Consider the following 72,089-nt stretch of genomic DNA (forward strand, 5'->3'; position numbering starts at 1 on the left):
CAAATGAATTTATTTATTCTGGATCTTTTGCCACTCTCGATAAACTTTTTTTTTTATTGTCAACTATTTTATTCAAATGTTTGGAACTTAAACACAAAATCATCACTAAGTTTTCATAAAACGAGGCATCTGTCGCTTAAAAGAAAAAAAAAATTCAGAAATATGTTTCCAGAAATGTAAAACTATTAGGCATTGAGACAGATGTGAACATACTCCATAACTTGTCTTGTCTGTCAGTCTTCCTCTGAGCCGAAGATCTTACTGTGCTCACTCAGCACCAGCTCTGTGATCTGGTTCTGGTAGACCATGTGTACCGCCATGTTCCCCATCTCATTTTCAGTTCACAGGAGGGTAGGTCCAAATACAATCCCTAAACTCTGTGTGGACATGACTTCTTAGACGCTTTGGCCACTATCTTCATTAGGTGTCTAAAGAGGACTTTCATGGAGTCATAATTTGGTGGAGGAAGTTTTTCTACACAAGACTTTACGGTTCCAATTCTTGTATTGTTGTCTTGCTTTTTGATTGCTTCCACAAACCACTCAAAGAAGCTGTAAGGGATGAGGGCTCAGGCAGCTCCCAGAAAAACATCTTCAGTGCTCTAGTGACAACGTGGATGTCCTCCCACCAGCTGTTGTCCAAATTCAGCTTCTCTTCTTGGTTGACAATACATCTTAACTTTTGTAGTGTTGCCAGATTGCCACTAACTCGATATATCCCATCCACATCCAGACCACTTGATGTAGCCTCCTCTTTGTTTTCTGGAGTAGGATATCTTTTTGAAAGTTTCCAGTCCATTTGGTTGAAGGTTGTTAGGCATTTGGTTGTAATTCTGCTGTTTTTTGGGTTTTTTTTGTTTGTTTGTTTGTTTTTGTCTTTTTGCTATTTCTTGGGCTGCTCCTGCGGCATATGGAGGTTCCCAGGCTAGGGGTCTAATCGGAGCTGTATCCTCCGGCCCACACCACAGCTCATGGCAACGCCAGATCCTAACCCACTGAGCAAGGGCAGGGACCAAACCCACAACATCATGGTTCCTAGTCAGATTCATCAACCACTGTGCCACGACGGGAACTCCCAATTCTGCTGTTTTTATGAGAGAAGTTGAGTTCCAGTCCTTCTATTCTGCCATCTTAATAAACTTTAAAATAATTGTGTCACTGTCCATAAAACAGCTTGCTGGGATTTTGACTTGGATTGCACTGAATCCATCAGGCAGCTGTTTATCTCTTAAATAAATCCGAATCTGATATCCTTCAACATTTACTACTATTACAGCTGCCATCCTAATTCAGGCCTTTATTATGTCTTTCTTAGAATAACAAGTTTCCTGATGAATCTCCTGTCTTCAGTCCTGCCTCCTCAATTACATTCTTCTTAGAGGGTGCTAATGAAAATAACCCTTGGTTCATTTAAAGCTCTATGATAACTTCTCACTTGTAGGATAAAATCTGTATCCCTTAACATGTGTTAGAGAATGGTGAGTTTCTACCTCTAATATCCCTCTCCACCTTTCTCTGTGTGTTCTAAAAACTATGAACTTTTCCAAGTTCTCCACAATCCATGTTGCTATTCTTATGTGTGTGTTATTACTCACATAATAACCTCACTCAGCTCATACACTTCCTACATTCTTAATTGTCTGCACATTTCTGTATCCCTCGGTTTAACCAGGGCATCCTATGTGTCTATATACTCCTTCAGAATGAAGGCTGGTTTTTATTCAACATCATTTCAAGTGCACTTAGCCCAGTGACTGGCACATTTAGACAACTTAGTATAAGTTTATTAAGTGAATAATGCAACAAATAAATGAGTAAAGGTATGATCTCTATTCAACGACCAGTAGAATTTCCGTGACACATTATTTTTCTTGATTATAACAGTCACATTTCAGAGACCAATTCAGATGATCGCAATCATCTGCTCCATAAACCACTGTTCACATATTTGGAATTCTCAGGTTTGCTCTCAATCATATTTCTTCTTTGATGTGAATCATTGGATTTGCTTCTCTTCCCTGTGCCAACTGTCTTCTGCCGCACATCTGCATTCGGTCAGGTTCACCTTATTTCTGTGAGCATTTTCCCATGCTACACCTTCAAACATTTCAGTCAACAAGCTATCTTATTTTTTAAACTTCAATTTGACTCATATCTGAAAATCTACTCTCTTCCTTCTTCTGGCTTGTATCCTGCATTTCTGATTTGGGCTATGCAAAGGTAAAATCTGCTTCAGAGTAATAAATAAAATGGCTCAGAGTAGGTATAAAATAACTCCTTATTTCATACCCAAACAAATCATTTCTCTCTCCTCCTTTAATTGTTCATTTGGGAATTTAGTTGAAGGGGTTTGTCTCTATAAAAATTTAAAACACACTGGAAAGACTAAAATAAATGTTGGAAATAGTATATTTCACCATTTCCCAAACTTTTCATCTCAGATTTTTCCCATGAAATGCATATTTCTATTCTGAGTAAACTCTGTGGATGTTTATATCTTGACATATTTCTTCTAGAGTTTATTTTCAAAATAAATATTAATTTCTATCAGTAATTTAAGTCGACAAAGATAGACATGTAAACATTAATCCCATCACAATATTTACCTTATTAGGATGAAAGGGAATTGCTATTGCCGTAGCTTTGTGTTCCTTAAAATAAATATCACAGAAGTCTTATAAAAAAGAGCTGCTAACTTCTGTTTAAATTTCACAATTATAGAGTTGGTAGAATCACCTATATTATTATCAATGTAGATTTCTGGTACGTGGACCCAGAGAGCCTAATTTAGAAAGATCATGTCTTGAGAAATAGTGATTATACTTTCTAGCACATAGAAGCCAATAAAAGCTACAGATCTGAATCTCTTCTAAAGCTCCTGTCAGAAATGAGCCAAAGGGAAAACCCCAAGATAATTTTCTGTATTCAAGAACATTATGGCAGATACATAGGCATAGATATAATTATAGATATTATTATAAATATAAAACATAACTGTATAGTACTACTACATTAAAATATAATATATCTATACAGTAATAATTTTTTAATGATCAGATAGATCGTTTTTGGTATATATGTACATTTGCATATGTGTATATATGTGTACATACACATATTTATAAATTTGTAATTAAATTGTCTAATGTTAATTAAGTTTTTATTTAGCTCTGTATTTTACATAAGGGGCACTTTAATACCATCGTTAACTTAGAAACCAATTAGTTTCTATGTCATTCAACACAGTTTTATTTTCCCAAGAGAATGCATATTCTAATTGGAGTTATGAGATATGAAAATGTGCACAATGGTAAAATAAAGACATATCATTATTGCATTTAATGGGTAAAATTCTTGAAGGAAGAGCATTTTAGATGCATAGCAATTTAAAATCAATAAGCTTGTTTTCTACAAAGATAACTTCAGAGAGAGAATGTTTTCCAAACTGCTCAAAAGTATTGCATGCAAAGTTGATTTATGTTAACACTGTAGTAAGATATTGCAAAACATCTGCTTATAAACCTTGTTAAGTTTTCTTTTTGAAAACAAGTTACTGAACACATGGTTGGGAGAACTGTAGACCTTTCAAAGATAAGGACAGATGATATCCAGAAGTAACCAATATCTTGTCACAGAGGAGCTAAAATGGCTTTTAACAGCTAGTGTTTTATATTAGATTTAACAAATAGAGTCAATTTAATTTGTTTATTCAGAACTAGTGAACTGCCCTGACTAGGAAACTGAGTAGGTTCCTCTAAATACCTGGATAGAAAGAATTTGTTTATCACTGGGTACAACTAATACAGGTTATTTTGTGACATATATATATATATATATATCTCCAACACAAGCAATATGTTGCTAAGATAGAGCTTCTTATTGATGTGAAGGCTAGAGAAACACAAATTTTCTCATTGTAAGAGTACATATAAATGAAATGCAGAGAAAGCACTGATAGCTAGAAAAGGTCACCCAGAGGAACCTTTTATGACAAATTGGATTAAACCTCAGGCTAATGACCCAGTTGAGAAAGATTTCAGCCTAAAAAAGGGATTAGAATGGAAATTGCAGGAAGATGATGGGGTTCTCAGGAACCAAGAGATATTGGTCTCTCTGCTTAGACAAAAAATTGCAATGGAAATATGTCTGATCTACTTTGGAACTTTTGAGTCTATTGAAGGCTTGCAACTTCTAGGGAAATAACTGGGTGGTAGAATGTGGTTAATATCAGCCAACTTCAGCTTTTAGAGAAGTTGTAGTTACCCACCCCTCATCCCTCAGCCTCATGGCATGCCATTGTGTACAGGTTCCTAAAGCAGCTTGCATACAGCTTGCAGGAGCTATGGTGGGTGGGCAAAAAAGACATCGTCCTCCAAATTTCATGGATGCGTATTCTGTTGTTTCTCATCACAGAGGTGTGGCTTCTTAAAATATTAAAAATAAAATCACCATATGACTCAGCATATGGGAATAGTCAGCCAATATATACCCAGAAGTGGACTGAAAATATTTAGAAAAAGAAATTCCAGAAAGTTCCAAAAAGCCAAAGGTTGAAAATGCCGCATGCTGGCAATAATAGGATTTACATTTTAATTACAGCTATTTACATAGCATTTACATTGTTTTAAGTCTTATAAATAATTTAGAAATGATTTAAAGTAGGCAAGAGGATATGGATAGGTTACGTACAAATACTATGCCATTTTATGTAAGGGACTTAAGCTTCTGAGGATATTGGTATTCACAGGGGGTCTTGGAACCACTTTTTCGTTGACTCTGAGGGACAATTATAGTTACACCAAAGAACTGTAAGGCCTCAAAGAGAAACTTATTTATAAAGCATGTTCATAGCAGCATTATTCACAAAAGCTAAAAGGTGGAAGCAATCCAGGTGTCCACTGACTGATGAATGGATAGGCAAAATATGGTACAGACATACAAATGGAGTATTACTCAGCCTAAAAAAGGAAGGGCATTCTGATATATCCCACAACATGGATGAACTTTGAGGGCAAATACTTTGATCCCACTTATAGGAGGAACTTAGCTTAACAAAATCATTGAGACAGAAAGTAGAATGGTGGCTGCCAGGGTCTGGGGGAGAGGAAAATGGGGAGTTATTGTTTAATGGATATAGGTTGCCACATAAAAAGACTTTGGAAGATGAATGGTGGCAATGGTTATACAACCATATAAGGACATTTAATACCATTAAATTGTACATTTACAAACGGTTAAGATATATATGCATTTTTTTCTGTCTTTTTTTGGCCATTTCTTGGGCTGCTCCCGCAGGACACATGGAGGTTCCCAGGCTAGGGGTCGAATTGGAGCTGTAGCCACCGGCCTATGCCAGAGCCACAGCAACACGGGATCCGAGCCATGTCTGTAACCTACACCACAGCTCACAGCAACGCCAGATGCTTAACCCACTGAGCAAAGCCAGGGATTGAACCCACAACCTCATGGTTCCTAGTCGGATTCATTAACCACTGAGCCACGATGGTAACTCCAAGATATATATGCATTTTAATGCAATAAACAAAAAAATGGAAAAAAAAGAAATTAAGATGAAAAGAGACTATTATTTGTAAGAGCTCTGGTATAATACTAGATTTTGATGAAGCCAGTGGTTCCTAATCTAGAGTGTGCATCAGATTCACCAGTGAAACTTTAAAAGCTACACCTACTTAGAACCCACTCTAAAGATTCTAATTCAGTAGACTGAGTGGAGTTCAGACGTCTGCATTTGTATCAAGCTCCAAAGATGATATTTAAGTATACCCAGGGCTGAGATCATATAATGAAGTTTTGGCTGACAACTAGGTCAAAGTTTACAGGCGTAAGCCATTCAAAGCAGGAGTGAGGATTGGAAGGTTGGAGAATGAACAGATATATTTCCACAGGCACTGCTACATGGGGTATGCACAGCCCAGTTCCTTGTAACAGGCAGGCAGTGGACTTGACAATGGCTACATCAATCTTTCCAAATTTCCTGAAATGTGCTGTACACCTGGACACAGTTCTTTCTATTTTCAGCAGTTATGTTTAGGAAAGTCCTTCCTGACATCGAATGACCTTTTACCAATCTCTGTGTAGCAACTGTTTTTTCCACAGATATAACAGATCTATACATAAGTTTTGCCGCGCAAATATTTCCGTGTTGACCATATTGTAACAAAGCAGTGCTTACAAGGCTGCATTCAGGGAATATGGATAAAATTGAGAAGGGTAAATTCTGCTTGATAAAAATTCTGATATGATCATAACCTAGGCATATGATTAAGTAACAAGATTTAATAACTCGAGAGTTATATGTCTGCAAACAAAGTCAAAAACTGAGAAAAACAGCACAAATTTTATGGATCTCAGAGAAAACTAAGCTCCATGGTCAAATTTTTTGCCTTAGAGTAGTATAATGAAGGATAATGTGAAAAAGGAATGTATATATGTATGTGTGCCTGGGTCTCTTTGCTGTATGGTAGAAAATTGACAAAACACTGTAAACCAGCTATAATGGAAAAAAAGAAAATGAAACAGGAAAACAAACAAAGACAAGACCACTATCTCACTACAGTGAGTTTAAGATGACAATACTACATATTCTGCAAATAAGATTGAGTTACACCTAAATTAGCAGCAGAATCTGAATGTTACCATAATCTATATGTCCTTCATACTTCTCAACACAAATAATGCCTATGCACAGATCATAGGGTTAGTTATCGTTGTATAAGAAACATGGCTACTATCCCATATGCTTGATTTATTTTGCTCTGGAATGACAGAATATTTGGCATGAGGTAAATTGATTCCTAAACTAACTGTATGTACATCAATATCTAATAGTATAGTATCCTCCAAAATTGACCATCTCCAGGCTTAAGACAGAGTAAGAACTGTATTGTCTCGGTATAGCCTGCCAATCTTGGTAGGTCCCTCTTATATGTCAATAGAAAAATTGGGGGGGAAACACAAAGACCAAAAAAGGTCTTTTTTACCTTCCATACTTTGGCAAGTCAGCTTAGTGTGAATAATAATTATCAAAGGTAATTCCTAATAGAATCATATGTGTATTTATCCTAAGGGTTAATCTGCAAAGTATTTATACTGTCACTCTAGAGACCAGTTGTCTTGTCTGGGACAGAATTTTAGAGGTTTCTATATTTTAGAAGCCAGGCTAGGGAAAGATGCTAAATACTTTACAAATACTTTGAATGGGTCATGATTGTTATTTAAATACATTTGCTTCCATTCTAAACATTAAGGCAACAGAACCATATTAATGTCAACCAGAGAAAATTGAACACAATCTACTAGCTTAATAAATATTGCAAAATCACCTACTTCTCTTTTTTCTGGCATCTATATAAACCATATGGTTTGTCTTGGTACACAGCAAAGTATAGCTTCTTGAAACATAAATATTTATTAATTAACATGACAATCAAAGGGACATGATAATGAAAGGATTTCTTTCTGGAATGTTTGGTTAATATCTCCCAGGGATTTATGATAATTCCAGAATTTTATCCCCAACCCAATTCAACAGGAATAGCTTGAAATGGGTTGTTTATGATGATACTATTTTCATTAATTTAAAAAGGAAAAAAGATGTATTTCTGCACCATAAAAATTTCAACTTTGGTCTGCAGAAAAAAGCAATTCATCGTAAATATGTAAAATGTACGTGTTCATTTGGGACAAAATAATGTGTGTTCAACTAAAGCAACCTTAAACATTTTTGACCAAATCCAAGTTTGTATTATTTAAGAAATTCTGTATTTTCTCCATCAACAAAACTGAACCCCCCCAGGATCATATCTGTAGCTACTTTTCCCTGTAGTTCTCACATCTGTTCAGTTACTAAATGCTAAGAAATTTATTGGAATATTTCATCTCCTTTATTCCTTTGCATCACCTCTCCATCTAGTTCAGGCTGCTTCCCATTATAATACCACAGAAGCCTCTTATTCAACACAATATTTAAGTCACTACTATATGCCAAATACTGCTCAAGTGATAGACACATCTTCCAAATACTCTCTTTACATACACCCATTTCCCCCCTATCAATTAATTCTACCAAGTGAATAAATTCTACCGAGTTCTAATCACGTAACTCTATTTCTAAAATCCTTCAATATATATAACACATTAAGCAAAAATTCCTTATTTCGGCTTTCAGCAAACTATCTCTAAAATGTTGCACAATCCCATCTCCCATTTCTTCATTCTAAGCTCCAAATGCTTTAGTAAAACAATAGATTTCTGTCACTAGAATGTACTAATTTTTTTAAACTTTATTTTTTCACTAGGATATACTCTCTCCTACTTTTCATTGTCTCATGAAAAATGTTGCACCTTTACTTGAAATCTTTGAGTACTCATCCCTAGGTATTCTGTTGTAGGAACATTTTATGGATATCTCTTTTATGGTATTAATATTTCACTATTCCATGGTTATCCTTGAAAGTTCTGGGGACCCTTTTTACTAGTGGCAAGCAACAGAAGCCCAACTCAAAATTACTTAAGACAATGAATGTATTGATTTGCAGTAATAAAGTAGCCAAAGGGAACTAGATTCTAGAGCTCTAACAAGGTCAGAAAGATGTGATTTTTTTCCCTCTATTTCTTTCTCTCTCGAGTATCTTTTTCAGTGTTTGCTGGCTTCATCCTTAGGCCTGCAGCATTCATAGACAAACTCCAGCAATGCAGAAGTGATGCAATTCATAAAGCTAGGAAACCTAGTGGAAAGAATGATTACCTCTCCTAATAATTAGAAAATGTCACTGAATTAGTTTGAAAGATCTGTGTATGGTGATGAGCCTACTGATGAATTAATCACTAAGCTGAAGAGAACTGAATATACTGAGCAAACAAATATAGATCAGATGACCAGTCTTGACACTGAACAGTTATTGTCAGGTCTACTCAGTTCAGGTAGGCGGAAAGTAGAGGAGTGTGTAAGTTAGTTCTTACTGCCTAAACTCCATAAAGCAATGGCATGACTGTAAACATCAATCCCCCATCATTTACAGAGTTCAGCTGATCTTGCCAACGTTGGTCCTGGTGCCTTAGATTAGTGTTGCTGTACATGTTTCTTATTCTTCACTTGGGACCAGTGGACTAATCAAGCAATGTCCAAGGCCCAAGAGACTAGGTCTTCAAACCATTTCAAGCCTAATATCAATCAGCCAAAGCAGGTCAAGCAGCAGAATCAAGGAACAGGAAGATGACACTACTTACAGTGTTAGGAACCTCAAGGGCTGCCTACGGAGAAGGATGAAGAATAGCAGCCAGAAATTCAATCTACCACAGGGAGAGTTGTTCTCACTGGAAACTCAGTGATTCAGGGAAGCAAAAATAACAGTAATAGAAGACCATCAACTTTAATCTTAATCAATTCTTAGTATATCATAAGAATCTTAATGGCACAGATTATGTCTAAATTAATTTTGGAAACTGTGGTTCCTAAAAGGGTGTACTCATTCACTTAACATTTGTCAAAAAAAAAATTTGTAAAAAAATCCAATTCCATTTTGCAACAAATGTTGTAATATATCCTATAGGGAGGCACAGAATTTCCAATTATTGTTATGTCAATTACGAACATTTTCAGCTTTAATTAGCACATACCCGATTAACAGTAGATTTAATCAAAAGAGAGTTTTTGTGGGGGTTTTTAAGAAGGTGGAGCTATACAGTTGCTCTTTGCAATGGTTCATTATTATGTGAGTCTGCATCTTTGTGATTTTCTTGCCTTTACCATATGGCTGCAAGATAGCTACCACAACTCCAAGTATCACATCAGCATTTGTGGTAAGAAGACATGGCAAAGGACTAGTGCCAGTTTTACACCTATAGAAGAAAAGATTTTTTTTTTCCAAAGTGCCCAAGATTCCTCTGCATATATTTCATGGTTAGAACTGTGCCATCTGCCCAAATTGTTGTTGCAGGAGATACTAAGAAAGTGAGTATGTCTTTTAAATGTTCTATGGTGAAAGAGCAGATGAGAGAAGAATACTAGGAAATTGGGAGTGTTTATGGTCTAACCAAACTGCATTCCCCACCCTCCTACCCCTACAAAAAAGTAAAGCTACATTAGATAACATTAAATATTAAACTGTACTTATTATTCAACAGGATTTATTAGTCAATCAATCATATAAATGAAAATTGATTTTAGAGTTAAAAACCCAGGTGATAAAAATGGCTTATTAATAGTTCGTCAAGCTTGATGAAGTTATTTAACTTTGTTTCCTGCTCCCTGTAATGGGAATGATGACACTCACTTTGACAGGTTATGCTGAAAATTCAATGAGATAATAAAATTAAAGGGCATCACACAGAAACCAACACACAACACTAGTTATTTTTTTAAAGTATAGTTGTTAGTATGACTTGATAAAAATTAACAAGCCCAGAAGATTTTACTCTACATGGAATAAGATGCTAGAGAAACAGGGTTCTAATTATGAGCATTTTGCTTCTTTTTTACAGAAATGATTCAAAACCTTTCCAGGATGATAAAAGGGTAGGAGGCAACTTATGACATTTTTCTTTTTCTGAAAATCTTATATTAATATTTAAATGAAGTCAAGGAAAACTTGGCTCTACTTTTTAAAGATTCTGTTAATGATGGTGGGTTCTACATACAGTATTTTTAATGTGAATATATATATATATATGTATATATATATATATATATAATCTAGTTCTAATACATTAAGTCAGATTAATTAAAAGGAGAGTATTACCACAGTAAAGAAATATAAAAAAAGAGGAAGGTGTTTTATACTTATTCTGAAAAAATGACATGCTGTTTAATGCTTGGAAAGAGACTTCCAACATATACAAGTACCATGATTTTTCCTTAGGAAATTATTGAAATAGTATGTATATACTGGACCTGACCCTCCATCAGAAATCTGTGGGTGACTCAAGGGATAATGATGTGGTTGGTATTAATGGTAACATTGCAAGAGTCTATAGTGCTTTAAATTTCACACATCCATTGCATGTCAGAGTTAACTTGATTCTCATGAAAGAGGAAATAGATAACAGGATTTTAATTTTGCCAGTGGAGGAATACAAAGTTCAGAATATTTAAACAGCTTAATACAACTCACAAAAAACGTCAAGGTGGATGAAGGTGGTCAAAAAGCACAAACTTTCAGTTTTAGGTTTTGGGGTATAATGTTGAACATGACAAATTTAATTGACACTGCTCTATGTTAGAGAATGAAAGTTGTTAAGAGAGTAAATCCTAAGAGTTCCCAGCATAGGGAATTTTTTTCTCTTTTTTGAGTTCTGTATCTATAGGAAATGATGGCTGTGGGTTTGGAGCTGAAGTAAATAGAGGCAGGCAGTTTGGAGCGTTGATGCTTCAAGTAGGTTTATTGGCCAGCAGGCCTGAGAGAAGGCTCAGGCTCCCCAGCATTAGGGGGTTAGTAGGTTTTATAGGAGCTTGTGGCTGAAGTAACCTGTGTCAAGGTTATTAGCATCACGCCATACGGGAGGGGTAGGAGGAGAGGATGAGAAAGTTCCAAGATAAGGTCATGAGAAAGTAGGAGGAAAGGGTGAGAATGTTCCAAGCCAGGGTGTGGGCTGAAGATAAAAAAGAGGCAAATGTGAGTATTCGTGGTGCCTGAACAGTCAGTTCTTAGCACAATAAGGGGGTGGGTGGTTTGAGCAGTTTAATCTGGCTCTAAGAATGGCGTCTCACTGAATTTATAGTGAGAATCATGCCATGATGTATGTCAGTCATTTCTATGCTGTGCACCTTAAACTCATACAGTGCTGTGTGTCAATTATATCTCAATAAAACTAGAAGAATGAAGACGAGTCAGGGTGAAAATGAAACTAACATCCAGGATTTCAGAACCCCGAGCACAAGAGGTCGATTCACTCAATCCATGATCAATCAGCTGCATGACTTCCAGCACTGGGCCGTGTCTCATTGACAACATGAGGGGTCTATTAGCACATCCTTCATGAGGTTGTCACTGAGGTTAAGTGAGAACATACTACAGAGCCATGACTGGCACTTAAGCATGCTCAAAAACAATAGGTATTATTTTTACTAGCATCCGTAGTATGCTTCACTTTCTAATATCATCTCAGCAGCATAATGAGAGGTAAAGTAGAAATGATCTGAATGTTTCCAATAAACCAGATATTCTCAGGGCCAAAGCAACTCCCTGGTAGGAAGTTGGGCATCCTAGGAATCAGCAAGTCCCATGGACTTATTGGAGAGTTACAGTTCTTTCTGGGGGACAGACTGTATAGTAGGGGAGCCTCAAGGGTAGGTCAGTATCGACTAGTATCTAAGTAGCAAATGCTTCTTTGCTGGCAGATTTTGTCCCAATCTGAAATCTCCCTTAAGTTTCCTCCTCTGTTTTATCAGGTCTGATTCTGCTTAAGGATCCTACTTATTCCTGTGGTTGGCTTAAGTGGATGATTTTGCCCGACGCAATCTCAAAGCTGGAAGCACATATTTTATAAACAGAGAGGAAAATATATTTACTAGAGTACTTTTCTGAGCTAAGGACTGTCTTAGGTATTCATTCTATAAAGATGAACCTGGAGAGTCCATTTCTTAGGTAACTGTATAGAATACATGGAAGCAGGCATAAGAACAAACATGCTCATGGCAATTTCCCGAGTGCTATAATGAAAAATGTGTACAAATGCTATTGATTACAGGTGAAGTGACCAGCAAGCTAAGGAGAGTGAACTAAGTGTTTAGGTTACAGGAGTCACAGACTGGCAGCTTCTAGCTGAGTCTAGCCACAGATCAGATGAAATCTGAATAACTTAAGTAGGCATAAGCTCTCTGTTTTGCATAAGCTCTCCATGTACATTTCTGCAAATTTGACTTCTGACTTTAAAGAAAATATGATAACAAGTGTTTATACACCTAACACAGTCCTTATCATGGAACAGACAAGCAGTACATCCTGCTTAAACATAAGATATAAAGTTCCCAGTGTTACTGAAAGGCAAAGATAATTGCTCAGTGGGAGATACAGATTCTATTCTGCCAATGGAGTTATAAACAACATTTTAATGAACAAGAGATCACTAGATGCAATACATGTCTTAATATTTCTTGCAGATAAGCAATGTGAAGATAACAGACATGGGGGTTTTCCCTAAAGAGTCCAAAGCATTAGAATTTTTATCAGGGTCATTTTTATGGTACACAGAGTTCTGGATAAAAAGATTTTTAGGGCCTCACTGTTCTGTATACAATTTGATTCTTAAAGTTTTTCCAAAATACACTGGCCCATATGAGGTACAGTAATTTGTTGATGAATATTTGGAAAAATTGGTAGAGAAGAAATGCTAACATATTTATTGCCTCAACAAGTGCATGAGAAGATTCTTTACGGATTCTAAGCACCATCTCTTTTTGTTCAGGGCCAGGAACCATCTCTATGTTCTTTATCATCATGTACATTGTTGCTGGATAATTTTAAATCTGTCACCATAAAAAAAGGCAGACATGCTGTTATTTCTCACAATGCCATAGCACCTATTTATTTTGAAACAACATAGATCTTCCTGTCCCTGCAGTTGCTTAATTCAAATTTATTTAATGCTGATTAAATCATCACTCATGACATGGTATCATCTGTCCATGAATGCTAACGCCTCAAAGTTTGTCATTATGCTTTGCTGATGCTGAACACAAAGGCGTACCTTACCCAAAGTGTGCTAGAAAATGGAAATGGTCATTCATTTTCTAGTCATGTGAAATTTGCTCTGTGGAAGTTTATAATATAAATACAAAACACTTGTCCTCTCTTGAACAATTTAGGCTATAATTACTGAATTCCTACAACATGAATTTTTTTTTAAGGTTGATGGCATAGCTGCCTTCTACACATGGCCACAAGCAGAAAACTTGGGCGATGGTCCCATGGCCAAAGCAAAAAGAACACTCTCACTTGCACAACTTCTGTCTCTACCATTTCTGTCAGGGCTTAAAACTATTCTAGGACAGCACCCCGTCACCACATTAATCAGACAGGAGAAAATACATACGTATAAAACACCACATGGTGCAATGACTGGTCTTAAAAACCCTCAGATGGCACATAGGTATGACAATCTCATAGGACTTTCTGACATGTGAGGTGTTGGCTGGAGTGACTGCTCTGGGTACCCACAGCAAGGGACACATGGCATGCAGAACACCTGCCACCACATGCCCTACCTCTGAGCACTGTAAACAAGAGAGGAAGTAGTCAAAGCACAAATGGCTGAGAGCTGATACACCAGCCCATACATGTATTTCACATCAGTGCTGTTATGGACCACAGCCCTTAATTCATCCTTTGCCCAACGGGAGTGTGCATCATCCCAAATCAGCACGTCAGCGTCCTTCTGGAGGCCCAACCTTACTTGATCCTGTGAAAGTGTGTCATGCTGACTCACCAGGCTATCCATCTTGACCTTAGCCCATCCTTGGCACACTGAGACAACCTTCATAGGCACAGGTTTTGGAGCTCTTCAGCACATGTGACCAACCGGGCTTATTGGCAAGGGATGTTAAGGGTCAAACAACATGCTGAAAGGGAGAATCCTTGGGGTCCTGTCTCTGCATGGAGGAGAATCCCCAAGGGAGCATCCTTGGGGTCCTTTATACTGCCAGTCCTCATTAGTCTCAGTCTCCTTAGGGGCTTACATATCTGGAGAGAGGTGCTCCGAAGATGAGACAATGCCTCTTGCCCTGGTCTAAAGGTGTTACTAAATTTGACCTTTTTCATCAAACATATATGCCTCTTCTATAGCCTATGTTCACGTCATATTAATAGAGACTGTGGACAAAGTGGTATTCTTGGAAAAATAAATGTGGAAAACACTGGGATAAACAAAGTTAAGAGTGTTTCTATAAGGGTGGACTGCTCTTTGTGCACTCTATTAAATGCACGTTGGACATCACTAGAGCATAGCATATGCTCAGAAGTTATGTGCCACATGGTAGGTTACACAATAAATGTGTTTACGTACATACAAAATAAGGTAACAAAGGAATGAAAAAGCCTTCAGACTGTTGGTACAATGGGGGGGTGAAGAGCTCAAGCCTGGGGATTATTATTATCTGAGCATAATCCTGACTCCAATCTTACTTGACATATGCCAATTTGCCATTTATTAAATTTCTTTGTGCCTTAGTGTCCTCACTTTAAAAATTAGAAGAATACTCCAATTTTCATAAGTGCTATTATGAAATTACAAATAAAGAATATAAAACAACCAGTGCCTGGTCCATCGCAGAGTGTCAATATAGTTTCCTGACATCAACCCCCTCCTGAGAATACTGTACAAATGAAGACCGTATGAAATATGTAAAGTGCTTTTTAAAAGGTTGGCATATAGAGTGTTCGAGGATGTGAGCTATTATTACCACCTCTTTTTCTATACCTCCATTCAATGTTTAAATGGCTTCAACAAAGACTCCTAAGAGTTCAGTTTGAACATCTCTATTTGTTATAAATTGTATTCCTTTTATTGCTTCTTGTATCAGTTTTTGAACTGTAACCTTCTTCCAGTTTTGTCTGTCATTGTTTCTAAATATAGATTTTTTTTTTTTTTGGAGCAGCAGAGCTTCTTGGTCAAGCTGAAGATCACTAATTCTTTGTCTTTTTCTTAAGAGTTCAAAATGCCTGGCCTGCCCATCTCTGTTTGATCCAGGACACACACTCTCAGGAAAGCCCTCGAAGAAGTGAGATGGCAGATTTCCCAACAAGCTGAAGAATAGCCTCCAAAAGGCTGTAATATTACATTGATACCCACTGGCTTTAGGTGAGTAAAACATTCTCCTGTATTTTGTCAGTATCTGTACTACCAAAAAATGTTCTTGAGAAAAATAAACTAGAAAACTTTTACAGGGTCTCCTTCTTTGTGAGGCCCACACTTTTTGCAGGAAGTCATCCTAGTCTTACCACCACCATCCACATATCTCCCTGTAATGACTGAGTTGATACAAAAAAGAATCAAATTGAAAGTTTATCCCCTATTTCTCAGATGATTCTGCATATCTCATTTCTTCCCGTTAAAATTTTAGAAATTTTTATAAAATCCAAAATATTAACTTTAATTCCAATCCACAGAGTTTCACAATTATGTATTCTTTTATTCATATGACTCTATGAGAAAAGATTAAGGCAGCTTCCATTTTTATGCACTGGAGAATCAAAGCTATAGCATTATATTATAACAATCTGCTTTAGACAAAACCTCATATTGAATTCCAACTCATGGTTCCATCAGACAGAATATTCCTACTGTTATTATTTCATAGAATGATTTTCAAGCCATCTTGATTATTTCTTTTTCCAACTAACTCTCAAAATTAAGAGATCACCTGGGTAATAATTTCCTTAGTGATGAATTCTTATTCTTATTTCTATTAGAAGTCATTTGAGGGTAGGAGGAGGGCGAGCATTTAAGATCTTCTGGAATGGAATTTTACATGCATTTAAAAATTCTTTTCACTAACCACAGTGATAAATCCATATAGGTATGAAAACGGGTCAAAGACATCCCCTGATTCCATGTATTTTCCATGAAGACAGTGGTGTTAAAATAGTCGGCAGGTCACGTGCCCTTCTGTACTTGCTGTGATGAAGTGCACATAAGGATCGAGACTTCACACTAGTCCAGGTTCACTCTGTTCCAGGGAAAGTAACTAAGACGGACTCAACTTTAGATAAGTTTCATCCTGACTATGGGTCTCTGACTTTTCTTAGAACATTTACTTAAGAAAACTTGCAATTATAAATTCTTTCTCCTTGCCTCTAAAAAATGGGCAGAAAACCAAAATAGAATCCAAGAAATAACTAAGAGAAATTTTCTACCCTGGTTTCTGGAATTTGAGTTGACAAAGACTACCTCCGTCATAGATATCTTACTTTGATGATACATTTTTAAATTTAGCATCACTGGTCATCTTTTGCAGTGCAATTACATATTAAAAGAACATCTAATCGAGCCCCTTAAATTATATGTAAATACTGGCTTATGTATATTTTTCTCATGTATGATCCATATTGTTCACAAAATGTGTAAAAACAGTCATCATTCTAAAGAACTACTTATTCAAAGCAGACCTATTTGTTATACTTATAAATGTTTAAATATTTTTTATACATAATCATGTTTGACAGTTCTGTAAAATTTGTGAAATGGGACAGATAGAGCTGACTGAAATTTTAAAGAAAAAGGTAACAATAAACCATGAAACAAAATTAAAAGGGACTTATTTATAAACATAACCTAGTGCATGACAAAATTAAACACAAATCAAAGTACTATTCCCAAATTACTTACGATCGTCTGTATTATTGATTATCATTAAGGATTTGAAACAGATTTAGGACACATGGTGAGATGGGATTGAAAATTTAAATTTTATCAGAGTACAAATCAGATGATATTCTAACTACAAAGCGATGCTGTGGGCAAATGGCAAAGTGTTTCAATGATCTCGGAGGCGAGCAATTTGGAATTATCAGAGTATTTTTCATTAAATCCTCTATGATATCATCAAAATAGATAAGAACGGATCTTACACATGAAGTAACCACACCCTGACCAACATCTTGGATACATGGAAGGGAGGTGAGAACACAAAACATCTAAGGATTTCCTTGTCCTTTGGTGATAAAGTAGGGATGGTAAATATAATAGGAGGAGTTCAAAACAGCAGAACTGGAGACACAAATGATATTTCTGTCCATTGTTCCCTTTAAAAACTATCTTCAATCACTCTTATTTTTAGCTTCATGAACCCTTTGTAATATTACAGATTTATATTCTATAGTAAGAATTTCATGAGAATTAATGAAAAGATGAATGTGGCTTTAGGCTTTGTAGCATACCCAGGAAAGTTTTTCATTCTTATTCCAGACTCAGAACATGCACCTGAAGAGTAGCCCTTTACAAGAGGAGAATTCCAACTGAGTCCTTGCAAAAACAGCCAGGCAAGAACAAAAACTTCAAAACAAATGCTATACTTCATTTTAGATAGAGGGATATTAGTTAAAAGGCATTTATCAATAGACTTGCATGCTAAAATACTGCACTAGGTTTGATGGGAATCATTTCAAGAGGATAAAGAAGTGGTGAAAATCTAAAGTGATTGCTTCCCTTTGATCACACTGGTCAAAGGTGAGTGTCATTGCCGGGTTTCATTAAAGCAAAAAGAAAGAAAGGTAGGGTGGAGAGAAAACCAACAGAATGGTTGGATAGGAAAAATTAAAATACTTCACATCAGTTTTGGAAGCCAAAGATGATAACTTGATTTGTTTGAGAAAATCAAAGAGACAGTCTTCATTTTGACTCTTCATTTTGACTCTTCATTGCTCCACCTGCTCGTGTCTCATACTCCCAGCCAAACACATGTGAAGAGAGAATAAGAATCAAGATTATGTGACAAAGAGAAGCTACAGTTCAGGTATCAGAGGTAATGGCAGAGGAAAACAGTTCTGGTTTTGAAAGGACATCTTCAGGAAAATGTGATAAGAACGGTTAACATCTACCAAGGCTTTGGGTAAGTGGCAGATAACTGGGCTGAATTACATTCATCAGATTTTTTTTTTCTCGAAAGTGTCCTAGGGATAGATATAGACATGGTCACTTTATTCCAGGTAAAAAGAAAAATCACACAAGTATAATTTGTTTCTTTTATAAATTTATTAAGGGGCATAGCAGAAAATCTCGAGCCTATTCAAATCTTGAGTGCAGAGGATCAAGCCCAAAGCTATAATAATATATTTTGGGTATGACTGAAGTCTATGAAAAATATAGTGCTTTGGAAAAGGTTATTAGCATTATTGTCCAACACTGGGTGTTTTCTAAGAATGAATATATGTTGAGCCATTTTTATTCTCTTTGACCTTCAAACTTTTGTTACTTTTTCCTGACTATATAAGTATTACAGGCTTATTATAGCAGACATCCCAGAAATGCCTTCTACTGAAAATAGACATTTTCAGTAATTTTTTTTTCTTTTTAGGGGTACACCCATGGCATATGGAAGTTCCCAGGCTAGGGGCTGAATTGGAACTACAGCTGCCGGTCTACACCATAGCCACAGCAACACAGGATCCTTAGCCCACTAAGCGAGGACAGGAATTGAACCCACATCCTCATGAATCCTAGTCGGGTTCATTGACCGCTAAGCCATGAAGGGAACTCCCTTCAGTAATTCTTAATCATTGAAAATACTCACCTCTGCCTGATTACTAAATATTTCTCCTGAAACTTTTGAAAGGAGATATATTTGTAGAAGTATTTGGTTCTTTTGTTTTATTTTGTTTTGTTTTGTTTGGGGTTATTTGGGGGGGATTGGTTATTATTACTATTATTTTTAGATTTTAGAAAGATAAGATAATAAAATGTCATACCTGATGAAATACTAGTATGGACTGGAGCACCATCCTATTATTCACTACAGGAATATTTTTTTCAGCACATCATGTGCACATTTGCAATAATTAGAATAAATACTAACTCAAATCTTCTCATGTCAATTCAGGTCAAGATTTGCTGCCAAATAAGTGCAAAACCAATTAGTTTTTATTGGCAAATATATTATGAAAAAAATTAGAACTCTATGTTTTTCAGAATTGCAGATAGGTGATTATGGACTTGCATTACCCATATTTTTTTTCCTACAACTTGATCTTTTTCACTTAGTCATCTTTTATTAAGATAAATTTTAGCGTGATTACATAGAGGTCCACATTACTCATTTCAATAGCTGCATATTATTTTGTTTTATGGATATACTATAGTTTATTGCAGGTGATAAAAATTAATTCTGGTTATTTGTCAAACTAATTTTGACCTCTTTCATCTTTCACATGGCTGTCATCACCTGTCATGATCTGAATGGCCCATGATTCAAATTATTTTTAATATGCCACTTTCCTGAGTGTGCTTCTTGCATAGTAATTCAAAAATTAATATTCATCCTGAAAAGTGCTAGTGATTTCACATCTTTGTAGCCAAATTGTAAGCCATTTTATGAAGGGGCATACTATATGGTAAGAAACTTAAAAAATAGATCTTGGATATTGATTGATTTCTTTCTAGCCTAAAATAGGTTTGTGGTTTGGGCAACTTCTTAGGTCATCTGGGAATAAATGATTTCATCTTTAAAATGATACAGGTTGAAATAAATAGCTTCTAAAAAGTATGTAACTCTAATGCATTTTTCCAAACATTTTTTAGGATATAGGGCACAGAAGAAAATAACAATTTATCTTTGAGGTATATTGGGACAAATGGTAGCCAACAAACGTGATGGCTCTAGCTGCCCCAGGACCCACATGGACACCTGAAAAACCTAGGAGACCCCTTTTCCTGGCACAACAATTAAGAATTTTTGCTATAAAGTATAGATGAAATCTATTTGACTGCCATGCAAATGACATCACTATTGGATCCCAGTTATGGGCTTCTAGAATCAAACAGCCTTTTTACTCCCCCAAGAGTATGTGGTCTTTGAAAGCTGATGCATTCAAACTAGGGCATTTAGACCTGAAGGAGGTAGAACAAAGTCCATGGTGGTTCAACAAACTTGTTTGGTACCTAGGCTTTTACTGTCATGTTGCTCTCTCACCCTCAACCTGTAGTTTTACCACGTTGTCTAAGATGTTCCATGTTCAGCTACTTGATCCAAACTCCAGCCAGAAAAAGGCGAAGAGTGAAGAAAGGATATATTTGTCTTCTTTAAATGACAAGTTCCAGAATTCACAAATAGAACTCCTGCTTATCTCATTGGTTAGAAAAGACTCATAATCATAATTTACAAGAAAGGCTAGGAAATGTGGTCTTCAACACAAATGGCCATACCATTCTTTGATGAGGATATACCCCTCATCAAAGAAGATATACAGATGGCAAAGAAGCATATATAAAGATGCATCATATCATGTTATCAGGGAAATGCAAATTAAACAAGACACAGCTAAAATGCATAGATTCTGTTTTTAAGAAATAGGGAGAACAGATAATATGGAACAACAAAAAGTCTTATTATGTATATTGTTACTATACATAGGTCTAAAAGAAAAAGAATGGGTTTTTGATCATTCTTCAATACCACTGACTTACAGATTTTACTGCATTCATTATAAATTAGATTAGGAGTCTATGCATTGGACATAGGGGATTTATATTTAAACCATTAATTTTGTATCTAATATTAGGTGAACTTCATCAAGTCATTTACTTTCTCTAAACTTCTATCATCTATAAAGTGAATGGATTAAACAAAATAAATTTTATTGAATCCAATAATTCTAGAATACTGGCATCTGGGCAACAGAATATGAATGCCATCAATTAAAATAAAAGTGAATTACTTTTTATGATTTTTTCCTATAATTATAATTTACCTTGCAAAGTTGATTAGGAAATATTTCTCCAACAGATAGTAATATTTGAAAGAAAGATATTATTTTGAATGTTCTATAAGTAAGAGAAATAGCTTTTTGATCTTCTATAAGTAACTCAAATACTCAATTCAAAGGCTTGAAATTTGTTAAAAGGCAATGTGAAAAGAACTAATGCCAAAAACATCAATTATCTTAGTTTAGCTTGCCAAAACATCATAACCTTTCCCATCTCAAATGTTCAGCACTAGATACTTTTAATAGTAGTTATGCAAGAAAACAAAGTTAACATCTACATTTAAAAACAATATGATTCATGCTGAACTCAAAATTATTCGAGACACCAACCTAACACCCTTCATACAAATTAACTCCACATAGATTATAGACCTAAAAGTAAAACACAAAACTAAAAAAAAAACCTCCTAGAATATAACACAGGAGCAAAACGAAATGACTAGGATATGGTGATGACTTTTCAGATACGATAAAAAATGCACAATCCATGAAATGAATAACTGATGAGCTGGACTTCACTACAATGAAAAACTCTGCTCTGCAAAAGATAATGTCAAGAGAATGAAAAGACAAGCCACTGATTGAGAGAAGACATTTTCAAAAGACATCTCTGCTAAAGGACTGTTACTGATACTACAAAAAAAAAATTCTTAAAACCCAACAAAAAGAAAAAGGACCATCCAATTTAAAAATGGACTGAAGACTTAGATAGACCCCTCATCAAAGAAGATATACAGATGGCAAAGAAGCATATATAATGATGCATTATATCATGTTATCAGGGAAATGCAAATTAAACAAGACACCATCTCACAAATATTAGAATTGTCCAATCCCAAATGCTGGCCAGAACATGGAGCAACAGGAACCCTCATTCACTGCTGGTGGGGATGCAAAATGGTACACTTTGGAAGTAGTTTGATAGTTTTTTACAAAACTAAGCATACAATACAATCCAGCAATCACACTCCTCAGTATTTACCCAAAGGAAAGGAAGACATATCCACATGGAAAGCTGTACATAGATGTTGATAAAGATTTATTCACAACTGCTAAAATTTGGAAGCAACCAAGATGTCATTGCATAGGTGAACAAATAAATAAATTTCAGTACATGGAAATAATAGACTATTATTCACTTCCATAAAAGAAATAAACGAATAAGCCTTGAAAATATATAGCAGAATCTTAAATGTATGTTACTAAGTGAAAGTAACCTGAAAAGGCTTATGCTGTATGTTTCCAAATATATGACATTCCAGAAAAGGAACATTCCAGAAAAGAGTAAAAAGATCCGGGGTTAGAAAGGAGGGGGGATGAATAGAAAGGGCACAGAGGATAATTAGGGCAATGAGACTCTTGGTGGGTTCATGTTGCCATACATCTGCCCAACATAGAGAATTGTACAACACCAAGTATGAACCCTCATGTATACCATGGACTTTGGGTGATGATGATGTGCAAGTGTAGGTTCATCTATTGTAACAAAACTACCCTACTAGTGATGGATGGTGATAGTTGGGGATGCTGTACATAGGTAGAGACAGGAAGTATATGAGGTATCTCTTGACTTTAATTTCAATTTTGCTGTGAACCTAAAACTATTCTAAAAAATGAAGTCTATTTAAAAAAGGAAAAAAGGTTAATCAAAATCACATAACATGTTAACATTAAGAATATTACTCAGCCATTAAAAAGAACGAAATACCTGCATTTTTAGCAACATGGATGGACCTAGAAATGATCATGCTAAGTGAAGTCAGCCATACAATGAGACACCAACATCAAAGGCTTTCACTGACATGTGGAATCTGAAAAAAGGACAGACCGAACTTCTTTGCAGAACAGATGCTGACTCACAGACTTTGAAAAACTTAACGGTCTCCGGAGGAGACAGTTTGGGGGGTGGGGGGATGTGCTTGGGCTGTGGGATGGAAATCCTGTGAAATCAGATTGTTATGATCGTTATACAACTACAGATGTGATAAATTCATTTGAGTAATTAAAAAAAAGAACATGAAAACAAACAAACAAAAAAACATTAGGGAACACTGGGTGATGAGTGTACTCAAATTTTTGTTTGATAAATTATATGGAAATATATATTTGATCATTTGTTTTTACACATACATACATCAAATCTATATGAAAACTTATCAAACTATACATTTCACATACATGCACTTTACTATATGTCAATTATATACCAATTAAACTGTTAAAAATAAATTGAGGAAACATTCACTCAATTTTTCCATTTTGAAAGAGTTCACTTCTACATTTCACGTTTCAAATTTGATAAACACAGTTGTGTTTTGTACGTCTCGAGATGAAAACAGACAATGTATTATTCACATGAATCAGCCATTATCCTTTAAAACAGAGTAGTTTTTGACTAGAGAAAGAGTTCTTTTTCTTTTTTTTATTTTTTTCAGGTTTTTTTTTTTTTTTGGATGCACTCATGGCATGGAGAAGTTCCCGGGCCAGGGATCAAACCTATACCATAGCAGTGACCTAAGCACCTACAGTGACAACTCTAGGTCCTGAACCTGCTGTGCTATAAGGGAACTTCAAAAGGGGTATCTTTTTACTTCAGTTTCTCCAAATGAATTTGGGGCTGTGCTTATTAGCTATTTTTGCAATTTAACAAATTGCTTTCAAAATATGTTTTTATACAAGACCTTCCAGAGGATCATAGGGGTATAAAATTTATAGATGTTTTGAATCTTATCAACCACCAGCCATGCATCGATTTAATTAGCATTTTGGAAAAGTGTTAAAAAGGGTCCAATGAGCATTTCAAGTATAATTTTTTTTTTTTAGTAAAGTGCTATTTGCATATCCTTAATCTTTAGAGAAGTGAATTTCTACTGTAATCTACACTTTCCTAAGTTTTGCAAAACCAGCTATTAGCTGAAATCAAAGCATCAGGTAAAGTGGTTTTGCAAATGTATTTTTTTTTTGGTTATGCAAAATGCAAATAGTGACATTAGCAGGGTAAACGAGTATGTGTATTTTCTATACTCTTTTATTCTAATTTCTTTCCAATAACTTTAAAATGAGAGGGGTACAAAGAAAAGGTCCCTCTGAATTCGGTTTTAATATGTAAAGAAGATTGTTCATCATCAAATATGTTAACATTCATAGAGCGCATATAAAACACTCTCTATATATGTATGTTAAAAATTAATAAATACTTTTTTAAAAGTATGACGAGTAATCATGTTTCCCATGTTTCATTAAAAGTATATATAATTTTGGCCCTCTAAATATAGCAATTCCTCATTCTCTGTTCTTTATATAGTTAGATTATTAGACTATTGCCTGGATTTTATCCTCTTCACTGTTATTGACTCAGGTTCAGCTGCTCAAAAGCCAATATGAGAGGCATGTGTTGGGAGAAAGGTGCTTTAGTCAGAAAAGTCAATGACCTGGGAAGAAGGTGGACTCATGTCCCAAGACCAACTCCAAAGATTCTGCTCAGCTGCAACAGTTTTTAAAGGGAAAAAAGGGGAAGAAACTCAATGAATCATAAAGGCAAGAGACTGGGTTCTGCAATGTTCTCCATTTTGTGCAGCCTGGATAACTCATCAGCTGTTATCATGCCCATGTGATCTGCCTTCAGGATTTGCTAAAGGGGTTGTTGGGAATAGATAACTAGTCTTTTTTTTTTTTTAAGGGTCACAAGTGTGGCGTAAGGAAGTTCTCAGGCTAGGGGCTGAATTGGAACTACAGCTGCCAGCCTATGCCATAAGCACAGCAACACAGGATCCAAGCCACATCTGCAACCTACTCTACAGCTCATGGCAATGCCAGATCCTTAACCCACTGAGCAAGGCTGAGGACTGTACCAGCATCCTCTTGGATACTAGTCAGGTTTGTTTCTGCTGGGCCACAAGGGGAACTCCTTCTTTTTCTTTCTTTAGTTTTTTTTTTTTCCTTCTTAGTGCCACACCTGAGGCACACAGAAATCCCTGGGCTAGGGGTTGAATTGGAGCTGCAGCTGCTGGCCTAATGTCACAGCCATAGCCATGAAAGATACATGCTGCTTCTTTGATCTATGCCACAACTTGTGGAAATACCAGTCTCTTAATCCACTGAGGTCAAGGATCAAACTGGCATCCTCATGAACACTGTGTTGTATTCTTAACCCACTGAGCCACAGTGGGAACTCCAATAAATACCCATTTTTTAACTACTTAAGTAATTCTTACTTCTTTTTATCTTGGAAAAGAATCAACAAGTTAGGCAAGGGGTAATGTGCATTCAGGAGAGCATAAGTCAGGAATTAGCAGGTTAAATTGTCTAGTGATCTCATTCCTGTAATTAGGTTCTGTCAAAGTTAGAGGGGAACAAAAAATGGGAAAGGGGCCAAAGAGCTGCTTTGAATCCCACATTACATTCCACTTCTATGGAATTAGAAGCAAAGATCCATCTTCTGTAACTTCATGCTGACAGAAGGAGCCTTATTCTTAGAGTGAGAGATGTCAACATGAGACTGTAGCATCTATTTGCTGACAATTTTAGTTGCCCAGTTACCTATACAGGCAGAGAAAGCTACAATTATTTTGATGCCCACAAACTTATAGACCATTATGAGCAATAAAGTTAATCCCATTCTCTTGAGGTCAGTTCTTGGAATTTGCTAGTCAGAGATTCATTATTGCTCAAACTAGAACAGCTTATGTCATGGCTATAGTCTGGTCATCATGCAGTTGGCTTTTTCCCTCTGGTGGCAGCGGGAATGTGCATCAGACACTGAAAGATTCAGTGACTGGTCCTAATCATTAACTATGGAAGACTGTTCTTTTGTGACTCAAGGAGGACTAGAAGACCTCAGCTTTTCTGCAAACAAGAGGCAGGGATCTGGAAGGGCCTTTGTGCTGGAAGGGTGGCACATGGTTCTTCTCAGTTCTATCTTCACTGGCTTCTTTACTTCACCTTAGTTTTCCATTCTTTCTGTCATACTTACTAGGCTGTCCTGGGCTCTGCTTCCTCCAAAGGGAGGGTGGCATGGAAGTTGCACAAAAACACAGATTTGGTAGATACAAGGAATCTGGTGTTGGTATCCTTTGGTTTTGAAAGATGCTCACAGGGGTTGTATTTGGGGGCTGCCCTTTCCTGTCTCCTTCAGCCACCATTCAGCCTCACATACCTAGATGGGATCTTCTCAGACTTTCATTCCTGGTGTGGGTTCTCTTATTATATACTTTTTTGGAGTATCGAAGGTATGACCTCTGATGTGTATGTTCCAAACTCAATTTTTTTTTTTCTTGGAGAGACTTAATTCTCCACCTCCTTTGGGGATAAATTCTTAACATATGATAAAATGCTTCCATGATTTTCTGATGAACTTTATTTGAATTAATGCTTATTCTAGGAAACTGGTTAGTCATCTGCCCCTATGAATGCCAATGAATACTAGTTTATTGTCATTCAAGTCTAGTGGCTTTAACCAGATATTTTTTCCTTTAAGTCACTATTGTTTTATAATTCTCTTGTTCTCATTAAATGATGTCACCAAGACAGAGTCTTCAAAGTAGCATAATAGAGGTCTTTCCCGTTACCTTAATATTGTAACACCACTTTGAAATGGGCTTATCATTAAATTATCTAAAAACGTTTTCTTTAGCACAAGATATGATTTCCCCACTGCATGTGTGTTTCTGGCCCTATACTCCATGTAGATTTGTTCAGTTGGTGTCCCCAAGCAGCACTCTTGAGGCCAGTCCCTTCATGAGGATGCACCTTTAGTCACCTTTTATGGAATCCACCCTGGACAAGGAAACATTTGTTTTGCCTCATGACTATCACTGCATATGCAGTTCATTCTCAGTCCTGCTTTTGAATGTTCCAGGCAAAAGGTATACTTGTTTCTGTCTCCTTCATACCCCAGAAAATACATCAGATGCTTTGTAAAGGGATATACTGAAGGCCCATTCCCTGGCTTAAGACAGACATTACCTGTTCCCATCTTGACAGAGAAGAGAGAACTTGACAGTTACTCATTATCTCTCTCCCAAGAAATCCTCTCCATGGGTCTCCATCACAATCAGTCTTGCCTTAGCCTTATCATCATGTTTGACTTAAGTTTGGGTGAAGGGTCAGAAGTCCAAAAAGCCAAGAGTCACCCTGATGGCAAGTCTTACACAGATAATCAAATGCATGTATTTAAAGAAGGCATAGTGATGCTTAACTGTATTTAATTTAGGGACTTCGGCCCAAACTAAGACATCAAAACACAATCTTTTAAACATTCAATTAAAAGTGCAAATAATATAATGTCATCAATGTTACACAAGGATGCTTCTTGCTGACATTCCTGAAGCAAGTTCAATGGATTCTTTAATACTCAGCTTCAATGGATTCTTATAAAGGACTTTGAAATAAAATTCACTGAAAAAGATTGTTCATCAAAGAATAAAACATCATACTATTTATCATCAAAAAAGAAAAAGAATGAAAACTTGTTATTTACATATGGCATGCTAAAATGAAACCACTCTTTATTGTGGAAAGATTAAAGTTTTTGGCCAGAGTTTATAAACAAAAAGAGTCTGAAAGACAAATGTTTAAAACAAAAAATTCATCCTTGTTTGTCAAAAGAAATTGAAAAAACATTTAATTTGTACTGAATCCCCCTTAGCTCACTATTTCTGAGCATTTTTTATGGCTAGCCCTGGAGTTTCTTTATGGGAAATAACTCATGGGTAAAGGAAACATGCATTTCTTATTTTGAGAATTCTTTTCTTATCCTAATATTCTGCCCCAAGGAGTCCTGGAAATTAGAACATTTTCACATTTGAACCACAGTTCCTACCTGAATCTCTTACAAAAATCTCCTGTCAGATCGCCTCTGATTGTTTATCTGTAATATATAGTCCCTGCATTAATACTTCATTCTAATTTTGAGTGGTAACTGCAGAGGAGACCTTTAGTTTTCTGCCATATCTTAACAATCAGCATAGTCATTGTATTAGACATGAGCAAAGATTTTCAGGTCTATTTTCCGAAAAAAATTACATTACTTAATTTAAGAGTTCACAGTGTTTCACATCCCAGAATCTAGCAGTAGTGTGCAAGTTTTACTGCAATTTTATAACATTTACAAAGACAGGAAGAGATGCTTTAGCTCAGCTCATCTTTTCATATTTTCCCCATGAACTTGTTTAATTTGATTACTGTAAATCCATGTTTAGTTTAACTTAGGCCTTACCATGGTATTTTAGAAAAAACCCTGTCATTAGTATTGCCTTAAGTAGCAAATAAAAGAAAGCATGAAATCATCTTTACACAGTTAAAATGAAGTTTGTTAAGACATGCAAGTTCTAAGCGCTGTTGAACATGTGTTAGTGCTAGTGGCATTACTTTTACACAATACAACTTCCTTATCAAACTCATTTGAGGAGGCTGAAAATTTCTGTTTTCCCAGTTACATTCTATAAATCCCAGATTAGTCTCTTGAAGACATCCAGATATTCTGAGCGCACTCACATAAGATTTAACAAAGATTACCATATTAAAAAATAAAGAAAGAATAGATTCTTTGCACAGGCTTTAGTCAGATATACGGGTTCGAATTCTGCCAAATTCTGTCCAACAATTCATCCTAATTTATTTGCTGTATAACCTTGAGAAATTTTAAATTAATATCTTCTGAGCCATATTTCTCATCCTTAGAATGGGACTAATAATACTTATTTACACTGAAACACTGAGTTGAGCAATATATATGACAAAGTATAGACAATCTGATACGGTTTCTAGAAGAGTACTTCTCAAACTTTAATATGCATTCACATCACCTGGGGATTTTAGTTAAATGCAGATTCTGTTTCAGTGGGTCTAAGGTGGAACCAAGATCCTGCATTTCTAAGAAGCCTCCTGGGGGTCCTCAGACCGCCCATTTTGAATACAAAGGTCCTGGAAGGTTCCCACTAGGTAGTATCCATCCTACCTTTATAATAATTGCTTTCTATACAGAAAATAAGAAACTCATCTATTTTTACATTAGCAATCCATTACTGTCAGTAGTCATGGATTTGGAGATCTCACAAACCAGATGACATGTGCCAATAATTAAACATGGAGTGGAAATACAAATGTTAGGGAGAATTTCTGCTACCTGCAACTCAAGTTCTAAACAAAAGAGAAAGCATTTGCTTTGCTTGTTTTTTTCTTAAAGAGCTTATATAAGGTTTGCAAAACTATGAGACACAAACACAGAGATCTAATTCTGTTCTAATGTCATCAACTGCTGGAAGGTTTTTCAGACCTTAGGAAATTCTGCGAAAAGGCAAAGACAGATTGACATTGTTTCGTGGTTCAGATTCTTTTTTTTTAAATTTTAAGATACTATCTGCACAAAACAGTACCATAGACAGTGGGGAAATTGACAGAACATCAAATCCCCTTTAGAGGAAAAGCGATAAGCTACAGACAGAGGGATGCTGAGAAAAAGAAGATGCGACTTAAGGTAATCAGAGAAAAATTTGCTGCCTGATGGAATCCAAGCAGCAAGAACCTCATTTTATAAAATACTTGATGACTTTTTACAGCGTTACAACATTTGAGTTTATGTCGTATGGTATCCACCCAGGGACAGGCTGACCCTCTTCTTCCCCAAGAAGTTATCAGTTCTCTGTAGAAAGGTAATTCTCTGGCTATCTTGCCAAAGATGAACTCATGAATCAGTGATGTGGGTAGAGGAGGCATCCCAGATAGCATTCTGAAAAATCCATAAATTCTGTAGGGAAGACTGTTTCTCTACTGCTGTCAGGTGCTATGATGCCTAAATCATGCAATTCTATTCAGAAACTCAAGCTGGTCTGGAAAAGTGCCCTAAGGAGTGAAAAGAGAAAACTATGAAAGTAAAAATGCCAGGGAGACAGGACATTTTATTACTGCACAAAGGTCACCAAGAAAGATGTAGGGGATATCACTGTTCAGTGACAGTTTGAAACACTACAATGTAATTTAGACCTGGTCTGTATTACACTCTCAATGAGACAGGAAGTTTTAGGATCCATAAACAATATGTTCTAATTCAAATGTTAAGAAACAACAAACAAAGGATCTCAAACTGGGGAAAAAATTGGTGTCTAATGGTTCCAGTATCTCGAAGAACAGAAGAGCATGCATATATAAGTTACCTTATCTGGCCACTCGGCCTTTATTACTTAACACTCGTTCCATAAGCCTGTTATATCTGATATACACTAAAAGCAGAAATTTACTCGTATATATAAAACTCAGAATGCTTGGTACTTAGTCTAGTCCGTAAGTACATAAGAGTTGGTCAATAGCTTTAATATATTCCAAAGATATTAGGAAGAAAGAATTGATGATTTTAAGCATAAGAGTTGGTAATATTGATTTTTCTTTGGTAAGATAAATCATGAGGAGAATTAAAAATTAACACTATTTTTGAAGGCTTTTTTTTCCCTTCATGTTCACCCTTCCCAAGGATAAATGTTTTCTTTTAGTCTGTGATAGTGCACACCTAGTTGTTCTCTTTCAACTTCCTTTTCAAATGCCTAAGAAAACACAGTAAGGAGTCTCAGTCACAAAGCTCTAAAAACTAAGGATACTAACATACACTTAGAAATCTCTGGGATGTTTTACCCTTGACTACACTTACAGGCTGTAAATCCAGTTAAAATCAATCCTTTGCAAGAGCAACATGAAAAAATTATATCTTATTTATCTTTTTTTCTTTATTAAGTCTGTCAGGCAACAAATACAACCATATGCTAAGTTGGTGATAGAATTATGATGAACTGTGGTGATACAGATCCTAGTCTCATAAAACTCAAAAACAGAAAGAAAATCAGAGAATGACAGTTAAAAAAAGAACACTGATGAAAAACAACTCTAATGAAACATTTAAAAAAGAGAATATTGAAGGTATTAAAAGAGACATTGACAGCTACAAGAATGCCATAAGAATGCAGAAACATCAAAAGCTGATATAAATAGTGTTTTGGACAAATAAGTAAATAAATAAATTCTCATGTTTAAGAGTGAAATTAACTAGAAGCATGTGCATTCATATGAAGGAAAAGAAGAGAATGCATATTCTATTCACAATTTCACAAATCTGGAGGTGGTTTCAGACAATTCACAAAGGTAAGAAAAATTTTAAAGATGTAAATACTGTGGAGTAATATTATTATTTGTAGACTACTTATCATCAAACTGAAAATCTAAAGAAAAAGGATTGAAAACTTTTAAATGAATAACCCAACCAGAGTATAAAACAGAAAGAAGTATCTGGGAGAGAGGACAAGATGGCGGAGGAGTAGTGGAACATGCTCGCCCTCTCCCACAAGCACAGCAAAAAAAAGCACATCTACAGAATAAATGACTCACACAGAACAGCAACCAATCACTGGCAGAGGAACCTAAACTCCAATAACGGAAAGAAGTTCGTGACATTACTGGGCAGAACGGGAGAAAAGAGGAGAGTGAGAGAAGGTGAATCCGAGCGGGACGGGCGCTCCCGAAAGGGAACTGCAGAGGAGAAAGGGATCCCGCACCCTGGAAAGTCACCTACACGGGGGAAAGATCAAACAAACCGGAGGAATCTCCAGATGCAGAGAAGAGTGGAGCAGTAAGTTGGAGTACGGAAAAGCTGATCAAGAACCGAACGGACCATCTGAACTACGGGCACAGTCACCAAACATTGAGACACCTGGGTGGGGGCTGGGCACCGAGACCTCGGCTCCAGAGGTTAGTCCCCGAGAAAGGGCCGGGGGACGCCTGGGTGGGGGCTGGGCACCGAGACCTAGGCTCCAAAGGTTAGTCCCCTGGCTGGGGGGGGGCGGGGTGGAGCGGAAACTGCTAGGGAGGTCTAGAAACCATTTGATGGGGCAGAGACTGCCTGGGAGATTAGAAAACAAAGCTGTCACAGAGGAAGGGAACAATACTCTAGGGGCGGGGAAGTGGAAAGCCGCATCAGAGGGAACGTGAGAGAAGAGCCTGGTCTGCGCCAATGCTGGGGAGGGGAGAGAAGAAGGGGTGGGTCCCCATAGAATACCCCCCAGGCCACAGCAAGCTTACAGGCCTGCTAGCTAGCTGAAAGCTGTGTTTCCCAGTGTATCCCCTCCCCCCACCCCCACCACCCCCTACGCTCTCGCAGAACCTGGGGCTGCCTGCCATCCAGGAGGGCTGGCCTCAAGAATTGCCTGAAGCCTACCACCACAGGGGCTGTCCCTGCACAGGCCTGCTTGTCCTTTGGAGGGGCTGCACTTCCGCAGAGTAGCACCAAACACCACCAGCCCCCGAGAAAAGGCCTGCAGCCCAGAAAAGCTACAACAAGCCTAGCCAGGCAGTAAATAGATCTGCCTAATTCCTGGATGGTTTTTCTGAGTCAGGCTGCCCCGGGGAGGAGCCTCTTGGTTTTCCAACGGCCCTGATACCCGCCCTAGCCCCCAGGGGGTGCACTAGTGGATCAGATGCATAGGACTGCCAGCTCCAGACAGGACCCCCTGCAGCCCAGAAAAGCTGCAACAAACTAGGCCGAGCCTGGAAAAGATCTCAGAAGGACTTTCTGAGTCGGGCTGCCCTGGGGAGGAGCCTCTTGGGTTTCCAACGGCCCTGCTACCCACCCAAGCCCCCAGGGGGTGCCCTAGTGGATCAGCTGCATACGACTGCCAGCTCCAGGCAGGACCCCCTACAGCCCAGAAAACCTGCAACAAGCCTGGCCGAGTCGGGAAAAGATCTCAGACGGTCTTTCTGAGTCAGGCTGCCCTGGGGAGGAGCCTCTTGGGTTTCCAGTAGCCCTGCTACCCGCCTAAGCCCTCAGGGGGTGCCCCACTCCCGCAGAATAGCTGCTCAGCACCACCAGCCCCCTAGAAGAGCCCCTGCAGCCCAGAAAAGCTGCAACAAGCTCAGCCAGACTGTGAAAAGATCCGCCTACATTCTCAGGCCGTCCTTCTGAGTTGGGCTGCCCTAGGGAAGAGCCTCTTAGGTTCTCAGTGACCCAGATAGCTGCTTCAGCCCCCAGGGGGTGCTGCACTCCTGAGGAACAGCAGCCCAACACCGCCAACCCCCTGCAAGGACCCCACAGCCCAAAAACACCAGAGCAAGCGCTGCCTGACCAAGTGAAATCTGCTACCATCGTGGTGTGGACCTCCCAGTCCTGTCTGCCCTCAGGAAGCCCTCCTTTGCTTCAAAGAAACCCTGTTAGCCCCATCAACACTCCAGAAAAGCCACACTGCCTCAAAAAAGATTGACCAACAACGCCAGCCCTCAGGAAATATTCCACGGCAGTGACAAGGCAAACACTGCCCGATAATGGAGAGTACAACTACCTCAGGAGAAAGAAAACAACAAGCAAGATGAAGAAGCTGAGAAACCACCCCCAGTCAAACCAACAGGAGAACTCACCTAACACAGTCAACAATGAAACAGATCTCTGCAGTCTGCCAGAGAAATAGTGAAAATACTGAAGGAATTAAGAGAAGATATGTACAGTAATGCAGATACCCTCAGAAAGGAACTAGAAAATATAAGGAGGAGCCAAGAAAAACTAGAACGTTCATTTGCAGAGATGCAAATGGAACTAAGGGCAGTAAAAACCAGAATGAATAATGCAGAAGAATGAATCAGTGATATGGAAGATAGAATAATGTAAATCACTCAATCCGGTCAACAGACAGAAAACCGAATCAAAAAACTGTAAAGCAATATAAGAGACCTATGGGATAATATAAAGCAGGCCCCTCTACGCATAATAGGAATTCCAGAAGGAGTAGAAAAAGATAAGGGAATGGAAAATATATTTGAAGAAATTATCGCTGGAAACTTCCCAAATCTAAAGGATGCTGGGTTCAAGATACAAGAAGCACAGAGGGCCCCAAACAAACTGAACCCAAACAGACCCACACCAAGACACATCATAATAAAAATGGCAAAAGTTAGTGATAAAGAGAGGATCCTAAAGGCAGCAAGAGAAAAACAGAATGTTACCTAGAAGGGAACCCCCATAAGAATATCAGCTGACTTCTCTACAGAAACACTACAGGCAGGAGGGAATGGCAAGATAATTTAATGCTAAAAGGAAAAAATATGCAACCTAGAATACTCTATCCAGCAAATATCATTAAAAATAGAAGGGGAAATAAAATATTTCCAACAAACAAAAACTTAAAAATACGAACACAAAAACCAGGTTAAAGGAAATATTGAAAGGGCTTCTCTAAACCAAAAAGAAAGGAAGGAAACGGAAAAAAAAAGAAAAGAGAAAAAAAAAAAAGAAGAAGAGGAAGAGCTAGGACTGAGGAAACCGCAATCAGACAGCAGTCACTCAAATAAGCCAGCATACAGATTTAATCAGAACAGGCCTCAAACAAAATAAAATTAAAAAGAAAAAAAAAAAAGAGTCATCAAACCATAAAATGTGGCAAGGGATGTTAGGAAGTAAATAACCCTTTTTGTTTGTTTGTATGTTTCTCTTCTTAATTTTAATATAGTAATGAAGGGTTTGAACTTACAGGACCATCAGGCTAAAACACACAATTATGGGAAGGGGTTAGCATACTTAAAAAACAGGGCAACCACAACCCAAAACCAAATATTGCATTTCAAAAAATGAAAAAAAAATTACACTCAAGCAGATAATAACAGGACACCATCCAACAAAAAAAAAAAGAAAGAAAAAAAAGAAAGGAAGAATGGAGAACCATAGAATCTGGAACAGAGGTTCAAATGGCAATAAATAATCATCTATAATTATCACCTTAAATGTCAATGGACTAACCCCCAATCAAAAGACCAGAGGGCTGAGTGGATAAAAAGGCAAAAACCTTCAATATGCTGCCTACAAGAAACTCATCTTAGGACAAAAGATACATATATTTGAAAGTGAAAGGGTGGGAAAAATATTTCACGCCAATAGAATAACAGAAAAGCAGGATCGCAATGCTCATATCAGACAAAATAGACTTAAAGCAAAAGACATAAAAAGACAAAGAAGGACACTACTTATGATTAAGGATCCATCCAAGGAGAGGATGTTACTATCTCAACATATATGCCCCAAATACAGGAGCACCCAATACATACAACAATATTAACAGACATAAAGGAGATATTGATGAGAATACAATCATAGGGAGACCTTAATACCCCCCTCACACCAAGACAGTTCCTCTAGACAGAAAACCAAAAAGCAACAGAGATCCTAAAGGAACAATAGAAAGTTAGACTTGACTTATTGATATCTTCAGACCTACTCCAAAAAAAGCAGAATACACATTCTTCTCAAATGCTCATGGAACATCTCAAGAATCAACACACATTGGGACACAAAGCAATCTCAATAAATTTGGGAGCATAGAAATTATCTCAAGTATCTTCTCTGACCACAAGCCATGAAATTAGAATCAACCATGGGAAAAGTAAGAGAAAAAACCTACTGCATGGAGACTAAACAACATGTTACTAAAACCAATGGGTCATGAGGAAATCAAGAAGTAAATTAAAAACTACCTTGAAACAAATGATAATGAAGACACAACCGCTCAAAACTATGGGATGCTGCGAAAGCAGTGCCAGAGGGAAATTTATAGCAATACGGGCCTTTCTCAAAAAAGAAGAAAGATCCCAAATGGACAACTTAACCCTCCACTAAATGAATTAAAAAAGAAGACAAAAAAGTCCTAAAGTCAGCAGAAGGAAGGAAATTAAAGATCAAAGAAGAATCATAAAATAGAGACTCAAAAACAATAGAGAAATTAATAATCCAAGTGTGGTTCTTTGAAAAGGTAACAAAATTGACAAACCCCTGGCCAGCCTCACTAAAAGAAGAGAAGAAAGAACCCAAATAACCAAATTAGAAATGAAAAAGGGAAATCACAATGATACAGAAGAAATACAAAAACCAAAGAGAATACTATGAACAACTATAGCAACAAGTTGGACAATCTGGAAGAAATGGACAATTTTCTAGAGACTTACAGCCTGCCAAAACTGAATCAAGAGAAAAGACCAACTGAACAACCCATCACTAAACGGAAATTGAAGAGGTCATAAAATCACTCCCTACAAATAAAAGTCCAGGACCAGATGGCTTCTCAGGTGAAGTCTATCAAACATATAAAGAGGAATTGGTGCCCATCCTCCTGAAACTCTTTCAAAAGGTTGAAGAAGAAGGAATACTCCCAAAGACATTCTATGATGCCACCATCACCCTCATTCCAAAACCAGACAGAGATACCACCAAAAAAGAAAACTATCGCCCAATATCATTGATGAATATAGATGCAAAAATTCTCAACAAAATTTTAGCAAACCGAATCCAACAACATGCCAAAAAAATTATACACCATGACCAGGTGGGGTTCATCCCAGGTTCACAAGGATGGTTCAACATATGCAAATCAATCAGCATCATACACCACATTAACAAAAAAAAAAGTCAAAAATCATATGATCATCTCAATAGATGCAGAAAAAACATTTGACAAAGTCCAACATCCATTCATGATCAAGACCCTCGCCAAAGTGGGTATAGAGGGAACATTCCTGAACATAATCAAAGCCATTTATGAGAAACCCACAGCAAATAGAATCCTCAATGGGGAAAAACGGAAAGCCTTCTCACTCAAATCTGAAACAAGACAGGGATGCCCACTCTCACCACTGCTCTTCAACAGAGTTTTGGAAGTCCTAGCTACAGCAATCAGACAAACAAAAGAAATAAAAGGCATCCATATAGGAAGAGAAGAGATCAAACTGTCACTGTATGCAGATGACATGATACTATACATAGGAAACCCTAAGGACTCAACCCCAAAACTCCTTGAGCTGATTCATAAATTCAGCAAAGTAGCAGGCTATAAGATTAACATTCAGAAGTCAGTTGCATTTCTGTATACCAGCAATGAAATATTAGAAAAGGAACACAAAAATACAATACCTTTTAAAATTACACCTCACAAAATCAAATACCTGGGAATACACCTGACCAAGGAGGTAAAGGACCTATATGCCGAGAACTATACAACTTTCATCAAAGAAATCAAAGAAGATGTAAAGAAATGGAAAGATAGTCCATGTTCCTGGATTGGGAAAATCAATATTGGAAAAATGGCCATACTACCCAAAGCAATCTACAGATTCAATGCAATCCCTATCCAATTACCCATGACATTTTTCACACAACTAGAACAAACAATCCAAACATTTATATGGAACAACAAAAGACCCAGAATCGCCAAAGCAATCCTGAGAAACAAAAACCAAGCAGGAGGCATAACTTTCCCAGACTTCAAGAAATACTACAAAGCCACAGTCATCAAAACAGTGTGGTACTGGTATCAAAACAGACAGGCAGACCATTGGAACAGAATAGAGAATCCGGAAATAAACCCTGAACACCTATGGTCAATTAATCTTTGACAAGGGAGGCAAGAACATAAAATGGGAAAAAGAAAGTCTATTCAGCAAGCATTGCTGGGAAACCTGGACAGCTGCATGCAAAGCAATGAAACTAGAACACACCCTCACACCATGCGCACAAATAAACTGCAAATGGCTGAAAGACTAAAATATAAGACAAGACACAATCAAACTCCTAGAAGAAAACATAGGCAAAACACTCTCGGACATCAACCTCATGAATATTTTCTCAGGTCCGTCTCCCAAAGCAATCGAAATTAGAGCAAAAATAAACCCATGGGACCTCATCAAACTGAAAAGCTTTTGCACAGCAAAGGAAACCCAAAAGAAAACAAAAAGACCACTTTCAGAATGGGAGAAAATAGTTTCAAATGATGCAACTGACAAGGGCTTAATCTCTAGAATATATAAACAACTTACACAACCCAACAGCAAAAAAGCCAGTCAGTCAATGGAAAAATGGGCAAAAGACCTGAATAGACATTTCTCCAAAGAAGATATACAGATGGCCAGCAAACACATGAAAAAATGCTCCACATCGCTGGTTATAAGAGAAATGCAAATCAAAACTACCATGAGATACCACCTCACACCAGTCAGAATGGCCATCATTAATAAATCCACAAATAACAAGTGCTGGAGGGGCTGTGGAGAAAAGGGAACCCTCCTGCACTGTTGGTGGGAATGAAAATTGGTACAGCCACTATGGAGAACAGTTTGGAGATACCTTAGAAATCTATACATAGACCTTCCATATGACCCCGCAATCCCACTCTTGGGCATCTATCCAGACAAAACTCTACTTAAAAGAGACACATGCACCCGCATGTTCATTGCAGCACTATTCACAATAGCCAAGACATGGAAAAAACCCAAATGTCCATCGACAGATGATTGGATTCGGAAGAAGTGGTATATATACACAATGGAATACTACTCAGCCGTAAAAAAGAATGGCATAATGCCATTTGCAGCAACATGGATGGAACTAGAGAATCTCATACTGAGTGAAATGAGCCAGAAAGACAAAGACAAATACCATATGATATCACTTATAACTGGAATCTAATATCCAGCACAAATGAACATCTCCTCAGAAAAGAAAATCATGGACTTGGAGAAGAGACTTGTGGCTGACTGATGGGAGGGGGAGGGAGTGGGAGGGATTGGGAGCTTGAGCTTATCAGACACAACTTAGAATAGATTTACAAGGAGATCGTGCTGAGTAGCATTGAGAAATATGTCTAGATACTCATATTGCAACAGAAGAAAGGCTGGGGGAAAAATGTAATTGTAATGTATACATGTAAGGATAACCTGACCCCCTTGCTGTACAGTGGGAAAAAAAAAAAAAGAAAGAATTATCTCACATAGACAATAAAGCAAATATTTTAATGCATAATGAAATACATATGAATTCTTCCAGTAAGAAATACAGGAGCCTAAAAAATGAAACAAAGCAAAACAAATAAATCAAAACATAAACTACTAAACTTTACGGACAGACAATTAAGATCTAGAAAATGTGACAGGTCTCCTATGGTTATCAATCATTGCAAAATATACCACCTCAGGGAGTTCCCGTTGTGGTGCAGCAGAAACAAATCTGACTAGTATCCGTGAGGATGCGGGTTCTATCCCCAGCCTTGCTCGGTGTGGGTTAGTGATCCAGCATTGCTGTGAGCTGTGGTGCAGGTTGCAGACCAGGCTGGATCTGGTGTTGCTGTGGTTATGGCATCGGCTGACAACTGTAGCTCCAAATTGACCCCTAGCCTGGGAACTTCCATATTCAGGGGTGTGGCCCTAAAAAGCAAAATACACATACACATATCACCTTGAGTGAGTGACACAACAATAATCACAGATTCCATGGGTGAGAAATACAGGAGAACAATGAGGATGGTTTATCTCTGTTCCACACTATCAGAAGCTTCAGCTAGAAAAACTCAACATGTTGAGTGACTCAAAAAGATGGGGGCTAAGGCCATCCAAAGGTTTATTCATTCATTTCTGTCCATTATGCACCTGGTTCCTAGCATGGGATGGCTCCAAGGTTGGACTCATCTGGGGCCTGCCCACAAAAGCACCTACTCATGAATTTTTCATAGGACTTGGGCTTCCCGTTGGCTGCTGGATCCTGAGGGTCAACTTACTTTGAGGAGGGGTTGCATCTGAGAGGAACAGCTCGCAGGTAGAAGCTGCATGGGCTTCTCTCTGAGCCCATCTACAGGCACATATGGGGTCACATGAGACTCCTAGCTGATACAGACAAGTCACTAAACCCACCCTAGATTCAAGGAGGATGAAATGAAGCTCCACCTCCTGAAACAGGAGGGGCAAGGTCATACTGCAGAACAACATGTGGGGTGGGAGAGATGGCTCTCACTATCTTTAGAATACACAAACTCACCCTCTTTTTTTATAATTTTTATTTTTTTCCATTATAGCTGGTTTACAGTGCTCTGTCAATTTTCTACTGTACAGCAAGGTGACCCAGTTACACTTACAGGTATACATTCTTTTTTCTCACATTATCATGCTCCATCAAAAGTGACTAGATATAGTTCCCAGTGCTAGACAGCAGAATGTCATTGCTTATCCATTCCAAAGGCAATAGGTTGCATCTATTAATCCTAAATTCCCAATACATCTATCACTCTGATTAATAATCACAGAACTGCAAATTTCAGTTGCAATGAGATCCTGCTATACAACCAATTAGGAAAAAAAAAATTTAAGTAGCAATTGCCGAGGGGGAGGGGGAGGGTGTGGGATGGATGGGGTGCTTGGGGTTAATAGATGCAGACTATTGCCTTTGGAATGGATTAGCAATGAGATCCTGCTGTGTAGCACTGGGAACTATGTCTGCTCACTTTTGATGGAGCATGATAATGTGAGAAAAAAGAATGTGTACATGTATGTGTAACTGGGTCACCATGCCATACAGTAGGAAATTGACAGAACACTGTAAACCAGCTATAATGGGGAAAAAATCATTATATATATAAAAAAAGAATACACAAACTGCTACAGATATATTTCTATACTGAAAAAATTAAAAGCAATGCTAACAATGAATGGAGATTCATTTCCTTGATTTTAAAATACAATTATTGAATTCATAGGTATATTAGCATTTAATACCAGCTTTTCTAGAGAACATGCATTTCAATCATGATACATAGCCCACCTTTAGGAAAGTTAAATTCATATATTTATTCATGTAAACATTATTCTATAGCCAGAAAAGTCTGCTAGTGCCTTATGAATATAATTTGATTGGAATCTTAGTGCCATACAGTGAGTAGATGCTAATATTCTGATTTTACAAATGAGAAAACTGACTATGCAATCAGATAGTAAAATGTATGGTAAAGTTCTAAAAATGGAAATGGTGTATTTATACAAAGCAGACCTATCTCAATAACAGTAAAGGTCGTACTCAAGCAAAATTTTAAGAAAATAGTGTGTGTGGGTGTAAGGTCTAAATGGCGATAGCTTGGTTTATTCAACAAGGAGGTCTATCAAATTAAATTACTAATTAATCTGGTAAAAACCACAGCCAGTATAGTTTGTTTGTTTGTTTTTAATGTATTTCTGGAAAACTTTTAATTTTAGAACAGTTGTAAATTTACAGAAAAATGATATACACAGTACAGAGATATACACCACATCCAGTTTTTCATATAATTAATGTCTTTTACCAGTGTGGCATTTTTGTCACCATTACTGAATCAATACTATTACATTATTATGAACAAAAGTCTATATTCATATTTTCTCAGTTTTTATCCAATGACTTTTTTTATCTTCCAGGATCCACCCAGGGGACCACATTACATTTAGTCATCCGGTCACCTTAGGCTCCTTCCTGGCTGTGATAATGTCTCAGGCTTTCCTTGCTTCTGATCACTTTGACAGTTTTGGAGATTACTGGCCACATATTTCATGGTATGTCTCTCAATTTGGATTTACCAGATGTTTCTCTCATGAGGGAACTGGGGGTATGGGATCTGGAGAGGAGGACTACAGCAATGAAATGTATTTTCATCATATCTTGTATCAAGGGTGCAAACTGTAACATGACTTATAACTCCTGATGTAAACATTATCACCTGGCTAAGGTGGTTCCCATCAGAATTCTCTACTGTAGAGTTACTCTTGTTCTTATCTTTTGGTACAATCGTCTTGAAGGAAGTCGGTGCAACTCACACCTACGAAGTGAGGAATGATGCTCCATCCCACGGAGGTCAAAGTATCTACGTGTATTATTATGATTTCTTTATCCTAGGAGATTTTTCTATTCTCCCCTACTTATTTATTCAATCATTTATTTATAACAGTTACAGACTCATGGATATTTATTTCATACTTTGTGTTAGAATGCAGTATTATTTATTTATACTGTAGCTCAATTTTTCCCAGTTTGGGGCACCGGGAGTTTTTTTTTTTTTTTTTTTTCATTGGCTTCTGGGTCCCTTTAGCATATCTCTACCATTGTGAAACTTTTTGAACACTTTTCTACTTTGTCAGTAGGGGATGCTGCAGATCATCCTGTATATTCCTTGCCTCCGGCCTAGAATCAGCCATTTATCTAAGGACTCTTGGACTCTTTTATTGGAGAATAGCATTAGAAACCGATATCTAAATGCTAGGTCATTATCTACACAAGAAAACGTAACGGAGAGTTCCCACATACCTCTCGCAAAGCCTCCCCCAACAGTAACACGTTAGAAAACTACAGAATGTTGTCATATCCAGAGAACTACACTTGATCTTGACCAAAAGGCCGAGAAGCGACGTACCCGGAGAAGTATATCACCAGTACTTCTTACTTTAAATTTAAAAAATAATTCTATTTGTATCACTCCATATTCTGTTTATGCTCATTTCATCAAGTATAAGCTCAAAAATGAACAGATACAGAATCATCTCTTGGAAGCCAGGGTGGATAAAGTTTGGTCACCCAGATGAGTACCAGTCACTGGAATGCTCTGAAGAATTAAGGATGCTATCTGCTCTTCCATTCTCTATGAAGGTTGACAAAAGTTATTCTCTCAACATTTTTCTCTATATCTGTTTCATTTTTCTCTCTTCTATCTGAATATATATGTGTGTGTGTATGTGTATATAAAATGTGTGTACACACACACACACACACCCACCCCATGGTTGACTGAATTCATAGATCTTGAATATTCATCAATATTGTTATTCATCAATATTCCTTGATCTGATGATATTGATTATCTTGATGTTCTCTGATAAATTTTCTTAACTGAGGCTATCAATGAAGAGTTGCAGATTATAAAAGCCTTCTTTTCCCGCATGTCATCATGATTCTTTTATTAATTTCCCTATTATTTGCTTAGACATTTTTGAAATACTCACATTAATAATTTTCCCTATAAGAAAAATAAATAAGAAAAAAAATTAAAAACTATAAAACTTTGTCTCTATGCTCCTTATTTGTACCTATGAGAGAATACCAGCCCTACATTGTGGCTATTACTTTACTCAATTCTGATTTTCCACTTGAGGAACACATTTATTTAAGAAATAGCAAGGCTGTGATGACATCTCCCAGGTTTTTCCTAGAGAGAGATCCTTGGCTTGATCTCAAGGTGATGAGACTGCATTAATCAAATACTAACTAATCCCCTAGACAATAAAAATTGCACCTAAATCTTGACCAGATAACCAACTACAGTGGTAAAGGAATAGTAACTTTCACTAGCTTTAAAACTTTTATACAAATGAGTTGTATTCTATTTCTAAATAAATCAAATCCTTCACTCAAATTACTTTGTAAATAAAAAATTAATATTAAAATGGTAAATACTGGAGTTCCCACTGTGGCACAGTAGGTTAAGAACCCTACTGCAGCAGCTTGGGTCGCTGAGGAAAGAGGTGGCACAGGTTCAATCCCCAGCCCAGTGCAGCAAGTTAAAGGACCCAGTGTTGCCACGTGGCATAGGTCGCAGCTGCATCTTAGATTCAATCCCTGGCCTGGGAACTTCCATATGCCATCGGTGTGGCCATAAAAAAAATTATAAATATTAAAATAACATAATTAACACTGGTGTTTTTACTTTCCAAATTTATTCAAGGCCCTGGAGTAAAGAAATATTCTTGTATAAATTTAGTCATATCTTTTCTCAAGACAGTATGGCATTTGACAGACTTGAAATCAAGTCTTTATCACCGCCTAGAGTAACTGAGTTTAAAATAGCTAATGATGGAGTTAGAAAAGATAATGGGACTCCCATATTTCCTTTTTAATTGGGATTTTAACTTAGTCATTCCTTGTCTTTCACATGCACATTTAGAATGAAGAGCAGCACTGCTAAATAAATGAAGAACAAAATCAAATGAGAAATCCAAAGCCTTATGTTCCCATCTCTGGCTGTGATATGGCTTCATGTGTCACAGCTATAATTTATGAGTAAATATTAGATTAAATGCGAGAGAATGAAATCATGATGGTTTATTAATGATTTACAATATTTATCAGATAGACTAGAAAGCTTCTAAAACAAAGTACTTTATGTAAAAATGTCTCTCTTTTTTTGCTGACAGGAAGAACAAACTGAAATCAACTATAGAAGGAAACAACAAATAACTGCACACCCTTTTTATTTGTGATACAATCAGTTCTGCAGGCATCCTTAAACAGAGATAAGAAATGATAAATACTGAAAAAACAAGTAACATTCTTCTAAAGAAAGAGTTTTAACTGCTATCTGAATCTCAAAAAAAAAAATGGCGTTTGTTATTTGAGGATGAATTTGTGACTGAAAAAGAAAAAAACACCACAGTTACTGTTTTGTTTGTTTGTTTGTTTTTTATGTCGCTGTGACAGATTTCTACCAATTAGTTTCGTACTTTTCAAAGTTATCTGAGTCTGACACATATCCTATGGTGGCTTCTTGATTCACAGCTATGATTATTTTAAAATAGTGTTAACACAAAAGACACAATGAGTTAATTCATACTAAACACTTGGAACAATATCTGGACTACAGTAAACCCTTAATAAGAATTATCTATAATTCTCTTTATGCCAGAGCAATATGTACAGACAATAAATGCTACAGCTATCCTCAGGCAGGAATTCATGAAAAAGTGAGTTTTTGCCTCTCTAAAATCTGCATGTGCTCAACATTTTATAGAACAGGAAAAGAATAATTGCAGGTGCCCGCTGCAAAATGTCCCACAATTATTTTGACAATATCAATGACTTTGGAAGGAAAGTGACATTAGGCAAAACTCACTCAAAATAACGTGCAGTGAAACTGATTATTTGAAAATACTGATTTCGGGAGTGGGAGTCAGACACTGAGAGCTTCAGTATTCATTTTGACAGCACAATATGTTTGCTAAGGAGAAGGGAACATCATAAACCCATTTCCCTAATGCAGACAAATTCCATTCTGTGCTAAATGTGTTCTTACGCATCCTGCTTTATTCACAAATATAAAGAAGACTTCTTGTTTAGACATTGAATGTCTCTTTCTTAATTTATTTTTTTGCTTTTTTTCAAAAAAAATGACTCTGTTCCACATTTGCCAATAGAGAAGTTATGCACAAATGCCTTCAAAAACACCAGAGTGACTCTTAAAAGAACATTTTCCTTTAGGAAAAAAAGAAGTCTTTAAAGTGAGATTAACATATATAAAAATTTAGCATGCAGCTCATGCAAGACAGAGTGAAGGATCCCTGCTTTGCTCAGGGAAAAGAACAGAGACCCTAGAGACCATCTTAGAAGCCACAGGAGATGGCCCTGGTAAACCAGAGCAGGCCAATTAAGGTTGTATCTGGAACACTGGGTTACCCCTGGAGGACAGAGGGGAAAAAAGAAAGTGGGAGGCCCTGCATTCAGTAGCTGTTCAAACCGCAAAGCCTTGAGAAGTCTGTCCCTGGGAATGAGATGCTTTTCATTCAGATTGTGCCTTTTATTTTATGCATTGTGATGTGCAGCCAGGGATTCTTGACTATGCTAGGTGTTATTTTTACGTTTCAAAGAAGCGCAAATGAAGCCTGGTTCCCTGCTGCTGTGTTTTTATTTAGTTCACATTTACTCCCTAGGACCCATGTCTTTTTAGCAGCCCTGATACTAGGGCTCCTCTAGATCAACTCCACAGGAAAGGGACAGAGCTCGTCACCAAAGGGTTTAAGATACTTCTGAGAGTTGGGTTGATTTGATCTTATGAAAAAAAACACTCTTTCCAAATGCCAATTGCTTCTCTAAGTTACTTAGGTGGCTCTACCTGCTTCCTGAAAGTAATTTTCTGTGAGGAAGAGGAAAGAATCCAACAACATATTTTAAAATTATTTTGAATATGCCTTATACACAATTATGGACAGATGCAAATAATCTGATTTTTGGGGGAGAGGGGGAGGAAAGCTACTATCTTTCAGATATGAAGTAGTTGTATTATGAAGTAGTATATTATGAAGTAGTTACGGCCTTTGTACTTTCAGAGAAAACAAGTTTTTTGTTTTTTTTTTAACTTCCTCCATCTTTGGCAGTGACTAAAATTCTCATGTACCTAATCCTGTGACTTAAAACATTAATGGCCATGACTAAAATACAAATGTCATTTGAGAAGGATATTTCAAGTTGATTAGCTGATCACCCTGGGAGAGGGGATGATATCTGTTTACTCTATTTGTCAGACAGCCTGTTAGAAACCTTCAACATTATTTTCTTTCTTTCTAATGATTCATATACAAAGTAGACAGCATTATTTCCATTTTTTAAGTATGAGGAAACTGAGGCTCAGTGAGTTTAAATAGTGGGCTTACATTTGCACTGCTAGTAGATTAATCCAAACGTTAGTGATTTTAACTCCAAACACATCTTTTCACTACATTGCCTCCCTAGCAGGATACTTGGGAAAAACAATTGGGGCCACCATGTTCTAACGGTAGTGGGGGTGCAGGTGTCAAGACATGCTGAAAAGCACTGTTAGGGAGAAAACATTCATATTCTTAATTAATGTGGAAATCTTCTGTAGTCATCATGGAGGGGGTAGAAGAAGAATGTCCGGCAGAGACCTGTGTGGGTGTGTGCTTAGGGTATGGGGTAGAGTATGATTTCACGGACTTAGTTTTTCCCCCAAATATTGATACTCCTGAATGAGTCTGGGGTATAGCAATGCAATCGAGGCTTAGGATTTCCATTAGCCCAAGATCCTGAAGTCTCGCTGGAGGATGGGGTCTCAGAAAATTTGTTCTAGGCATTCCCACTGTCACTCATCCGGTTAAGAATCTGACTAGTATCCATGAGGATGTAGGTTCAATCCCTCGCCTTGCTCAGTGGGTTAAGGGTCCAGCATTGCCATAAGCTATGGTATAGGGTGCAGATGCAGCTTGGATTCCATATTGCTTTGGATGTGGCATAGGTCGGCAGCTTAAGCTCTGATTTGACCCCTAGCCTGGGAACTTTCATATGCCACAGGTGCAGCCTTTAAAAAGAGAAAGGAAGGAAGGGAGGGAGGGAGAGAGGAAGGAAGGGATGGAGGGAGGAAATGTGTTCTAAACATATGTAAAAAAAATTTTTTTTAAGAGCCATACCTGGGGCATATGGAAGTTCCCTCCTGGCCTATACCACAGCCACAGCAACACCAGATCCTTAACCCACTGAGCGAGGCCAGGGAGCGAACCCTCATTTTCACAGATACTACTCAGGTTCATTACCACTGAGCCACAATGGGAGCTCCAGAAAAGTTCTTCCTTCTTGAATCCTGGCGATGGGAAAGAATCTAATCCCTCTAACCGAATTCCTATAAACCAGATGATTTAGGGCAAATGTCTTTACTTTTTGGCTTGTATTTCCCTCAACAAAGCAAGTTAGGCATAAAACAGTCCTTAAAATTATTTTTCCCAAGAGTGAAATCTTTAAGATATGTGAATCCTTGCCACATGGAAAACACATGTATAGTTGGAATAGTTCTGAATAGAGAAGGGGTTCTAGGAAGGGTGACTGAGTCTCTTCCGTAAGTATCAAGGACTCCTTGGGCCACATTTTACAAGTCACTAGATATCTAATGTCACTTTCAATTCTAGAAAACATACTAAACAACTATAGAATGTCTTACTGAAGTCTAGTAACTTCAGGATTCTCCAAACTGAAATGAGCTAATTTTATTAGTTCAGCCTGACATGTTCTCTTGTAATTATGATAGTTTTAAGTGGTTACATATTCTCTGACTTAAGATTAAAAACTGGCCTAAACAAGAGTTCCTTTGTGGTGCAGCAGGTTAAGGATCCAGAATTAACACTACGGTGGCTCGGATCACTGCTGTGGCACAGGTTTAAGCCCTAGCTCAGGAACTTCCGCGTGCCATGGGTGAAGCAAAAAATAAATAAATAAATAAATAAATAAATAAATAAAAATTCTGAACACAAGAAGGAAAAAGGCACATGAGATATTTTCCACAGAGTACTCCATCATCTCTTCAGGTCTAACATGTTGATGCTTGACAGTAATCCAGATGTTTATATGAAGTCTTCTTTTTAAATACTTATAACTCGCCATTTTTTTCCAAATTCTATTTGAAGTGAACAAACCACATCTGGAACCTAAATGTAATCCTAGGGTTTCCCGTGTATAGTTGTTACAAGTCGATCTTGTTTCAAACAATGATAGTATGATGCAAAATAGGAGAGGCTGCCATTACTATTTTTCATAGGTTATTATACCTAATTCCCTGTTCAGCCTTAGGTGGCAGGTTGAACAGACCTTCATCTCATTGCAAATAAATATGAATGCCATACAGTATTCAGATGGGGATTGGAATGGGTGTCTTCTTTTGTGATTTACAATAAGTTTTAATGGGGGTCCCTAGAGATCACCACTCCTTTCATCTGGGGATGGATGCCCCATGGTAAGTCAACTGTGCACCACAGCAGCTGCTGCTTAAAGAAGTGCCATGAGAAAACAGTTCTCTCTCCTCCTCTGTCCCCTCCCCTCTTTGCTAGTTCTGCAAATCCACTCTGTAGCTTGCCAAGAAAATGCCATCTGCCTCCTACACAAAAGGCAACAGTTTCCAACAGAAGTAAGCCGTTTTACAACTCTGTAGGAATGTGTGGAAGTGAAACTGCAGTTAGAAGAGAAGAATCCACAGCTTACATCTTGACATACCTTTCTAATGGATACTTTGGTGTATCCCTGCTTTCTTCAAACTATTTCTTACTAAGCAAATGGGAACGTCAAGATCATCATCTCTCCATGAGCGTGCAAATGAAGTCTTAACATTAAATTGGTCACAAACACTTATAATTATTCTAAATGACCAGGGCAAAACAAGTGGGCTCACAAACCAACAAACTTCAAATTTTAGCTTCTTAATTACTTTCTTAGATGTTCAAAATGGAGTATTTAACTTTAATGAGAATTAACTTCTTATAGCAACTTGCAGGGTGCAATTCCAAACTTCTGCAAGTGATTTTTAAGTGGGCTAAAGCTTACATGGAGTTTGAAAAGCAGATGGTGGCAAAGGTAAAATCTTCCACTTAGCGATAATATGATATTATGTAAATTACATAATCTCAGTGAGCTTCATCTATAAAAGGAGTGGTTTTGCTCATGAGATGATAGAAAGTATCGCAGGGGGGTTCTTTCACATGGCAGTTTTGCAGATTAGATGATATAGCACAAGTGTGGGTCTAGGTACATGATAAACATCCAATTTTCTGTCTTTCACCACTTCACCCAAGTGCCACTGACCTGGCTTGTCATTCCAAATTGAACAATATATTTTCTAAACATTGCTCATCTGTGACATGATAACTGAAGATACATACTCTTCCTACGTAATGGGGTTCTTTTAAGAAAATAATGAAGTCAAATATGGGAAAGCATTATGAAAGTTGTAAAACAAGCGATAGATAAAGCATATAATTATCAGTTGTCATAACCAAAAAAAATTTTTGACATTTGGCTAACTGGAAAATAATGATGGAGGTGTTCAGCAGAGGCCACATCATGAAGGGTTTAATAAACTATAATAAAAAAAATTATGTCGTTCCTCTTGTGGCTCCTCAGAGGTTAATGAACCCGAATAGTATCCATGAGGATACAGGTTTGATCCCTGACCTTGCTCAGGGGTTTGGGGATCCGGCATTGCTGTGAGCTGTGGTGTAGGTCACAGATGCAGCTTAGATCCCACATTGCTGTGGCTGTGGGGCAGGCTGGCAGGTGCAGCTCCAATTCAACCCCTAGCCTGGGAACCTCCATGTGCCATGGGTGTGGCCTTAAGAAGACAAAAAAAAGTTATAAGCTCAGTGGATAGTATCAATACAAATCTCCTGATTGTGTTGGCATGCCACAGTTACACAGTAAGTTACCTCTCGAAAAATTGGGTAAAAGGTACACAGGCTCTCTCTGTGTTATTTCTTTTTGACTACAGGTGAATCTATAATTCTCTTAAGATTTTAAAACCGGATGTAGAAAATTATATGCTTTCTACTGAAGTAAATGGATAGCCAATAGTAAGTTTTATACAGGTGACTGGAAAGAGAAGATTGCTGTTTTATAAAGCTTCTTTTGGAGGCAAAATTAAGGGGAGAAAAAGAGAAAGAAAGAAAGAAAGAAAGAAAGAAAGAAACAAACAAACAAACAAACAAACAAACAACAAGGGCAATAAAAGAAGGAAACTCAAATTTCCAAGGAGGGCTTTCAGGTGTTTTAAGTTATTAACATCAAAAGCATAAATGGTAATTAGAGTGGAGAAGAAGTATTTTTCCTATAGAGTGAGGAATGAATAAGAACCAATAGTTTACTAGACCTGATTATAAGGTGGAAGGAGTTGTCAAGAAAAATGCTCACATTTCTAATGTGAACAATTAGATGATGGTGGCTTCATGTACTCAAACGGATAACAGTGAACAAGAAGCTAAGGAAGGAAAAGTAAAGGAGGCTGAACTCGGAGGTATGGATTTATGCATTTGGGAGGTAAAAAGAGCTGTACAGCAGGCAACTGGATACATAGTTTTGGATTCCAGAAGAGAGGTTGAGGTTAGTTTCATATGCGTATGTGTAGCAAACAAAGCCTGGGGAGCAGATGACTCCCCAAGAAGTGCACGTGTAGTAATAAAGAGAATCTAGGACAGAATAGGAACTGATGCCCTCTTATTTGGGCCAAGTAATGAATGAACATGTTTTAATAGACATTTATAAGGTCTCAGTCACTACATATGCGTAATGATTACAGAGAGGCCACGGATACCAAGAGTGTACTATATATATTAATATAAACTTTCCACCAATAAAATAAATTGTTGTGCAATGTGGTTGAAAGAATTAGATATGATACATTTAATGTAACTTAGAGAATTGTTTTTCCAAGGGCTTTGCTTTTATTGTTCTGATCCTTATTCCTGATTTCCTGAGTTCTCACCTCTTTATTTCATTTCAAAAATTTTAAGTTCTATCGCACAAGTTAACAAATGAGGCAAATTTGATTGTGAAGTGTTGAATTCATAATGTGCTATATTTAATGTTGATGACTATTTTTTACTTCACAGTTTCCTTCTTGTCATTAATTTTCTTTATCCATCTAACTCACATTTTATCATTCCTTTGAAACTCATTAACAACTTGTCTTCTGAAAACATCTTGGGCATTATTTTTTACGTATTTTTAATTTGCTACAAATCATTTTATTATTATTCACCCAAGTACAATTATTAAGAAATTTTTTAAAGAGCAGTTTAAGGTTCACAGAAATGTTAAGAGGAAGGTACAGAGATTCCCTGCTCCCTCGTTTACACAGCATCCCCCTGTGTCAATCTCTTCCCTCATACCGGTATATTTTTTGTTTGTTTTATTTTTTTAGGGCCACATCTGCAGCATATGGAAGTTCCCAGGCTAGGGGTTCAATCAAAGCTGCAGCCTCAGGCCTACACCACAGCCACAGCCACAGCCACAGCCACCTGGGTTCCAAATCATTTCTGCAACCTACACCCCAGCTCACAGCCAACACTGGATACTTATATTTACCCACTGAGCGAGGCCAGGGATTGAACCTGCATCCTCTTGGATACTAGTCAGGTTCATAACCCACTGAGCCACAATGGGAACTCTACAGTTTTTATTACAATTGATGAATCTATGGTTATGGCTATAATACAGTTCATTCTTCCTGTTGCACATTCTATGAATTTGGACAAATTCATAATAGCATATATTCATCACTACAGTGTCATAAAGAGTATTCTCACCGCTCTATAATCCTCTGTATTCTGCCTATAAATTCTTCCCCACCTACCTTCCAAAACCCCTGATAATCACTGATCTTTTTACTATTTCCATAGTTTTACCTTTCCTAGAATGTCATAAAGTTTGAATCATATCATACTTAGCATTTTCATATTGTTTTCTTCCACTGAGTAGTATGCTTTTAAGATTTCTCCATGACTTTTCATGGTATGATAGCTCATTTCTTTTTAGCATTGAGTAACATTCCATTATCCGGATGTCACAGTTTATTTATCCCACCACTTTATGATGGATATATTGGATGCTTTCTTGTGCTGACAATGAGGAATAAAGCTGTTATAAATTTACATCCATGTGCAGGTTTTTGCTTAAAGTTTTCAATTCCTTTGGGTAAATATCAAGGAGAATGATTGAAAGATTGTACTAGATTGTACTGATGTTTAGTTTTGTAAGAAATAGCCAAACTGTCTTCCAAAGTCACTGTACTATTTTGCATTCCCACCAGCAGTGAGTGAGAGTTCTTGTTCCTCTACGTTCTCAAGACCATTTTATGTTGTCAGTCTTCTGGATTTTGGTCATTCTAATAGGTGTATAATATTATCTCATTGTTTTAATTTGCATTTCCTGAGAAAATATGATGTGGGAAGCATCTTTTTCTATGCTTCTTTGTTATCTTTATGTTTTCTTTAATGAGGGGTCTATTAAAGTCTTTGGCCCTTGCAACCTAAAGATTATTATACTAAGTGAAGTAAGTCAGAAAGGGAAAGACAAGACTATATGATACTGCCTATATGTGGATCTAAAATATGGCACAGATGAACCCATCTACAAAATAGAAACAAACTCATAGACACAGAAAACAGACTTGTGGTTGCCAAGAGGTAGGGGAACGGAGTGGGAGGGACTGGGAGTTAGCGGTTAGTGGATGCAAACTATTACATTCAGAGTGGAGAAGCAATGAGGTCCTACTCTACAGCCCAGGGGACTATATCCAATCTCCTAGGATAGACACTGATGGAAAATAGTATTAGAAATGAATGTGTGTATACACACACACACACACACACACAAACACACCTATGACTGAGTCACTGTGACTCAGCAAAAATTGGCAGCAACTGGCACAACATTGTAAATCAACCATAATTTTATTGCAGAAATTGGCACGACATTGTAAATAAACCTTAAATTTAAAAAAGAAAAAATTAAGTCTTTTGCCCATTTTTTAAATGGAGTTTTTTTTCTTTTCTTTTTTGAGGTTTTATTGACATGCAACCTTACAGTAGGTTCCTGCAATAAGTCAGGTTAACATCAATTACCATACATAGTTACAGAAATATTTTTTCTTGTTATAAGAATTTTTAAGAGTTACTGTCTTAATATGCTTGAAGTATGCAATAGAGATGGTCTTCCATTTGCTGTGGTTCGTTTTATGATGGTGAAAAAGTGATACGCATTCAGTAGAAACTGTCCTTTGAATTGTGATCTTTTCCCAGGCTAGAGAACTTTGGTACAAAACTCTCTTAGGATGCTGTGCAGTGACAGAGAGCCGCAGCACCCAGTCACCCACATGATCACCAGAGTCAACAATGAATACACTTATAGACATTCTGTACACGTACAACTTTTCTGTTGTTCACCTTCAGCACAGTATTCAATAAATTACATGAGACAGTCAATATCTGACTGGCTTTGTATTAAATGATGCCCAACTGTAAGCTAATGAGCAGGTTTAAAGGAGGCTTGGCTAAGCTTTGATATTCTATAGGTTAAGTATATTAAGTGCATTTTGACTTATGAACACTTACTTTTTTTTTTTTTTTTACAGCTCATCTGCAGCATATGGAAGTTCCCAGGCTAGCGGTTGAACTGGAGCTGCAGCTACTGGCCTGTGCCACAGCCACAGCAATGCCATATCTGAGCTACATCTGCAGCCTGCACTGCAGATCACAGCAACGCTGCATCTTTAACCCACTAAGCGGGGCAGGGATCAAGCCCGCATCCTCATGGATACTAGTTGGGTTTGTTACTGCTGAGCCACAAGGGGAACTCCATGTCTTGTACTTTTAATAAGAGCCATTCTGACAGGTATGAGGTGATATTTCATTGTGGTTTTGATTTGCATTTCCTCTGATAACTAGTGTTGCTGAGCATCTTTTCCTGTATCTTAGCCATCTTTATGTCTTCTACAGAAATACATCTATTCAGATCCCCTGCCCATTTTTTAATTGGATTGGTTGGTATTTTTTGCTCTTAAGTTGTCTGAATTATTTGTTTATTTTAGATATTAGCCCTTAACAGATAAATGATTTGCAAATATTTTCTCTCCAGGGTCGGCTGTCTTCTTATTTTGTTGACTGCCTCATGCAGAATGATTTTGCATTATTGAGTTTTAAAGTTCTTTGTGTATTTTGGATAATAGTCCTTTACTGCTTGCTTCTAATCCTCCTGACATTGTCTTTTGTACAGTAGTAGCTTTGAATGTTAAAGAAGACCAGCATATCAATTATTTTTTTCATGGATCATGCCTTTGGTGCTGTACCTAAAAAGTCATTGCCATACCCAAGGTCATATAAGTTTTCTCCTACATTGTCTTCTAGGAGTTTCATGGTTTTGTATTTTATACTTAGTTCTGTGATTTAAGATGGTGGATGTCTGTATCTGTATCCATTTTTTCTATGTGTGGATGTCCAGTTGTTCCAATACGATTTGTTGAGCAGACTCTTGCTCCACTGTACTAACACTGCTGCTTTGTCAGAGATCAGGTGACAACATTTATGTGGGTCTCTACCTGGGCTCATTATTCTGTTCCATTGATCTATTTGTCTATTTTTTCATCTACTACTTGATTACTATAGCTTTATATACTCAAATGCATTAAAATTGTTCAAGAGAATTCTCAAGCCACTATTTTCTTTACCAATTTAGTGCCAAATTATAATTCCTTTATTGAAATTTACTGTTATGATACTCTAACTACAGACATTAGATAAGGCATGTAGAAGCAATAGTATAGAAATCACATATGTTCTTTATGCGCTACAGAGTTCCGTTGCATTAGATACTGTCGCTTCTGCTGAATATTCTCCTAACATACATAGCTGACCTCGTGAATGGTCCCTTAGTTCTGCCACTTAGATGGTGGAAGTGATAAAGCCAGGATAAAAAATGTAGTTATGCCCCCAAAATATCTTGAAGCTATTTTAACTGTCTGCATCTTAAAGGCATCTTCTATCACAAAAATTCAATTACTCATTCAAAAAACTTGGGTGAACTATGCAAACTTAACTAGAAACAGAAAGCTCAAGTTTTGCTCTAGAGTAGCATCTAGCTTAGTCAATTAAAAATGCAACATCAGGGTAGACGACTAAAGTGAGATAAAACTCAAGTAAAAGATGGTCAGATTCCAATGAAATACATCAGTATATTTGCAATAAAGGACTAATTTCAGATGAATGACTGTGGTGTTGTCATTGTGTGAACATACAGTTTAGTACTTCTTAATATATAGTCTTTATAACTACCACCACTCACTCCGGTGGCAATATAATTAAGATTTGCAACTTGGGTTCTTGACTCTTGATACAATGTTGCTGAGACAAAGGAAAATTACAAAGAACACTTCTGAAACAAACAGAAGAAGAAGGAAAAAAAAACCTCTTCTTTATCTCATAAGGTGGAAAAATGATGTCCACTGAAGGTTGGCTATCATGAACAATGGTAGGAAGGTGGAATGCTTTGTGTGGAAGTTATCTCAGATAAAGCACAATGGATATAAGTGAAGGTAATGAGTCAAGAGTTTTTTGGTATGTAACTATTCCCATCAAGATAGTCTACTACAACAGAGAAACTCCTGATTGGATCCCTAGTCATCAGTTAAAGTTTAGAAGAGAGCTGTGCTGTTGAGCCAAATCCAATCAAAAGTTCATGAGGAAGATTCAGAAGCAGTGAGCAAAGCAAAGCCACCACCAAAGAAAGCAAAAACAGAGAGGGGAATAGTAAATAGGAAGAAAAATCAACACAAAGTGAAATTAATGTCTGAAAGATGTTACTGGAATCCAGGTTCTTGTTCATGCAGCTGAAGAATGAACCTGGAACTTTGCGAACACACATAGGCAGCAAGCAAGCAAAGTCTTTGTTACAGGAAAGTAAATACCTCCCAGGGCTGCTGGGAGTGGGGAGAAGAGCCCCCTTCTTTATTGTCTTATAGGGGTTTTTAATTCCTTAAAGATGGGATGGGTACCAACGTGGGGTCCAGAAAGATGTGGTTTTCTTCTGTTGGCCTTGCTCATTTACCTATATCCGTCCTTGTCCAATAAGGGTCTTAGAGGTGGAAATGTCCCATTAAGTCTCATGGTTTCTTTGCCCCTTCCCGTAAACTGAGTCACAGGGGACTAGGGATTAATGACCATCTGGGCATTGGTACATTCCCTATAGTAAACAAGGTCTGTGGGGATGTTACTCCCTGGAGCCTCAAATGTTAATCAATAGTGATATCAAAGAATGCATCAAAGCCCATGCTCCTACACTGACTACCTGAGTTATTACATTGCCTCAAAATCAAGATGATAAAAAGATGATCTGAGAATATTTTTGAAACAGCTGCTTCTCCTCTATAAAGGAAGTCTAGTTAAGTCGGCCTTGAAAGCTACCTACAAATATGCCACATAAAAGAAAAAAGAATTCCCATTTGACCCAGTTATGAGATATGGATATTCTAGTGTATTGAACAAAAGCAAAGCAGTATGAAAACCACTGAAGAATAGAGCACTGATAGGAAGCATGATCTGTGTTAGTTTAGAGATTATGGTCAGGCAGGAAATAAATTGTACATGTCTGTTCATACATTCATTCATTCAATAAACTGATAGTACATCCCAGGAACTATGCTTCCTGTTGGGTACAAAGTGGTGAACTAACCAAACCAAGTCCTTGGTTCCATGATGCTTACATTCAGTGGAGAAAGAGAGAGAATAAATAAATATGTAAATTACATTGAATTGGTTACATATATTAAAGAAAAAATCAGTGAAATAAAAGGGATAAATGGTTCTGGGTCCAAGCAGGTGGAGGTACTACTGTATAAGAGTGATTAAGAAAGATTTATCTTATGAGTTGACATTTGAGCATCGTATAAGAAGGTAACATTGAGTGGGCTCCATAGAAGCCACTAACAGTTACATAAATCCATGAGAATAAATGAGATTTTTAAAAATTATCCTATGGATAGAATCCAAAAGATTTAAAAAATATCTGTTTTGAAGGCAAAAGTTTTCACTTCCTCACAATAATGTGAACATTTCTCCCTTGGGTCCTTATAAATATGATACTAAATGGCATTGCAGAAAATGTCTTTCTGTAGATTATTTTAATAAAAATGTTTCTTGCAACATACCTTATTATTAGACAATAGTGCAATACCATTTTTTAAAATATCGGTAAGTACCAAAACTATGTGGTTCAAATATATAGTTTGTGTTATTTTAACTTGATCCCAGGTTAAATTGGAAAATGTGGAGAAATTTAGAGACAATAATCATTACCATATTCATGACACTGCTGATGCTTCTAAATGATTATCCTAAAGAGAGAAGCAGAAAAAATTGTGAGCATTTTCTCAGACTGGTTGGCATCTCCCCTTGGTAGAATATTTCTGGTTAGCTCGTCTTCATTAGATGACAATGCATGGACAGTTAGGATTAGTTGAGAAATTATTAAAAGATAAAGAAAGAAAAGAAAAAAGCATTTCAGATTTTACCCCTGCAATGGAATGGAGTGAATTATAAATCCACTCAACCAAAATGAACATTGTTCTTTCTTTTGATGTAAGCTATTTTATATTATGTTACTTAAGAGAGCTTGGATTCCCATTAGTGTGTGGGAAATATTGCAGCTGACACTAGAAAAAAATGTCTGAAGTGAACTCCCTCTGATGTGACTAAACTAATCTCTCACTGTAATTATCCTTTGACCTAAAGATGCTGTCTGTTTTTAACATTTCACCCTAGAACTTTTGTCAAACAAATTGGTTTGAATAAGAACTAAATATTATGATTCTTGCCATTTGCCATTCTGACCGAATATATGAAAACATAGGCACACAACACACACAGAGTCACTAAGAGGGCAGTGGTCTGTGAGTACAAATACGTATTTAGGAAAGCACAGACAGGATGTTTCTTGTGATTTTTTTTTTCTTTTTAGGGCCACACTTACGGCATATGGAAGCTCCCAGGCTAGGGGTTAAATCGGAGCAGCAGCTGCCAGCCTACAGCACAGAGCACAGTAATGCCAAAGGCTTGACTAAGCAGAGCCAGGTATTGAACCCGTGTCCTCATGGATATTAATCAGGTTTATTACTTCTGAGCCATGATGGGAACTCCAGGATGTTTCTTGAAAATTGCCATCATTTCACCTGGCTAATGAAAAGATCACGGAGCAGTTTAAAGAATCAGGCTAAACTGGGTTAAATCCCTGGTCCTGCCACATACAAGTTATCTGAATTTACACAATTGATTCATCTTCTTCAAACCTATTTCTTAGTCTTTAAATGAGATTATTAGTGATACTTTTCTTTGAGGATAGATGCAAAAGTCCAACTGATGCAAATCTTCTGGCTTATATAGGTAATACTGATTTCCTTGCTCTCATCATTGCACTTCAGTAGTCATGTGAATTAATATTGGTCCAAAAATGCATGAAAATATAATGCCACTAGGAAAATACTTTGAATGAGAGATTAAAAGTAGATGCTTATGTTTTCTATATTCTAAAACTTGAAATTTTTCTGAAATCATTGTGCTTTTTATAAGTATACTTAATGTAAACTGTTTCTTTTTAAAAATATTGTTAAAATATACACTATATTGCAAAGCAATGGCATCTTAGAATGAAATACTATACTAAGAATGCCATGTAATTTCCATAGCAGTAGTCTAATTAGACTATAAAGATATATACATATTGCATATGTATGCTCTATAATATTATAATATCAGAATTATATGATAGGATTTCCTAACTTCCCATTCCTCTATCTTGTTCTTGTTTTTGATTCCCATGCCTGAATATCTAGAGCAGCTTTTTATTTATTTATTTATTTATTTTATTTTATTTTATTGTCTTTTTAGGGCTGCACCCATGGCATATGGAGGTTCCCAGGCTAGGGGTCTAATTGGAACTGTAGTCGCTGGCCTACACCACAGCCACAGCAATGCCAGATCTTTAACCTACTGAGTGAGGCCAGGAATCGAACCCACAACCTCATTGGTTCCTAGTCAGATTCATTTCCACTGCGCCACAATGAGAATTCCTACAGAAGCTTTTTATATTAAACTTTTTTTAATAGCTGTACCTGCAGCATATGGAAGTTCCCAAGTTAGGGGTTTAATCGGAGCTGCAGCTGAGGCCTACAACCACAGCCACGGCAACTCTAGATCTGAACTACGTCTCTGCCCTATGCCACAGCTTGTAGCAATGCTGGATCCTTAGCTCACTGAGCAAGGCCAGGGATGGAACCTGCATTCTTACAGACACTATGTTGGGTTTTTAACCCACTGAGGCACAAGGAGAACTCCTTTATATTAAATTTTTAAATCTTGAATACTATATCCTGTAAGCCAAACCTGACTCAGTCACAGATGGCAGGGTGACCCATTCTCCATATAGAACCACCTTAGTCCTAGTAAAAGTTAAGACTGAAGATGCTGGCAAGGTCCAGGAAAAAAATACAGATTGACACCTATTTCAAACTATCCTTAATATTGTCCTTGTTGTGAAAAAAAAAGATTAAACATATTTATTGAAATTTAGATATATTTGCAAAATATTAAGAATGATAACAGAATCAAATTTGGATCTGAATTCTTCTTCTTCATTTAACAGTTTTTTAAATCATTTATTTATATATTTTTTCTACTGTACAGCATGGTGACCCAGTTACACATACATGTGTACATTCTTTTTTCTCACATTATGTGTTCCATCATAAGTGACTAGACAGTGTTCCCAGGGCTACACAGTTTTAAAGACACTGTTGGATACATGAATCAGGAAAACACCACATACGACACCACCACAATCCAGTCTCCTCGACCTCTTGGGAACATGGAATAAAACACTTCCTACATCCCTTGGTGAAAGGAAAGATGACATGGCTTGTTCTGTGAATGGAAGAGGTATGTGTTGCTTCTAGGCCAAAGCACTTAACTGTTTACAGTCCTACCTCTCCTCTCATTTCCCCTCCCATAGGAATTCTTGGAAAGTTCCCACATTATCTTGACAAAGCTCTAATTACCAAGGCACTCCAAAGAAGATAATATACCATGGAGAGTCGTTTAGACTTCATCAGAACTCATGTTCTGATTGGAACACAGAAATTTTAGGGCTTACTGTTACCATGCCTACCCCAGCCTATCAGACTAAGGCTTCCTATAAGTAGAAGCAATAATATTGCTGATGATGCCACTATAGTTGCACAGGTAATAGGCTCAGCTACCTGGTTATCATGAAGCAGTGTTTCTCAGTCTGCATTTTTTCAATCACTAATTACATAGAACACTTAGGGAACAAATTATTTAATGATCATTGAGTGTAAGAAACAGTGCAGCCAAGTCATCTGTTAGAAATCCCCAGCACAAATGAGCCCATTAAAGATCCTGAGATTTCTCCATACAGGTACTGACGTATGCAGGACGACTACAGAAAGCATCCTCCAGGAAGGGGCACAGCACCGAGCTCTGAAGTTCAAGTAGACTGGGGGTTACGCTGCATGGAGATAAACTTTTGATCTCCACCCAGTCCCTTACACAATCCAACCCATGGAAGAAAAAGGATCCTATCTATACCATGACTGTATATGATCCAGGACTCTTTTTTTTTCCTCCCCTCTTTTGGAGGGAGATTTGCCTGCCTATAGGAAGATATATGCTCTGCTTTACAAGATCATAACTTCCAAGGTGGTGATAGTGAGAGACACTGGGAATGACTAATCTGCCTGAACCAGGGTGGATAAAGCTGTCTAATTCTGAGGGGCAGAGAAGGGGTCCATTTAGTCCAAAGTCCTTGCCATATTATCCATCACCTTTATTTTTCAAAAATAAAATTTTGTTTTGTTCTGTCCTATGTCTTTATTTAAATTGGTTTCCAACACTAGGGAGGAAACAGAAGGAACATGCATGGATGACAGTCACAAGAGATAATATGTATAAATACCATAAGCCGAAAAGAAACAGTCTATTTAAACAGCTGAAAGAAGGCCACAGTGTCTGCAGAAGGCATTAAGTGGTGTAAGACAGGTCTGGTAAAGCAGACAGGGGAAGTCTGCAAGGAAGTACGTGAAGTGTGAAGGACTTTGGGGCAATGTTATGATGCATTTTGTAATGTATTCCAAATAAAATGGCCAATTACTAGAGTTTAAGGGAATGGAATATATTAATTTATATTTGAAATATAAATGATGGAAGAGTGGATGTGAGGAGAAGCATTTGAGGGTCCCAATTATGCTTGTTTGGGGAACAAAAATACAATTTAGACTAGGGTGATGACAATATACATGGGGAAAGGAAGACACGGTCCATGATCATTGGACAAGGGGGAGCCATTCCTAGAATTCTGGCTTTCATAGCTTAGTTGAAGGTGGTGGGTTCACTGATATGTTCTTGAGATGTTTCCATTAAAATACCCATTGAACATGACTTCTGATGTATGCAGATACTCTTATTGGAAAAAATAATATCTTCTTGCCCTATTTTACACAACTCATCTCTTAAGCATAGAGCATTATAATATATTAAGCGCACTATACCATTAAGTTACCTAATTTTATCCATATAATTAAGAATGGGATGTCTAAATGCCAGTCTTAAGTTTCTCATAATATACTCCAGTACATAAACCACATCTTTAACTACATCTATTTTTTTTTCTTTAAAAACTTCAAAAATTGACTTTCCTTATCAGTTAGAATCCAAAGTCTTTAGTGAAAATTTTAGGCATACTTTGATTTCCCTTTAACTTCCATTTCTACCTTTAATACTAATGAGTTTATTAAAGTTCAATAATAATTATTTGACCTTGTCTTCACTATCATACTGGGATTTCTCATTTATGCTATTCACCTTAACATGTTTTCTGCTTATATATATTTTACGTATATATATATATACATATACATTTATATATATATTTTTATGTATATATATACATATACATTCATATATATATTATGTATATATATATACACTTATATATATTATTTTTTTTTCTTTGTAAAATATCCAGTCCACATATTATGGTCATTCCTTTCCATGAATTTTTCATGGAACTACACAATAGGATGAAGCCTCTTCTTCCTAAATTCAAGAGCATTTTCCTTTGTTCACTCCAATAGCCCATTCAGATAGAGTCTGGTTATCGATGGCTTTTAATGACCATCTCTCATTTCCATTATGAGAGAATGGAATTAATCCATCATATATATACATGTCTTAGAAAGCTTATAACTGGTATTGATCAAATACAAATATAATTAACCCTTGAACACAAGCTTCCAGGTAATGTTGTGTTATGGGAATCAGAGGTCAAAAACCTTTAGGCAAGAGAGTTTCACAAATGACTGAGGAAACAGGAAGTCTCTGAGATTACAGTGAGAGCGGTTACTATTCACCATTAAATCAACTCACTCATACACAGAACAGTTTTTTCCCTACTTGTCCTCTTTTTCAAGATACTAAGTTCTCAGCAGGTGTTATCTCTTATGGTAATGCAGAACAAAGTTTGTGAGTAGTTTAAGATCTGGGGGTTGGGGGGGAAATGGTTTACCCAGTCAATCCCGAATACCAAATCAGGGGAACAATGATTGGGTAACTCTATATCAATCACCAAGGTTATCAATTTGGCACATACCACAAACAACATATTGATTTTTTTTTTTGATAGTACAAAAGGCTGCTGCTGAGCAAGCTGATAAGCAATGTTGTGCAAAATTCCATCACAATATTAGCTAGCAATGACTACCCGCTGACGGTATTAACAACTGTATGTTCTAGCATAACATCAACATGTAATTATTAGTTTTACACCAAAGGAATACAATCCTTTTGTGTCAAAATAAAATATAACTGAGAGTTAATCAAATAAAGGAACTAAACTTGTTATTAACACACTTCACATCTTCCATCTGAAATATAACTTTGAATGTCTTCAGCAATTATCTGCTAAAGGAAGAGTATAGTGGAGAAAAAGTTTTTGTATATGTGAATTTATCAATTTGACAGATGAAGAGTCTGCATAGTTGTGAATACAAAGTAGGGTTTTGTGATTCTGATATGAAATAACTTTGAATATGATATTGGCTATAAATGGGGAATACTTGGAAGAGATAAACAGAGATAGTTAATAGGAGGAAAATAATGTAGCTAAATAAAGCAGTATTTTAAAAATCAAAATTTCTGAGCCAGAAAAAAAAAAAACTGCAGACAGATAAATCTTCAAAATAGTTTTTCTTATTCTACTTTCAAATAGGAATAGTGCAGTTAAAATAGATGTGTCAGTAGCATCTTTTCATGAAGAATCTGAAATCATTTTCGTGTATTTTCTTCTCTATTAGAAGCATGATGATAAGGAGATGCATTTGTTATTTTATTACAAGACATTTGTATTCTTGAAAAAAATAAGAGCAATACCAAAGGATTAAAGCATGTTTGTCCTGTCTTTATTGATATGAGAAAGCCTGATAATGTAGACAGTGTATACAGGTGGCTCCAACACCTGGGTAACTTTCTGACTTTTTAAAAAAACGCAAGGTGTGACCTAGAACAAAATTAGTTTACCTTTCAGAGCTCTATTTCCAAAGATATTTTATAATGGATTCAATACACTGTAATGTCTATTTCTAAAATCATAAATCATGACAAATAATGATTAAATGTAAAACTAAACACCCACACTTTTATAAGCACATATTTAAAAATCTCTTTCCATGCACCAGCCTCAAGTATTTCACAACCTCCGTGCGAGATGCAGAATGTAAACATTTAATTATATACATGATTATTAAATAATAGGGCAAGTAAAGAGTGCTCTGAGAGCAAATAGAAACTGTAAATAAGTCTTTCATTGAACTGCAAAATAGGTGTCTTGGAGTTTGCAATTTCTGAAATAGGACCAGATGGACAAGCAGGAAAATAACTAGATGAAGGGAGGAGAGCACACCAGTCAAGTATCAGCACTGAAAAGGCTAAATATAGAAGCCTTCATGTAACACTCATACCCGAAACTGGGATCATTGTCCAGGTTTCACTTGCATTGCCTTAGGCATTTCTAAGTAGGAATAATTCACCCAGAGTTTTAACACCCTGGATTCAGTAGTTGTATGATGCTAGCAGAACCTGGCATATGTGTGAATCAACACATTGGGGCTTCCCAGAGATGCATGGTTGTTGACAGTCTAACACTTGGCCCTGCCCTGGCAATGTTAAAGCAACCAGTGCTTATCCGTAGTGCAAACGACTCAGACTACATACACTGCCCCGTTGCCTTCCGTTTCTCTGCTTCCTTGAAAGCAATTTCCTCCTTTCCACTCAGAAATGACCCAAATGCATAAATGCAACCACCCCTACCCAGATTACAGGATCTTCTTGTGTGAGTGCTCTTCAGTATACACAGCTTAAATCCACTAAGCATGTTTCCACCTCAGAGCTCCTGTGTTTGCTCTTCTATCAATTAACCAAATGGAATGAATACACTGTCACTTCTTTCAGGTCTCTGCTCAGTTGTCAGCCTATCCACATCCTTCTCCTGAGTCAACATATCTAAAATATCCCTTCTGCAGCCATCATTCACTAGCCCTTCTTTCAGCTATGTATAATTTCACAACTATCACTGAATCATACATATTTTGTATTCTACCTATGTGTATTTATCCATTTTTTTGTATCCCTCACTAGAAAGTGAGCTCAAAAAGGTCATGGACTTTGTATATTTTATTAACAACTGTGGGTCCAGAAATAGAGGACTCTGTCTAGCTCTTAGTAAGCACTCAACAAAAACTGTGTGAAGTATGTTCATTTTTCTATCCTATGGGAGGGAATTATTAGATAAATTTGCAAACTTTTGTTAAGCACTCATTAAATGTTTGCAGTCAAGGGTATGTTACAGGGATGCTTTTTAGCTGAAAGTAAGATCTACGTATATCTTGGAGGTGAGGTTTGGGGATAATCCCTCCTTTGACATTTCCCAATCACTGATTTTCATTATAGGTACTTCATGGAAAGGATATTTCATACCAAAAGTGGAGTATTAACAGACATAAGTACACTTGAAAGTCTGTGGAAAAGATTAGACAAGTAGAAAGTCCTCTGAGAGGATCAGAAATAAAGGAGTCTGGTATGATGACTTCAACAGACGCTCTACAGCATTCTTCGCAAATATTTTCATTTCTGGACTACTTTAGACTCTTAAATTACTGAAGACTCCAAAGAGCTTCAGTTAGTGAGGTTTACAGTCAGGGGTATGCTGGAGTCTGCTCGCTCATACTGGGCATAAAGAATCCTTCACTCACTGTGTACCTCTCTTCTCAAATTTGCATTCACTTAGGTTATTTGGTAGCCTGAAATCAGCCAGAGTAGGAATATTCACAAAATGGAATTGAACTGAAAATCTTAAAAATTGGAACTTTTTTTTTTTTGAGAGCCAGTTTACGAACCTATCACTGGTTGTGTTTCTCTAGATTTAATATAGAAATTAAACAAATTTAAAGGCACAAAAAATATTGTGTAGTCATGATAAAAAGAAAAAGACAACCAATTTCTTATTATTATGAAAACCATTTTAACTATGAAGACTCTGGAAAGGTCCTCGGTCTATACCATGGTAGCTGGAATACGCTTTTATCTTAACCATTCCATTTAAAACCTGTGTACAAAGAACAAAAAGTATATAAATGTAAGCTAAAATATATCATTATTTCTTGAAATTTAATACCTAAGGGAGTTAACTTGTAGGATTTATTTATCTGAATATAATGACACTGACTCATCTTGCTTCATACTTAATGAGACTGCTGCTTTCTTACACCTCAAGTTAGAAAACATGCATCAGAAATGAGCTGTAATCTTGAGTGACATTTGTGTTGAAACAACAAAGACCAGTGGTTACAGTATCAGTTTCGTTAGAATTAGTAAAGACCAGCTGAGATGTTAGCAGTGTTTGGCCTAAAAATGCAAAGTGGAGTGGCAGAACACCTGATAGAGTTTGGGGCAATAGGGATCAGCGAAAAAGAACAGCCAGGATTGTTGATGCATGGGCTACTGAAATACAATCATGAGGAATGCCAACAAATACTTAGATGCATGTGGCTTTTTAAACTGCCAATAACAAGCAGATAAGGAGCGAAGACTAGTAAATTTAACTTTTACTCAATAGAAGATGTCATTGGTGTTCATGAACATGGTTTACCTACAGACAACTAGCACTTATCTAGTGCAATTACTTCCAACTAGTCACTGCATGACTGTATTGGTTTTCAATTGCTACATAGCAAATTACCACAAAATTATCATCTTTAAACATCGCATGTTTATCATCATGGTTAACCTAGTCGGGTCCTCGGCTCAGGTTCCCATACTCTGCATTCTCATCTGGAGACTCAACTAAAGAAGAATCTGCTCCCAGTATTGCTGGGAGAATTTCCTTCTGTCTGCAGGACCAAAGGCTTAGATTCTTGATGACTGTCAGTGGAAGCCACCCTCAGCTCCTAGGTATTTCCTAGAAGACACTTCATTCTTCAGAGACTATTTGTAGTTCCTTGAAGCTACCTATAGTTACTCGCTTCATGGGCTCCTCTACAAGGCTGCTTACTTCTTCAAGCCAGAAAAGAAAATTGCTAGAGTAAGTCCACTGGCATGATGGAGTCTTTTATAATAAGACATAATAGTGAGAGAGGCATTCCATCACTTTTTTTAAAATTTCCTTTTAGGGCCACACCTGTAGCATATGGATGTTCCCAAGCTAGGGGTTGAATTGGAGCTACAGGTACTGGCCTAGGCCACAGCCACAGCAATGCCAGATCCAAACTGCATCTGTGAACTATGCCCGGGCTTGTGGCAATGCTAGATCCTTAACCCACTGAGCAAGGCCAGGTATCAAACCTGAATCCTCAGGGACACTATGTTGGGTTCTTAACCTGCTGAGCCACAATGGCAACTTCCATTCCATCACTTTTGTCAAATAATGTAACATATCTACAAAGTGGTATCCTTTGTCATATTCTATTGGTTAGAAGCAACCCAATGAACTCATACTTACATTCAAGAGAAGAGGATTTATCAAAAACATAAATAAGAGAAGTGGGGATTATGAAGGGGTTGCCTCATGGTGTAGCTCTCTATTCATCACAATAGTACTCAGAAAAACTGAAAATAATTGTAAAGGTACTGAAGAAAGTGAAAGTAAAGATGGGGCTTCCATATGGGATTTGCAAGAAAAAAAAAGGTTACATCAATTAAGAAAATACTAATGAAGTATTTGGAAATATTAAAAATATTTTTATGACACTTGCAAATAAAATATTTAAATAAAAAACTGAGCGCATCCTTATGTCCACCTAAAATTGTTATGCGAGGTTTTATATTTGAAATAGTCATAGGAATTTCCTAATCAAGATTTTAATAGGAGTTCCCATCGTGGCGCAATGGTTAATGAAACCGACTAGGAACCATGAGGTTGTGGGTTCGGTCCCTGCCCTTGCTCAGTGGGTTAAAGATCCGGCGTTGCCGTGAGCTATGGTGTAGGTTGCAGATGCGGCTCAGATCCCGCATTGCTGTGTCTCAGGCGTAGGCTGGTGGCTACAGCTCCGATTAGACTCCTAGCCTGGGAACCTCCATATGCCGCGGGAGCGGCCCAAAGAAATAGCAAAAAGACAAAAAAAAAAAAAGATTTCAATAATGATCTCCTCCAATTCTTAAAAGTTACCAACAAGGAGAAACTTTGCTCAAACAGAAAGGTGATAAAATATTTAACACCCTTTTCATAACCACTGAAAAATTTAGATCATTAGAAATTATTTTTAAAGGCTCTAACAGCTCTACCTTCTCTTTCATGATACATATAATGTCAAAAGTTCTTGGGATAATGCAAATTGATTTAAATTTCAATGGAAATTTTTCTATCAAATATATCAAAGCAGTTAATAAAGTTCCAATTTGCAGAATGCATATATATAGTTTGAAAGCCCCTCTGAAGCCAGCTTCCATGTCACTGGGATATCATATCAAACACAGAAAAGATAGATGTATTTGATATATGAGAAAGACACTTATTTCGGTCAACCTCTGAACTTTACTCACCAGGAGCCCCTACCCAAGTTCCTTTGGGCTGAGTGCCTATATTTTTTGGGTATCTGAAATGGAACTGACCCAGTATCTCCACAGATCACTTCTCCAACACAGTTTGCCCTACAGTTCACAGCTGAAAAATAGCCTTTAACAAATTAAACTCTTCCCTATTAACTTCAGCATGTAATATTTGAGCAGCATGTGCTGATTTTTCCCTCATAAGAAGACTTCAGAGTGTGCCACTAAACCTTATGCTGTTTGCCCTGCACTCTGAGAGCTCCTGTGAAGAAGGTTAGTAGCCTAATAGGATCAGGACAGTGGCTACAGTAAGCCTGAGACAAGTCAGACCTCCCTGAGCTGGCCCCTGACCTGGAGGAATTTGTATCTTTGAGGATAATTCACACTGGTGACCCACCAATGGGAAGTTCCATTCTAGTGCAGTTCAAATGTTATCTACACAAGCAAACCAATACCCTAGACCACTATATATTATCTTGGACAAGTGCGGCATACATTGGCAAACTCTGAGCAGTATTGAAAAATGATTTGAAAGAAACATCAATTGATGGAACTGCTACTTCTTAGAGATAACCCCTAAAAATACTTTAGTTAATATATTTGCAGATGTGTCACTCTGTGTGTAAGCAGAAATGGGGAGGTATGTAGATAAAAAGATAAGGAGAAAGGGTAAATATTACATTGATGGAATTACATCCAACATGCTATATTGCAAAGGTGCTTTCCACACATGAGAATATGTGGTAGGTAGTTTTTCCATCTTCTCAAGTGGATATTTCAATCATCTGGTCAGTAAGATTAGACAATTTACCTATTATGATTATTTGATTACTAAGCTCTCAATTGCAGGACAGATCTCTATTTTATCTTTATAGGGTAAAAATTCTCTGAGAAGTATCGAATATGCTACTGTACATTCTGACATATACTGCTAGACGGTTCACCAGAGGACCTGTATTTATGCTTCAACCAAGAAGGCATGAAAGTTCCTGTTTTACCTGACCTTCCCAAGTACCAGGTTCTGTCAATCATTTTCATCTTAGGCACATTTCCTCTTAAATCCTACGGAAGTGTTAACATTATGATAATTCCTTTAAATAGCTTATCAGTTCTTTCAACATTATACATGGAATCGCTAATTTTTTCCTATAATTAGAAGTACTATTTTGGCAGAGGTTGGTAAATATCCTCCAAAGTTATGGTTTTCAGTTCATGCTGGGCATATAACATGGCTAGACTACATTTCCTAGTCTCCCCTGTAGCTGGGTGAAATATGTGACCAAGCTCTAGTTAATGGCATGTAAGCTGAAGTGTTATATGCCATTTCTGAGCCAGAGTTTTTAAAATGGCTATATTCATTTACTAGGGCTACAGTAAAAAATTACCACAACTTGGTGGCTTAAAACAAGAGAAATCCAACCACTCACAGTCCTGGAGGATCAAAGTGTGAAATTAAGGTGTGGGCTGGGCCATGCTTCTCCTGGAGGCTCTAGGAAAGAAACTTTCCCTGACTCTTCCTAGCTTCCCATGGCTCCCAGCAATCCTTGGCATTGAGAGGCTTGCAACTATGTCACTCCAATCTCTGCCTTGCTTTCAATAAGGCATTCTCTGTGTGTCTCTTTGGGCCTCTCCTCTCCTTATAAGGACACTAGTCGTTGAATTTAGAGCTCACCCTAAAGCCAGAGTAATTTAATCTTAAGGTCCTTAACGAATTATATCAGCAAAAGATCTCTTCCAAATAAGGTCCCATTCTGAGGCTCCAGGTGGACACGAATTTGAGAGGACACTGTTTAACCCACTACAACAGGCACGTCCCCTTTTACAGCCAGTGTAGTGGATGACAACTCTCAAACTTTATCATACATCTCAAACTTCATCAAACATCAGAATCATCTGGAGAATTTGTTTGTTGAAACAAACAGAATGCCGAACCCCACCACCCTGTTTCTGACTCAGTAAGTCAGAGAAGGGGCCCAATACTTACATTTCTAATAAAGCCCATAGGTGTTGTCGATGCTCCTATTGCAGTACCCGACTTTGAGAACTAGAGCCCAAATTAAAAGGAAGTAACAATATGAAAGTGTATGGAGGAAAACCCTCTGCTGATGAAAACAAATTCTTCTTTGGGCTTTTACATTAGAAATAAATAAGTATCTTTGAGCCTATCCTATTCTAACATAAATCATTTTTTTTCATATAATACTAAATTTTTACACATGTTGGGTATACTTCTCAGCTACCAGTTTTACTTAATTAAATTGTCTCTTTGTGTATAATTACAACATAATCTAAATTGCTGTAGCTTCATAAAATGTTTAATTCTGGTAGAGGGAATAATTTCCCATTACTTTTGTTTCTTTAAGATTTCCTATTATTCTTTTATATATATGCATGCAGAGATCATTCAAATGCTTTTATCAGGTCCAAAATATTTAAAATATCCATTAAAATGGGAATACAATACAATTAAATGGCAATGTGGAGAATAATGGTCTCTTTACAGAATTTAATTTTCTAAGAATAAACATATATCTACATTTATTTGGAATTGTCATATATCCTTCAGTAAAATTCTAACCTTTTTTTAATATTGGTAATGTGAATTTCTCTTAAGTTTGTCCCTGGTGATTTTAAGTACTTACTGTTTTTGTGAATGAAGCATTCTTTGGCTATTTTGTTTTCTACCTTGTTTCTGCTGATACAGAGAAAATTGATATCTGTAGTATATTTTCTTTTACAGGCAACCTTCAGATACCTTTTATATCCTCTCAAGCTCTCAGTTGATTCTAACATCGAAACATACGACCTTATCATCAAATAATGATAATTTTGTTTATTTTTGCCAATATTTATATCCCTTATTTATTCTTATCCTTTCACCTAGTGCTTTTAGAATGATGTCAAGTAATTGCGATTATTGATTAACCTGCCTAGCCTCTGCAAGATTGAGATGACTTAGTAAAACATGAATTTCCCCCTTAGCCATGAATTTTCTAGGACCATGAAGTCTTAGTAGGAGGTTCTATCCTTACTAAATCCAGATCAAATAGTAGCTTTCAAACTTCAGGACATATATCCAAGGGTTCATAAAATGATTCATGGATTATAGGAAGAAAACCTGTAACTGAATTTTGCCATGTATATTTTTTGTCACTTTTCAAACTTTTGTTTTGAATGCTTTATGACAGCTGTAATAGCTAGCATTTATTGGGTGATCATTATGCAAAAAATATTATTCCAGGTGATTTGCCTATATTCTTATACCAACTGTTCAATCAAGGCATATTTTTATCTCCATTTTATTATACATATAGTCTTTTTAGGTCTGCATCTACAGCATATGGAGGTTCCCAGGCTAGGGGTTAAATCGGAGCTTTAGCCACTGGCCTACATACCACAGCCACAGCAATGCCACATCTGAGCTGCATTGGTAACCTACACCACAGCTCATGGAGCACTGGATCCTTAACCCACTGAGCAAGGTCAGGGATCAAACCTGCATTGTCATGGATACTAGTAAGATTCATTTCCGCTGAGCCACGGACAGGAACTCCAATTTTTACCCCCATTTTAAAAGCAAGGAAATCAAGGCATAGAAAGTTATATTTACTGTTTCCAAGAGAAGATACAGGTTTTAAACCTCTCCATGTTGGGTTTATGGATTCCACTCTTA

General features: G+C 37.0%; 1 pseudogene; it reads right to left on the reverse strand.

The window, feature by feature from the left end:
- Window positions 1-233: 233 nt before the first annotated feature.
- Window positions 234-42,077, reverse strand: LOC125124497 (rho GTPase-activating protein 15-like; annotated as a pseudogene).
- Between the last annotated feature and the right edge of the window lie 30,012 nt (window positions 42,078-72,089).

The sequence above is a fragment of the Phacochoerus africanus genome, chromosome 4, assembly GCF_016906955.1.
Source record: "Phacochoerus africanus isolate WHEZ1 chromosome 4, ROS_Pafr_v1, whole genome shotgun sequence".
NCBI classification, from domain to species: Eukaryota; Metazoa; Chordata; class Mammalia; order Artiodactyla; family Suidae; genus Phacochoerus; species Phacochoerus africanus.